A 72,089-nucleotide genomic window follows, 5' to 3' on the forward strand; every position below is an offset into this window, starting at 1 on the left:
GAAGGCCTAAACTGACATCTCCTACCACGCCTCAACCACAACTCCACGATTTACGAGAAACACGAGCTACGATAACTCTGCCTCCCCCCCCCCACACACACACACCAGAATTCTACAACCATCTTTCCAACCTCTCAAGAAACAGTAGTAGAAATGAACACAGAATCTTCCCATCCATGTTACGTTAGTGGACTCTGCCGCAGGAGTGATGTGGCTGGTGGTTGAATGGACTCCTTGCATTTCATTCTTCCCATTTCATACAAACTTCAAGCTGGAAAGGTTAGATTTTATAGACCACATTTGTTGAATATAGCTTCCTAGAAAAAAGATTAAAAATAAAATAGTCTATGGGAGCAAAAAAATAGCAAGGAAAAACTGCAATTGGATTCAAGAGTTTAATAGAGGAAGACAATAATTTCCAGCCATGCAGCGTGGGTCCACTCGGCTACTCCTCGTTGGGAATGATGCGATTGGTGACTGGCTGGACCCCTTGCATCGACAGCACCCATGCCCACTTTCCATCCACCTCTGACATTCTTGGAAACGCCACTTGAAGTCCACTTTTCACCGGCTTGAACTGCAGATGGAAAAATGAGATGGTATGGGTTGGTCTTTATTTCATTTTCTAATTTAATCTTGTTCCTGCCTGACAAATTTTTATACAGATTGACCTGAATTTTTATCATGAAAAGCAAGAGGTTAGACGGGATGGTGCTGGGCTGTCAGCTGCCACGACAGACATTTTCAACCTGCTTAGAATGAAGCGTTGATGTATTGTTTTCAGTGTGTGTGTGTGTGTGTGTGTGTGTGTGTGTGTGTGTGTGTGTGTGTGTGTGTGTGTGTGTGTGTGTGTGTGTGTGTTAATGTGGCAACAAAATAATAAAAAAGCTTTTAAACGATTGAGATCAAACTTGGAAGAGTTGAAGACTTTCCCGGGAATTGATTTCAGATTTGTTTATTTGCTTGTATTTTTTAAAGAAAAACAGGACAAAGGTCAAAGTCTGATGGAAAGGTCAACTTGAAAGCCTTTGAACAGATTTAGACCAAATTTGATGATAGTGTTGAGAGTATGGCTAAAATGAAGTGGCTCGATTTTTTAAAATCAAAGATCAGTGTTATAGGTCAATGTTTGTTGTTTGACGATATAACTCGAGTAGTTTTGGTTTAGTTTACACAACGTAACAGAAGCACCGAGGGTGACACAACGTAACAGAAGCACCGAGGGGGACACAACGTAACAGAAGCACCGAGGGGGACACAACGTAACAGAAGCACCGAGGGGGACACAACGTAACAGAAGCACCGAGGGGGACACAACGTAACAGAAGCACAAAGGGTGACACAACGTAACAGAAGCACAAAGGGTGACACAACGTAACAGAAGCACAAAGGGTCAGCCGAGGACTTGGAACTTTGATTGAGGTCACGGTCACTGGGGAAGGCCAGGCTGAAGAGTTTTGATCTGATCTGGACCACTCCTATTGGCAAGGATGAAGTTCTGGCAAAGATGAAGGAAATAAATTCTTTAGAACAACCGGTCCAAAGACCAGACCTCAAGGCAAAGTCAAATGTTCGACCCTTTGAAAAACTGCAGGGCGTGGGTGAGGCAGCCTACTCTCCGAGTGCTTCTGGTTAATTTTGCTCTATAGGGAACAATATATTAAAAATATATTATCATGCTGCTGAGTTTTTAACTTTCTTATTGAGATGAATAGATCAGTCTGACATTAGGCATCTGACACAATGAAATTCATTCACTGGTAACCTTTCTGCTGATAAAAACTTTTGACAGTTCTTTGATCTGTTACCTGGTGGCAAAATTTCTGTTATTATGTGGGAGATTTTATACTCGCTGTCCCGACTGAAGTACATGCAACAGATGCATCATCGGCTGGCCTAGAGAGAAGGTTTCTACATCACCCCTACTACTGAAGTTACAGTGCTGGATGATTTTAATGTCCATAATGCAGAACAGTCATTTCATTATGCCAGAACTGACGGTACTAGTCAAGAATACGATATGTTTGCAGAATCGTTTAATCTCACGCAATTGGTAAAACAACCAACCAGAATACCAGATAATGCTGATCGTAGTGCCCATCTCATGGATCTGTTCCTCACAAAATAATAACCTAGATCGATACAGGATAAGGTACTGTCACTACTTGGGTCCTCCTACCACAATCTCATTAAAACATCATTCGTCATCTGCCCCGAACCTCCCAGTTCTGAACCAGTCAGGGTGGCAAGATGGCATTTTGGTAGTGCAAACTGGGAAGGACTTATTAATAATCTAGCTGCTGTTCCATGGCAGTCCTTCTCCTCCACTGACATCAATTCTGTTCAGTCCCATATAAAAGACCGAACACAAGTTGGTGTGGAATTCATCTTGCCCTGTCAACAATTTACTAAAAGATCGGACTCCCCAAATGACTCGACTGCAACTGTAGCAGAGTAACGGCCCAAAAGTTTTTAGCATATAATTGTTACTTTGAGTAAAAAAAAAACACCTAACCCCTTAATTACTTCAAAACTGCTCGAAGCCACGCACAAGCAGTCATAAACCTTGCTAAATCAAACTTTCTTCACAACCAAGCGTCCAAGCTATTAAGTAATCTTAATGACAGACTATTTTGGACAACTCTCAGTTCTCTCAATAGTAACTTTCAGAAGTCTATCACCCATTCCTCCACCAAAATCTTCAGAAGTAAACACTGTCCGTGTAAATGACTCCCATGGAAAAACCAACATTCTTGCCTGTACGTTTGCCAAAACTCTATTTTGGAGGAAATCTGTCAGAACGTTCGTGCACTAGAACTTGACTTTCCCTAAATTGCTCCACTAAAGATACATACTAGATACTTAAACACTATCCTGAATATTCTGTCAACCAACGTAGCTCCAGGTCCACATGGAATTTCCTCAATAGTTTTGAAAAAGTATTCGCCAGAACTTGCTCCTGTTCTAGCTAAATTATTCCGGCAATGTTTACGTACTTTTAATTCACTGTTTATTGGAAAGAATCCACCCAAATCCAAAGAAAGGAAGTTCCTCTGATTACAGACCCATAGTTATCACATCTTCTCTTAGTAAAGTAGTTGAGATTGTCATTAATAGGGACACTGTAAACATCTTGAATCCAATAACTTAATTAGTGACAAACAGTATGATTTTCGCCGAGAAAGATCCACTGTTGATATACTCGGTCTCATTACTCATACAGTCCATCAGCCAACTGACCAGCATGGAGAAACTCATGCAGTAGCCCTTGATATCTCGAAAGCTTCTGGAAGTGTAGCACCGTTCCCTGTTATCCAACTCCCTTGCTACGGCCTATCATCATTGTTTTCATCTGATAGCCTCAAAGTAAAGACAGATGATATATATTCCAATTTCCATTCAGTTAATACCGGTGTGCCACAAAGATCAGTCCTGGCTTCAACCCTGTTCTTCATCTATACGAGTATTAATGATTTCTTGTCTGTCACCCACAATCTCATTCACTCATACAGATAACTCAACGCGTCGCAGTTCATTTACAATTTACCGCGCATTCACAAACTCTGACATCTCTAACTTCTAACTCAGCACAGCAGTCTCCACAACTCAAGACTTATCTAAAATCACTGACTGAGGACAAAATAACATTGTCTCATTTAATCCTAGAAAAAAAAAAAACATATCCAATATACATAACAGATAGGTATTCCCTGCTTCCTGTATTACCTTCAATGCAGTGAATATTCCCATCTCTTAAAGTATTGAAATTCTCTGTGTTTCGCTTAACAATAACGTCAGTTATACCTCTCACATTTGATCACCTGTAAAAGCCACCTCAAAGAAACCTGGATTAAATTGCAGGGTGTCCGTAACTTCTTGACTGACAGGCAGTTGACTGTAATTTACTAGTCTTTTGTGCTCTCAGCTGGAGTATTGCTCATCCCTGTGGAGTGAATGTGGAGAGGTTGCACTAAAACAAACGGATAAAATTAAGAACAAAGCTATAAGAATAATGAATAACTTTGCAATTACAAATGAATTACCTCTGTTACACGTAAGACAGAATGTTGCCTCCCATTCATTGTTTTACAAATACTTTTATGACATATGCCCAGACAAAGTTGCATCCTTACCCCGCGCTGCTTGGGCATCTGGTAGCGCTCATGACTGGACTGTCACACTGCCATACTGCAGAACTTCTGCCTATCAGAATTCCTTTATTCTCTGAACTGCTTCTTTTTGCAACTCGCTTCCCCAGATTATTCCTCCCCCCCCCCCCAAACTTCCACCAACGGCAGTTTAAGTCCAACTGTTACCGATCGTTCACAGAACGGGTCACCTGTAATTTGGTGGATGGATTTTATTTTATTTAACTTGTTTTCCTTCACTAGTTCATTTTCTGTTAAAAAAAGGACTTGTGCATTAAAAAATTAGAAACAGTCAAGGAAAAGGAAATGCCTTGCCACTGCTTACGACCTGTAACTGCTACAAATAAAACTAGACAGCACTCAGCGCATACCTCTGCCAAGCCCATTGCAGGATCCGGATCAGGTTCCGGATCCGCCACAAAATTCAAATAATTCTTTCTTGGCTCATGGCCCACCCTTCCACAAAATTTTATCGAAATTCATATAGAACTTTTGGAGATATCGTGTGGACAAACACACACAAAATTCCTGGATCCGGCTGATGATCTAGATCACCACCAAGATCTTACGGACTGTTCCTTGGGCCATACCTTACCCCTCAAGAAAAAAAAAAAAAAAAAAAAACAGCCAAATCTGTTCATAACTTTATGAGTAATCCTGGTGGCAGACAGAAAAACAAACCAACACTGGCAAAAACCTAACCTCCTTGGCGGAGGTAATAACCTAACTGGCAACCAGAGCCAGTAATCAAAATAAGGTACATTGTAAACATCTTTGTGATTTTCATACCCATTTCTGCGCAATTTTCAGCGTCATAAAGAATGAGTATTCAGTGTTAAATAATACATGAAAAGCAAAAAACATGCAGAATATAAAGAGCATGTTTACAAATGATTTTAAAATATTTATTGTTTTAGCCGTTAATGGCATGTGTTTGGAAAACTATTAATCTATTTCAACTATCAGAAGACTAACTAAAGGTTCTAAAATACTTCTATTTTGGTAATTAATAATATGTAATACTTGTATTTTGGTAATTAATAATATGTAATACTTGTATTTTGGTAATTAATAATATGTAATACTTGTATTTTGGTAATTAATAATATGTAATACTTGTATTTTGGTAATTAATAATATGTAATACTTGTATTTTGGTAATTAATAATATGTAATACTTGTATTTTGGTAATTAATAATATGTAATACTTGTATTTTGGTAATTAATAATATGTAATACTTGTATTTTGGTAATTAATAATATGTAATACTTGTATTTTGGTAATTAATAATATGTAATACTTGTATTTTGGTAATTAATGATATGTAATACTTGTATTTTGGTAATTAATAATATGTAATACTTGTATTTTGGTAATTAATAATATGTAATACTTGTATTTTGGTAATTAATAATATGTAATACTTGTATTTTGGTAATTAATAATATGTAATACTTGTATTTTGGTAATTAATAATATGTAATACTTGTATTTTGGTAATTAATAATATGTAATACTTGTATTTTGGTAATTAATGATATGTAATACTTGTATTTTGGTAATTAATGATATGTAATACTTGTATTTTGGTAATTAATAATATGTAATACTTGTATTTTGGTAATTAATAATATGTAATACTTGTATTTTGGTAATTAATAATATGTAATACTTGTATTTTGGTAATTAATAATATGTAATACTTGTATTTTGGTAATTAATGATATGTAATACTTGTATTTTGGTAATTAATAATATGTAATACTTGTATTTTGGTAATTAATGATATGTAATACTTGTATTTTGGTAATTAATGATATGTAATACTTGTATTTTGGTAATTAATAATATGTAATACTTGTATTTTGGTAATTAATGATATGTAATACTTGTATTTTGGTAATTAATAATATGTAATACTTGTATTTTGGTAATTAATGATATGTAATACTTGTATTTTGGTAATTAATGATATGTAATACTTGTATTTTGGTAATTAATGATATGTAATACTTCTATTTTGGTAATTAATGATATGTAATACTTGTATTTTGGTAATTAATGATATGTAATACTTCTATTTTGGTAATTAATGATATGTAATACTTCTATTTTGGTAATTAATGATATGTAATACTTGTATTTTGGTAATTAATGATATGTAATACTTCTATTTTGGTAATTAATGATATGTAATACTTGAATTTTGGTAATTAGTGATATGTAATACTTGTATTTTGGTAATTAGTGATATGTAACAAAAAGTAGTGGTAGGTGGTGGCGACCATCATCCACTCACTTGATGTAGTGCTGCCTACTTCTTCCTTAGCCTTTATCATTCTTTTTCTGTGCCTACCCTCCTCTCTTCCTATTTCTCCCATCTTTCCTGTCACTTCTTATTGCTTTTCTTTCCTTTACAGGTGGCTTTACAATGAGTGACAAGTCAAATGGATTCCTGTAAGCCAGGAAGCCATTTACAACGCTGGGTGGTAACCATATAACCAAACCACACGTGCTCCCTACGTGTCAACAAGTGGGTTGGTGGAGGGTTAGTGCCCCTCCCCGTAAAACAAACAACTCAGAGTCAAATGGCCGCCCCTTGCGGGATTATGGCGTCTGGCAATAGATAGATAGAACAAAAAGTTTTTTTCATTTACTTGAAAATTGACTAAATGCATTTCTCCAATTATCTGAATGTTCTCAAGATAAAAGGTTTATACTGGCAAGGAGAAGGCTTCTCCCTGAGGCTGACTGCTGTATAGCCTCTGCCCACTGGCTTTAGTATCACCAAGAGTCGTTTTGTAGTGGTTAGGTCCCTTGTGAAATGAGAGTCTTGAAGCTTCGGATTCGAAATTCCATATTTATGTATGGTAGTTTGGAAAGGGTTGATATGTTTGAAACTTCAGGTTCAAACTGGTGTCAGTGATTCATAGGTCTGTGTTCAGTTGTGGTGTGAATTTGTTTATGAAGCACCTTTCTCTGGTCTTTCTCAATGGGGAATCATCCTTTTGTACTTACAGAAGGGCATTATGTTAAGTTTATTGTTTCTGTCTGCGAATTTTCTTAAGTTTATGTTTACATAATTATGAACCTTCATTGTGATTAATATGATCTCTTAGGAAGGCTGATGCGGTGCCACAGATTTGAAGTCTCCGCTGTAGAATTATATTTCCATCCACTACAGCCAATCACATCAATGCAATTTTGCGTTTTGCAGCTAATTTTGAATATATAATTTGAATAAATGGATAAAAATTTACAGCCTTCTATCGTTACAGTGCAAGATTTTGAAAATCCAGATAACTGGCGAAATGTGTTTAGTCAATCTTAAACACACACACACACACACACACACACACACACACACACACACACACACACACACACACACACACACACACACACACACACACACACACTTTTCATGACAAATATCAGTAATTGCCAAAACAGAAATATTTAAAAAGCTGTAGTCAATCTTCAAGAACTAATTTAAGAATATCAATTTATAAATGAAATATACCATTAATTAGTAAACATAAACATTAAACAATATTTTTATTCACGTGTTCCTTCTCCTGTATGTATGTATGTTGTATGCCGCTCGTGTAGTATACACAACACTGTGTATAACATCAATACTGCCCTATACAAATATCTCCCAAGGAAAAAAAATAATCTTTTACTGGACTTTATGAATGTATATACAGTAAATAAATAAATACATACATAAATAAATAAATAACTGTACATATGTGTGCAGGTGTCTGTGGATATATGTATGTGTGTGTGTGTGTGTGTGTGTGTGTGTGTGTGTGTAACCCGCCTTCACTATGCACGGCTACGGCATTCAAGGTTTGGTGCCGAATATTTGCATGAGGATGTCTCTGCCTCAAAGCAAGATCATCAACACACTATGGGCAACACGCACCTGAAAAGATCTCCACCCAGTTCTTCATTTTAAAGTAGAAAATAAAGAAAAACGAAATTATCATGGCCGTAGACGCAGAAAGGCTAAAGAAACTAACTGGTAACACAGAAACAATGTGGGTTCGGAGGAACTGAAACAGCCTCCTATCCCTAATCCCGATTGGCAAGAAAATATCCACCACATTTTTCTACGAACGGAATTTTGTATGGGCTATACATACAGGCTTTCTCAAAATTTATCTTAGAATTCCTTAAGGACAAGAGGGACGTGGGACACGGGTCATTTTCCTTTTGTAATCAGGAAATTCAGTGCAAACTTCGAAAAACGCCCAAAACATCCCACTGAATATACCTGGCCAGACAACCCGATCATGTGAATTTATACTAGATCTCAGGAAGTTGATCTTTTTGTCCCCAGAAGCTACCTATCTTAAGCTCATGTGCTGGTTTTATCAGCGCAATTAATGGCGTTTGGTAACAGATACAAAGACACGAAGACAGACGCAAACGAAGATAGTAATAATAATGTAAACAATGACAGAGGGAGAGGGCAAGGTACTGAGCTGCGACAGAGAGGTACTGATGTATGTGTGTCGTGATTACACACACACACACACACACACACACACACACACACACACACACACACACACACACACAGAGGCTAGCAAATACCTGTAGTGCACCCTGATATCCCAGCATTGAGATGTGTGTGGATGGTGTGGGTAGAACAGATCCCAGCACCAGCACATCACCTGGAGGCCACGTCAGCACTATACCGTACACAGTGCCTTCCTTCTGAGTGTACCTGCAGTGGAAGAGACACGAGTAGATGGACACTGCAGATTCTCACCTATTCACACTCTACTCTCTCTCTCTCTCTCTCTCTCTCTCTCTTAACATGACAAATATTTCCAAACTCTTTCAGTCAGTAATGCTCATAGTCAATTCCTCCCCAAACAACAGAAAGCATCCTCTTTTCTCATACTCTTTTGTTGTGTGTTTCTCATTACTGTCACATAAAATACTTCCCGTAACACCTTCCATTGAGTCAGCCAACCGAGAAGGGATAGCAAAATTCTCCTTATGGTAGTCCATACATGTGGTGCACGTACCATACACCTGGCGTGAGGGAATCATTCTGGTGCGTCCACGGCTTCGACTCATACACCGCCTGGCCGTTCACCCCCAGCCACCACCCAAGTTGTCTCAGCCGCTCCTCCATGATGGCGGGAATACGGCCGTCGTGTGTGGGACCAGCGTTGATCAGAATATTACCTGCAATAAATATCTGTATAAAAACATGAAGAAACACTCGCAGAATGGAACACCTACTCTCATCTCTACAGGACCCAGATCCGAGGCTTTCTGGATGCCTGCCAGGGGAAGAACAGATGGTGTGGGATCCCTCATTCACATTACCCTTTCCCATTTCGCCATTTAAGAATGCAGGGAATACAAGGACATTTTTTCTCTTCTACCCCATGGATTAGTTATCTGATTACCACCTGGCATAACAAGTAATTTCTGGGAAATTTGAAATCCATTGGCTTGTCACTCAATATCCACTCACATTACTGAAATATTATATTTACATTGAGACTAAGCATGTTTACCTCCACAGCTAATAGTCGAAGCCAGCTCTGAGATGACTACGTTTATAGTGAGGTAGTCAGTGACCGGTGCGTTGCGTCGATACCCCCACGACTGTTTGTCCAGCGTCATGCAGTTCTCCCACTTGTGTGGCTGTAACACTCCTGCAACACACGCAGGAAATACATCACTAGAATGGTGGGTCAGTGGTTGCAGTGTTTATCTCCTGACGATACTGTATGTTGTGGTGCTGTGAACCCTGGGTGGAGCAAAGCAGCTGCTGTGCCCACCTGGAAGCCATGTCTCCTCATATTTCCTTGTACCTGGTCATGGAGAAGGACCCTGGTCAGACCCGAGTGAGGTACAGTCTCCCACAAGATGGTGCCATTTCCCTACACGGTGTATGTTTGTACTGGATGGTACCACAGAAGCAGTTGCTTACCTGTGGCCGACCAGACAGACCGGGGTTAAACTACAGCCTCCTGATCTCAAGTACCCATATTCAGGGTTCGAGTCTAACTACGGTAAATTATCTTTTGTTGTCTTTAATTGTCAGACGTCAATCAGATTAAATTTTATAAGATTTGTAGCAGCGAAAGTGTTAAATTTCATTCTCGCAGCATGTCCATTCATTTGGTCGTTGTCACCCTTGTGGGTATTGTTGATGACATAAACAGACTCTGACACACACACACACACACACACACACACACACACACACACACACACACACACACAAAACAGCCAATGCAATACTTCAGCTGTCACTGGCACTGTCATTACTACAGAAATTCCTTCCAGATAGTACCTGGGCAGTGTGAGATGTAGACCAGTAGTTATACCATTAGGAATTCAGGTCATTCTTAGAGACTCTGTACAACTACTGGATACTTTACTGGGAGGGAGCTGTGTTACACTCTGGGAGTCTAGTAGTTCTGTCTCCCTTTCATTCCATAGAGAGGCATGTGAGTTTCTGCTCAACTATCATGACGTTACGCTGCGTTAAGGAATTCTCGGCTGTGTACACATAAAACAATATTCTCGGCGTTCCCTTCCTGAGCCTGCAGATTTGGCCAGAGGAAGAGATCAGCACTAATTCATGGCATTCAGGCAGCGTCTGAATCGTGACGACTAAGCAACAAACACCCTTTCAGAGCAGCATATGCTGGGAGAAATTCCAGCTATCACTCTTCCTCTTAGGACAAGGTCTGGTCCTGCAGGAAACCTTATACGGATTGATACGGATACTCAAAAGAAGGATGGAACTGTCAACATAACATGCTAAGCTCAGTAAATCAATAGGTGTAACAAAGCTGGTGACAGAACCGTGAATATCATGGCTCATAGCTCGCAAGGAAGAACAGTGACCATCTTTAACAGCTATGTGGCGACTGGAAAGGATAAGTAAGACGAAAGCACAGGAAAGGAGATAGGAAATGTAGGGGGGCAGTTTGGAAATTAAAAACATATGCCCGACGAAAAGAACAATAGCAAGTATTGAACTGAAATCCAGAAAGAGGAAAGTTACAGGCAATTGTGCGGAATGTAAGATCACCAGTGTAGCGTCCCTGATGGAATCAGTATTGGCAGCCAGAAAAATTATAAGAAGAAATGTATTTCAAATCTTACAGTTCATGGTGGGCTGAAAGGCTTAAGAAGCACAATAAATTAAATCAACTGGGAGAGAGAAGACCGGGTCAGGTCACCCTTCTTCAGTACCGACTAAGTGAGGGTAAGCTTCCAGCCAGATGGAAAAAGCCACTTGACAAGGGCGAAAGAGTCAGCCTAGGATGGGTGACAGCATGGAAGCACAGTTTTTGAAAACATCAGAACCACCACCCACTGACCACTACTGTTTTCCTGCCTGGATTACGAGTCCAGTGCTCCTTGCCGGTGTAGGGGGATCAGAGACAGTAAGCTATATTGAGACCCCACCTATTCTCGCCAGGAATACAATGGCCTTTACAGATGAGGAAGCGCCCATGGTGACCTATTATTGGCTAACATATATCGCCCATCATTCTCACCTGGATTATAGCGTTCAAATCCCACTGGGGCAGGGAACAATTTAAGGATTTGAATTTCATAAAAATCAGGCTTTACTGATCTACCAGAAGACCCGCCGACATGTCGTAAAAATACCCCCGCTAATACCAATACACCAGTCCTGTATGAGACAGCCCTAGCATGTATTCAGTATGGACGGTGGGTGTTAGCGCCGAAGTGGTGACATGTAGAGGTGTGCGGTACGTAGGAGGGCTACTGGGCCTTGAAAGCAGGCTGTGAAGCCTATGCCCAGAGTTGAACAAAAAAAAAAAAAAAAAATCTATAACTGACCTACACCTACAATTGGTACCATTTATAATTATCCATCAGATATCATTCTCACCTGGATTACAGCGGTCCTTACAGGTGTGGAAGGATCCATGACGATAGTGTCACCCCCATCATGCACCATCATCTGTCATTTGCACTCAGATTACACTGAATTTCCGATAATCCGGCATCCGATGGTTTGAAAAATCCGATGGTTTGGAATTTTCAACCCAGGGTCATTTTTAGCTTTTTAGGTAAAAAACTGAGAGCAATCGGGAAAAAATGAAAAATATAGAAAAATAGCTGAAAGTGGTGCGCCGAACTATCCAATTCCGCACCCATGCCGACATTCAGGAGGTCCCGGATGTTATTTTTTGGGTGTGTTTTGAACATTTTCAGGTACCTGTCTGATAGTCTGGAAAATCTGATAATCCGGAAGGTCCATGGGCTACTGTATTCCGGATTAAAGAACTTTTACTGTATATTGGTCTACACACACGTAGAAGGGATTATGGTTATCCGTTATTGATCACACCTACTACTGACCATCATCAATCGTTGCCATCAGCATAAGTGTTTATACAGATGCAGAAATTCCTTAAGATTACCCATTGTTCATCCTGGTTATTCTCACCTGGATTATAACGATCCTTACAGGTGTAGAAGGACCCATGATGACAGCTTGTGCCAAGGCCCCACCTGTCATTGACCACCACTGTGTCCTTGACGGGGGACTCGTTGAACAGCCACGCCAGGAACACAGTGGAGTTCCAGTACCAATCTGCTGCGTCAGCAGCCCCGTCAGACCACACCACCTCGGGATGGTAGTTGTTTACCTGTGGCACACATTTATTATATACCGTCAGGGTAAATGTACAGTTGGTAGTCATTACTGCATACTGATTTATTCATTGTGTTATCATTATACACCTATTTCTTGCTCAACGCGGCCACGCTTGCTCGCGTGTGTGAGTGATAACCCGTACAGTTTTAATCCGATTGTAGCCAAATTTAGCATAATGAGAGAGAAATAGTCAAGGGGTTGACCTACTGTTTTTCGAAACATATCAAAGGTCAGGGTCGCATGGCTAGGTCAAAATTTAACCTCGTAAGATCAACTTAAGGTTTTTGACCGTTTCAGACCAAACTGGGTTCAAGAGTTGAGGTTAATGAAAAAAAAAAAAGTGTTTGATTCTGAGAATGATCAGTCAAAGATCAAGGTCACACAACAAAGTCAGATTTCAACCAGAGTGTCTGTGTGAACAAAATAACTAAAAAACAGGTTTAATCTGATGTGGCGCAAACTTGATGGAAGGCTTAAGGATCAGCGACGGAGCTGACCAACTGCTTTAGAGAACAATAGGTTAAAGGACCAGGCCAAGTGACTAGGTCAACTTAACAGCTTCAGTCGTCTTCACAAATTTCAAGGAAGGGTTTAAAGGTCGGCATGATGAAGACATGCGATTTTAAGAGCAGTCAGTCAAAGGTCAAGATAAAAGGGAAAGGTCAGAATTCCAGGCCACAGGAAGAGGTTCAGGTAGAATTTTTGACGTGATTTGGACCAAAAGTGGTGCAAGGGTTCAGTGTAAGACAGAAATGAAGCAATTCGATTTTGAAGCAGTTGATCGAAAGTGATGATCACAGGGCAAAGTTAAATTTTTAGCCCTTAGATTAGTTCGTGGGCGTGTGTGTTGCACTGTCTGTTTCTCCTTGTTAATTAAAAAATAATAATATTATTAGTTATCATCATCAACATCATCATTATTATTATTATTATTATTATTATTATTATTAGTCTCCACATATTACATAGGTGCAGACTATTGTTTTCGCTGGTATTATTATTCCTGCCTCAGAGTCTCATAACGATTCCAGAAGAACAGGAGACCATGCGAGGAATCTGAAGGGCCCAGGTTGTGTGTCATGGCACGGGCCATTGTTGATAGAAAAAAAAAAATCCAGATCCTTTACCCACAGTGAAAGGACATGTCAGAATGAGTCATATCAGTAATGTGTTGTGAACGAGATGAATTGGTCGTGCCTACTGAAGATTTCAACACGACCTGCGCAAGGCATCTGAATGGCCCAGGTTATGTGTCCTGGTGTGGGCCATTGTTGAGAGAAAAAAAAATCCAAATCTCCCTAATGGGGTCAAGGTCATTGTAAGAAAGAGTAGCTAGGTGGAGTCTAGTGACTGTCTGCAGGACAGTTTCAGAGTTCTAGTTATAATAATAATAACAATAATAATAATAATAATAATAATTATTATTATTATTATTATTATTACTGCAACAGGAGGGGCGCCCATCATCGACTCACTCGATGTTGTGCTGCCTACAGGTGACTACTATACACTGACTGACAACCAATTGGGTTTCAGTAACCCAGGAAACCATTTACTACTCTGAGTTGTAACCATATAACCAAATGACGACTGGTGGTCTGGTGGGTTAAAATGCTGCAGCTGGATGGCGCCTGTAATGGTTTCCGTCTGAGGAATGGGTGGGGTTTATTGCTCACGTGACGCCACACAGGGTCGAGTGAGCTTGGTCACCCTGACCTTCAGTGTTGGGACCGAATACCCCAACCCGGAGCTCCTAAGCTCCTGATGGGGAAGAAAAGGAATGGCTGCTGCTGCTGCTGCTGCCGTTGTTGTTGTTGCTGCTGCTGCTGCTGCCGTTGCTGTCGCTGCTGCTGATGCTGATGATCATCATGATCATGATCATGATCATGATCCTTTCAGCTGAAAGACGTCATTTGTATTAACCTGTACTCTAATCTTGATTTGGCCAGAAAGGGTTAACAGTATTTGGCTTACAGCATACACACAGACACGCAGACCACACAAACTGTCTGACTTACAGGGGAGTGACGTAGGAAGAAAAAGGAAAAGAAATTCTGATTGAACCCTTCCAGCCAATGGACAATTTTCAGTTTATCCCGCTGCTGCTGACCAGTGTTATTCACATTTATAGGGCATTTATGTGAAGGAGTTAACGAAGGCTATATCCATCCAGGTGAAGCGGTTAATAAAGACCGTATGTAAACCTCAGCCACTTTCGCCTGGAGGCTGTATGACTAGAGTGAAAAGGACGCCTTCGAGGTTGTGTAATCATCATCATCTTGACCTCTTTTGCCACCTATGGCTTTGGTGAGGTATGAACACATACAAAGGAAATGCACTAGTAGAAGAGCCATCAAGAGCATGCCCCGTGAAATGGCCACACTATCATTCACACATCATTCAAGCCCTCGCAATCCTGGCGCCATCTCACAAGCATAACAATCTGCTCAAACTGTTTGTGTATTTTTGAGGTTAGTTACACACACACACACACACACACACACACACACACACACACACACACACACACACACACTTGCCAGACAGAGTATTTCCTTTGACAATTGAGTTACAGGAGAGATGTGTCAAACCCTTACCATGTACTGTCTGCTCCAGGAGTCGTGTTACCCCCTGCCACCCCACTCTTACTGATGTGGCAGCGGCGTACTGCTCGCATGGGTAGGAGGCAGACAGCAGATTTTTCTTTTTATATATAGTCTAATACAGTAAATCGACATATCAAGACGCGGTTGAATGTTCCACGGAGGATATAATACAGAATGGAATCACTGTGAGGGTATGTGGTGCTACTTACAATGAATAATGCTGCCTCTGATGAAGAAAGTGGTGGCGAGGTGGAAGAGGTAGGGTGATGGAGGGGGTGAGGTAAGGGAAAGGAGAAAGGGGGGAGGGAAGTCAGGAGAATGGGAATGTGAACTGAAGTGGTGGTGAAGCATCGAAGCACCGTGAATGGGAGACGAAGGGAGGAAGGGAAGGGGAATGAAGCTGTCCCACGTTTCCACTGGGTTATAATGGGTAATAGTGATACTGTCCTAGCTCCCTTCCGTCATTGTCTTACATGCCTCTAGGGGGAGAAGAGTAGGAGGTTATGGGGACATCCAGGCCCTAAAAACTCACAAGGCCTTAGTAATCGTAAACTGTGAGGTGCTCGTAACCCTGCAGTTCACAAGTTGTTTTGCCGCTTCATTCTCACTTCGGCATTCCCGTTCTCCTGACCTGCCTCCCTCCCCCCTCTCCCCTCCCTTACTGTGGGTAACACCACATCACCTTACAGAGATTCCACATTATATTATATCCCCGGTGGATCATTCGACTGCATGTTAATATGTCGATGTACTGTATCACAATACTTAATACGAAAAATCTCTGCTGTCTGCCTCCCACCCACACGACTAGTACGCCGCTGCCACATGAGTGAGAGCGGGATGGCAAAGGGTAACATGGTCCCCGAAGCCGACTGTACTCCTCCGTAAATTCTTCATCCAGCAAAATCCCTGTAAACTCTACCTTCACTGACCTTCATACCTTGTTTTCTCACACATTTATCTTATCCATCCAGCTTCTTCGTGGCTTACCGTATCTCCAGTCACCTTTGAACTCACTCACATAGACCCTATTCTTCTCATTTCTTGGTTCTGGAGAGAGACGCCTTCATGTGGTGGCACTGATATAACTACGTATAAACTGCACGGTTATACACAAGCCGCTCAACTAACTCCCCATCCCCTGGAAGGAGGATGGTGGACTGGGCTGTGACAACTTAAGCCTGCAGTCACTGGGTTCATTTTTCAGATGAGCCTGGTGCGACAACAACAACAACAACAACTACGACAACAACAACCCTACCTACATGTCTCTTCATGTGACCATATTGTCTAATCTCGCTCCTCTACATTATTATCAACAGGCTCCTTACTCCACATCTTTAGCGAATCGCGTTATATCTCATCCCCTTCTTTCTATGCATTCCACACACATTCCCCAATAGTCCCAGATCCACTACTATTACTTTCTCATTCTGTCATGCATAGTCCCACTTCCACTGCCTTTACTTTCTACTTCGTGCATTCATACCATTACAAAGTCTGACACTGATACGTTAATGTGGGTACTAACACACTTTCATGCCATCCTCTTGCAGCCTCCACACCCAGTCCTCTGTTTTATATCAAGACATTCATTGCACCAACTACATTTCCCTCTGCTCTCCTGATTAACTCTAGGACTAACGTAGCTCAGTCAAGTCGTCTGTCAGTAGCTGGAATAGGAGTCTAGAGTTGTCCCGACCATGACATGACTAAAGGAAAAGGAATGAAAAATCTCAGGTTCCCATGCGTCTCACTCTCAGCTGAATAAAATGGCCTGGTGTTAGTTGAATAAAATACCAGGGCTGCTCCGATTATGAGAGGGTTAAAGAAAAAGCTGTCTGACTTACCAGCTCATACAACTCTGGCATGGTTTTCCTGGTCACAAACTCGTGTGTTTGGAAGCTGTTCTCTTTGTCCTGCAGGAATAAGGGGTTGAACCATTCGAACAAGGAGTGGTACAGCCCGAAGTGGATGTGTGGGGCCTGGGACCTGACAGCAGCAGCAAGATCACCTGAAACAGAACCTTGTGATACATATTGGTTACCTTTTTAGACGTTGGGAGCTTGGGAATAGATAGGAAAAGCCATATCACCTCCAACAGAACGTTTTGATAAAGGTTTGTTACTTTTTTAGATGTCAAAAGCCAGAGAAAGGATAGCAGATGCAGAAGACCAGAGTGTTTCTTCTTTAGGATGTGACAGTCCGGCAAAGGATAGCAGATGCCGAAGATCACAAGTGTTTACTGTTTTAGATACAGTGAGTCTGGCAATAGTTAGCAGCCGCCATATCACCTGAAACAAAAGATTATAGTCAGTGTTTGCTCCCTAGGACATTTTTTCATTATACTCTTGCCGTCTCCAAGTTGTTTTATTCGGGTTACGAGTGTTACAGCCAGAAGTGGATATGTGCAGCTTGGAAACGGAAAGCAGCTGCAAGATTACCTTAAACAGACGGCCATTATAGAGATTTTACTCCTTTAGATATGGTAAGTTCGGCCAAGTGGAGAAGGTGGAGAATGAGAACTAACTAGAAGAGTGTATGTGAGTGAGTGAGGTGAAGGGCAGAGGGGAGAGGGAGATCAAGGATGAGATGGAGGGATGGAGTGGAGGAAGGGCAAGCGAACGGCAGAGGACAGGGCGACATGGAGACTACTTGTTTGTGGTTACCCCTTACGGGATGAAGGCGTTTAGCTATACACAGGTAATTACAATGCCTGGGAGAGGATAGCAAAGGCCACATCACCAGCAACAGAAGACAGGAAGTGTTAATATGTCCTACAAGGCTAAAACTATGGTGCAGTGTTGCTATGAAGGACATGCTATGGAAGGAACAACAGAGAAAAACCAATGCACTCACCCACAAGGTCTCTCTTCGGCCCAACATCCATAGCGTTCCAGCCCCATGATCCTTTAGAAGGCCAGAGAGTAAACCCTTCGTGGTGTTTACTGGTCAGCACAACATAACGCGCACCAGACGCATCCAGAATCCGGGCCCACTCCTCAGGATTATAAAACTCAGCGGTGAAATCCCGGGCAAAGTCTTGGTACGTGAAATCAGGCCGATAGTTGTTCTTCATGAAATTCACGTACGCCTGGTTCTTGTCATCTGTGGAATGGTAGGATAAAATTACAGGTTGACAGATGTAGTGTTTGGATTACAGATTTTAGTTACTTTGAGGCTTGACTATGGTGCTTTTTGGTTGTGTGGAATAATAACTAAAGACTAAATGGCTTGACTCGTTTCCAGTAGCCGCAGAATGACGGTTTTGGCTTAGAGACTTGACATGTGGGATGATTTACACTTACGCTGAATTATAACTGTTTTTAAAGTAATTACTGATGCCGGCTAGAACGCTATGTTATGGTCCCAGTGTCTAACATTTTCAGCATTATTTTACTCATAGGGCTTTAGGAGTCTTCAGTAAATTTCTTGATCATTTGCTGGGTACAGATACAATCACCTTACCTTGCCAGAAATTCCAGAACCACTCCGAACCAAAGGAAGGGACGGAGAACACGCCCCAGTGGAGGAAGATGCCGACTTTTGCCTCGTCATACCAGCTGGGCAGAGGGCGGGAATCCAGTGACGCCCAGTTCGGTTGGTACTCGGCTCTCACAACACACACTGAGTGCAAAGTGAAAGGCTGATATATAGGGAGTGGTCCACGTAGCACGCATCTCAAGTCTCGTGTGTTGCGGGGATGCTTCGGTCTGCTGGTGTAAGGGACGTTGATATTTTGGGTGTAATGTAGAAATACTAATCAGCCATGCAGTCAGTGGACGTAAACACCAGTCGCTACAGAAATGTGGTTCTTATCCTTTTTCGGTATTCGTACCGTTGGAGTTTTCATAATATTTTCCCGCACTCCTTAACAAAAACTGACTTCAAAGTAAAGTATATGAGATTCAGAAAGCTATTTACTTCTCCATCCCCCCCCCCAAAAAAAAATGGATCAATAGGATATATATACATCTAAGAAATGTAAATCATTTAATTACCATATTGAGTCAAAACTGGATATTTTTGCTGAAATATCATTTACCTGGTTACAGTTCAGTAACAGTTGTATTACAGCACCCATCCTACACAGAAAACACCGACATCTTAGCTTTTTTTTTTTTTTTTTTTTTTAGGCGATGACAGGGTGGGATTTCTTTTTCTTCTCTATTTTTTTTTTTTTCGTTGAAAGAGGCACACACTCATCATTGCTTGCACCCAAATGGTTTCTTGCATTGTTTTCATACGTAAGCATAATGAAAAACCTACCTCACAAATGTATGTGATGGCAAACGGTGCGAGAACATTCAGAACTCTCTCTGTCAACTGTGGGAATGATCTCAGTTGAGCATACCAAACCTTATCTGGTTGCGCTGATTCAAACTCCACTCGGACATTACTGTTTTATCTTCAGCCCAACAAAATCCTATTTCATCTGATCGCTGTCACTTATGGAATCCAGGTTGAAAAGCAAACTGATCACTTATCCGTCTCTCTGACACTGAAACCTCTCAATGGTGGCACAAAGTTACTGAAAATCTGTCTATCTACCGTATCTATGGCATATATATTTTCAGTATCAACATAAGTATAACGTTGCATTTGTCGGTGTGTCTAGTACCCCTGGCTTTAAGGTTTCGTATTCCTTAGGGGCACACGTACCCCTGATTAAAATCCAATCGCTACAAATTATGGCAAAGGTTATGGGTAGTACAGAATGAGGTCTTTTGCGAGTATCATTTTTGCCATCACCAGAAGACTGTACTCAGCTTATCGGAGATATCTCACAGGAAAACTGGTTCGCAGAGTTTGTATGTTGCCTTCACTGCCATGCGTCTACCCTATTCGGTATAAACTCCTCTGGTGGCGCAGTAGGTAAAATATATATGTCCAGGTGCTAAAGAGGTACCGTTAACATGGACACAGAATGGATAAATAACATATAAATATAAAACCCTCTCATGCCTGTATCAGTATTCTCCTCCACCTAAAACCAAGCAATTTTAATTCATCTGAGAGCGAGTCAAAGGAGTCTGGGAGTGCTAATACCATCACAATCGTCCATCTCATGAACTGGACGATTTTAGTACTGTAGCCCATCTAACTTCAGACACTCTTCTTCTTTTTCGTTTCGTCTTCTTCTTCTTCTTCTTCTTCTCTCTCTCTCTCTCTCTCTCTCTCTCTCTCTCTCTCTCTCTTAGCATTAAAAGTCGCACAGGAGGCTTCATCGCGCCTCTCCTTAAGCGATTTATTTTATACAGTACACCTAAACAGTCTCGTCTGAGCTGTTTACCTTGTTTTTATACCTGTCATATTTCTCATCAGTGACATACAAGAAGATGCTGGAGGATAAGGTGAGAAATAAATCGCTAAGTAAAGGGTGCAACGAAGCCTCCACCCCTAGTTAGAAGCCCTGAGTCATACGGGTTTGTGAAAGTTAATGTGACAGAGAAATAAACTGATAAAGACTGATAAGGAAGAGATACCAGAGTCTATACCTTATTCACCCTAACTTGGCCTAAAATTATTACCTCTCCAGCTTGATTACTGAGTTATTGCGAGAGATTAACACTAGAATATAATGCTAGTCATGAAGAAGTGGTATGGAAAGGATTCAAAGCCGTAGTATTGTCTTTTTCTGACACTGAGCTACGTGGAATAAGCTGAAGAAGGGCGAATATCTGGGCCAAACTAAAACTAAGAAGAAAGTGATGGTGAGATGTGGTAGGGATGAGGTGTGTTTGTGATAGTGTAGTCTGGTAGTGGTGGCGTGGTACTAGTGGTGGTGTGGTGTGTGGCAGTGGTGGCTTGGTTGTAGTGGTGGTAATGTTGGTGGTGTGTGGTGGTGGTAATGGTGTGGTAGGGTGAGGTGGAGATAAAATCATCCTGAGGGGTGGTCTGTACCGATGTTCTAGTTTCCTTTTTTTTTTTTTTTTTTTTTTTTTACCATTCAGTACAAGCCCTAACACTTTGGGGAACACTGTCCCTGAAGGCCAAGCAGAGAAGGATGCATGAGGAAAACAAAATCGGTATCTTAGGGCATAGAAGGTAAAGAGTAATTATCATTACAAGCACAATAATGAACAAAGACATACAGTGATACAAATTTGGTACAAAGTTGTCACAGTAATTATCATTACATGTTATGAGATGAGTAAAGTGGTACTTAGACACACACGTGTGCACATACATATGCAGAGAGAGGCACATATGCACACTTACATATACGTATATATCTATACAAATATGCATATATTCACGCACATGTAGCCACAGACATACTGCATGTACAGGATAGGTATGCATGTACAGTCATAAGAAAACTATCGTTACCCCCAGGTATGTTTGATGCGAAACGAACGTTAGCTGGACATTAGGGGCGGGTCCTTGCTGTTCGTCCCTCCACTATCTAGTGTTGCAATATCACAGTTCCACTACAAGAGTTGGAATAATGAGCATATGGCGGGGAAATATATAGCACTTGTTTGCATTACCCTGAGCGCCCCGCCGGGGATTAATAATGAAACTCGGCATGTTTATTATTTTCCTACTATTCAACACTTTTTATCTATAGAATACAACAAATAAATTATTATGAAGTGTCATAAAACATATAGGCATCGACTGCTTTTTTTTTTTTTTTTTTTCTGATAGTATAGCAGAGGTGCACGAGTTCATTTGTTTGCTTCAGATGGGTGGTTAAATGCTTCAGGTGGATGCTTCAGTTAGTGGCATCCATGCGTCGACGTCTAGAGGCTGTTTTGGAAGCAGGGGGTGGGTATACAAAATATTAAAGCAATGAGACCGAACACGTATTATTATTTTCCTTCTTCTCAACATTTATTATATGTAGAAAGCAATACATATCATTAATACACTGAAATTTACCAACTTGTCTTGTATCGGCTGAATTACTATCATACGTCTGGTATGGGTGCACATACTCATTGCCTGTCAGCATGTGTGTTGCTGACTCTACACCATTCTGTTATATTATCTGATTAATTCGGTGCCGGATAATAAAACGTGTTGTCTCTATGCACGGAGGCCAAACGACCTAACTAGTTTTTATTACCTCTAGCACAAATTCTAATATCTGTGTCTCACATAACCGACATTGACGGGTTTGAGGTACAAACTTTCCTGTCCCGTCATTCCACAACACTTCGTCGTTGTGTCATAGTGCATAGCTCTGAAGGGTAACGATAGTTTTTCTTATGACTGTACAAAGATATGGGCGTGCATACAAATACATACGCAACATGCACATAGGCTATATATGATATATTCATATATACATAGACAGGGAGGCATAATATGTACATATAAACCCTAAGTAGATACATATACATAGTCACATAGACAGGTAGGTAGATAGACACCCTATTAGACCTAGCATAGTCACCACATCACATTAGTAAGAGAAAACGGGGTCAGACAGATTTGCCGCATCGGTTCCCAACCTGAGAGCATCTAATGTTTTCCCTTGGGAACCTTCCTCATTGTGGCAAGGGAGTCGAAGTGCAGGACATCACCCTGCATCTGGCACGATCAAGACTTACCACCTACAACATAATACGGTAGTCCCACCGGAGGACACCTAGAACTCGAAGAACTAATCCACCAAGCTTCAAAAGAATATGCCGTCAATGGTGGAGACTTTAACTGCTATCATCCCCTTCTTCAGTCCCCGTCTCCTCCAAATCGTAATGGAAGGCACCTCACTGACGTTTTGACCGACAGTGTAGGTGTGACGCTTCTCAACACTGGGGAGCCAACACACATCCTAGATGGGCTAGACCCATCCTTTGTATCGACCAGTCTCAGGTCAGATGCAGATTGGAGCCTACATCCTACCCTCACTACTGACCACTTTGCAGTCACCTGTCACTTAAATATCCAGCCACTGTCTCAAATACCTCATCCCCCTCCGAGGTGGAACATAAAGAGGGCAGACTAGAGGAAATTTAGTTCTGCCTTATCACAGCAACCAACACGGAGAAGCCTTTGTGGCTGCTTTTCATGATGCAGCAAACATCGCCATCCCCAAGACCAAGCTGCAGACAAAGATACACAAAGATGAAAGAGTGAAGACACTGAACAACAGAGAGAATGCTGCTCGCAGACTTTTTAGGCGCCACCGTACTGACCACAACAGAGCACTTCTGCAGGCAGTTGTTCGTCACAGCACTGAGGAAAAGAAAATCATCCAAGAGGAAAAATGGATCAAGTGGTGCCAAAATACTGATGCAACATACTTCTCTGAGCACCATGTGGGGGAGGCTAAAGAAAACAGCAGGGAAAAAGCACCCTACAATTCCTCCCCGGACCGACCCTGAGGGAAAAGCTGAGCACCTTGCAGCCTCCATTGCAACCCGTGCTAGCTCAGATCAACTCCCAAGGGAGACTGTCCAAACACTTGCCAGGTTGCAACCAGGCAGAGACAGGGAAATAGAGGAGGCGTGTCAGAGTGATGCTGAAACTGATCTGCCCTTCACATCCCAAGAGCTCCAAAGATTCCAGAAGAAGAGTAAAGATACCGCACCTGGGGCTGATAAAATCACATATAACATGTTATGGCTTTCTGGCCCAGTTGGACAAACTGCTCTGCTTTCCCTTATAAATGCTTAATGGGCTGCAGCTACCTTGCCCCACCACTGGAAAAAAGCAGAAATTGTGCCTGTCCCAAAACCACGAGATCCAAATAACTGGTGCCCTATCTCCCTCCTCAGCTGTGTTGGGAAAACAGCAGAGCGTATGGTCTTAAACAGACTAAAATGGAAGGTAGGCCCTCTGAACCCTGCCCTCTTTGCTTACACCAAAAAAGTTGGTATGGCTGAATGCCTCACCACCTTCCTTAACAGAGTTAGCAATGGTCGCTGCACTGTTGTGTTCCTTGACCTTGAAAAAGCCTTTGAGCTTGCCTTTGAGCTTGCCAATGCAACATCTGTTCTTTCTATCCTAGCACGTAGAGGTATTGCTGGTAAGATGCTTGGATGGCTCAGAGAGTTTTTAAAAGGAAGTAGTGTACTTGTTCGCTTTCAAGGGCACTCCTCCTCCTTTCATCCCCATGAAAACGGAACTCCCCAAGGCAGTATGTTGAGCCCCTACCTCTTCAACATACTCAAGGATGAGCTCCTAAACATACCCATTGCTCTGCTGATGACCTGGCCATTGTATCTACAGGGTCAGATAATGAGCACAATTCTCAGCATACCCTGCAGCTTATCCATGGGCGATGTCAGGAGTTGGGGCTAAAGATTAATCCCTGAAAGTCGAAAGTCGAAAGCCATTGCTTCTAAAATACCAGACCCTGAGCAACCACTCTCCATCCAGGGTACAGAGCTTGAGTGGGTCTCCAGCCACCAGTACCTAGGTGTCTGGTTTGATAAGAAGCTGCCCTTTGATGCACAGGTAAGGTACCTACGAGAAAGAGCAGCTACTAGGATCAGAGTCATGAGATCCAACACAAGCCTGAAGGGAGGTGCCAGCTACAATGTCCTTCGCGCTTGCTATACCCATGCCATCAAATCCTTGGTTGACTATTCCTCCCCATGTCTTGTAACTTTCAGTGAACATCTGTTAGCCAGGTTGGTGGTAATACAAAACAATGCACTCCGACTTGTACTTGGTGCCCCCATGTGGACCAAGCTGTGCAACCTCCAACAGGAAACTGGCATTATCCCTCTAGGGATTTGAATACAGCAATGCACAGCTTGCTTTCTTGATAAAATGATACATCTTCCCAGGCCATCACCTCCTGTTGATACAGTAACTGCAGTGCTGCGTCAGCAGACTGCTCCTTATAGAGAAACATGGGCACAACGTGTGGCAGCAGCAATCTCAGCTTCTGGTGTCAAGGACCTCATAACTGCAAAGGGAAAGGACACACCTCGGCCAAGCTATACCATCCCTCTACCCTGGGTACCACCAACCATCCACCTGGATACCATCACCCCCGCCAGTTCCAAGGCAACGTCTGCAACAGCTCAGCTACGCCAGGAAGCCCTCCAAAGCATGCATGCTGCCTCCCTGGATGGAGCCCTGACATACTATACTGATGGTTCGGTAGACCTCCTCACAACACTGCCGGGGCAGCCATGATATGTAATGAAGCTGTTAAAGTGTGGAGACTCTCAGATGGAGCCTCCACGTTACAGACTGAGCTGGCTGCTATTGCAGGTGCCCTCCAGCACGCTCTTGACCAACCACAGTCACACCACGTGATACACGCAGATTCTCTGACAGCAATACAGACACTTGCCTCGACTCAACCAAAAGGTAACATCCACCTTATTATCCATGTACTCTCCCTTGCTCAGGAACTGAAAGAACAAGGCAAACACATCACTCTGAACTGGATACCAAGCCATGTCGGGATTAGAGGGAACGAAAGAGAGGACTGTGCTGCCAAACATGCCACCAAGAGGCTAAATGTCGATGTGCACATTCCCCAAAGCCTGGCACAGACCAAGGCAAAATCCAAAAGCCATGCGTATCTTCTTTCTCGACGCAAACACGAGTCATGGGTGGCGTCGGGTTCTCCATCAGCAACTTGGTATGCCACAGCCATCCAGTATCAGCCTCTCAGTGTTGACAAGGCAGTCCCTGCCCAGTTCGCACTTACCTATACACCGCCTTCGCCTGGGATACATAGGGACACGTCAAATGCTGGACACCAAAAAGAAGAGGAATGTCAGTACTTCAACGAAGTGTCCAACAAACCTCTGCTTCACTACCTTCTCAGGTGTCCTGATACTACCACTCTCAGGGCAGGCTCTCCAGCTTCGCCACCAAACACTGCTAGCGAAGCATCAACAGCGGCTGCCAGGCTCATTGCAGCGACACCAACAGCTGAGCTTGTAAAGCTCGTCTCTGACAGACGCCCACAACGATAGGCACGACGATGAGTTCAGCTTAACTGTGGTCCGCCTAAAGGCAAAGGCCCGCTCCAATAACCCATGAATAGGATATTGGTAAAAAAAAAAAAAAAAAAAAAGCAGCATCGGTATATTTACATTTTGACAGGCGGAGGACGGACATGTGTGTGTGTGTGTGTGTGTGTGTGTGTGTGTGTGTGTGTGTGTGTGTGTGTGTGTGTGTTGTGTGTTTTATTTTTTGGAGGATCCAGTATAATGTATAGCATTGCTGATCTAGTGTTCGTCGACTATAGATAGTTGTAGATTTTGATGGTATGTCATTTAATAAGATACAGGATTTGTTAACTGTGAAATATGAATGATTATCCAAACCCGCGACTTGTTAGAGGAATTCATTAAATATATAGTGTGAGTGTGGGCCGTATCGTATTATTGTTATTATTATTATTATTATTAGTTTGCAACCCCAGGCTCATATGAATGTGCACCCAGTAGACTGCAGGCTGAAGTTGTCCTCTTCTTGCAGTCCACCATTCTCCTTTAAGAGGTTGACAGACATGAGGGACATTTGTGTAGCCAGGCAGATCCACCGTCCTGTTATATCAGTGCCACCAAGTGAAGGCTTTCCTCTGCAGCACCAGGGTTGTATGACACGGGTGTATCGTACTGTACAGCCTACCCACACAAAAAGAAAAATTTAAATGAATTACAAAAAGCAAAAACCAAACAAACTAGAAACTACCTGGCAACATCTGTGGTACTACTAATGGGTGTTGCCTGCCCCCTCCCCCCCCTCTCTCTCTCTCTCTCTCTCTCTCTCTCTCTCTCTCCGTTGTTCAAGACAAAAAGGGGTCTCTCTTAGGGCAAGATAAAGATAATAATAAAATAAATTTCACATCTCATTTTAAGGAAATATGAAAGTAATGGGAATGCGGTGAATTAATCGGCACCAATTTCTAACTTTTTATACTTAATATATCAGATTTAAGGAGGTCAGCTTCAGCCTGCAGTCCACTAGGTTCACGTCACAAATGAACCTGGGGCTGCTGCTACTATTACTACAACTACTACTACTGCTGCTGCTACAACCAGCTTAGTCTGCGAAAAACAAATGGTAACATGAATGAAAATTATTTTTATTCATTAGGTATTTTATGATGCTAATGGAGATCAGCAAAACACCTTTTTTGATTTTTGGCGAATATTTTCCTCCGTAAATGTAGGATTTATTTCCACCTCAACCTACTTTGGCGTGATAGGGATGGTAGTATGGCTTGTGGTATAGTGTGGTGGTGGTAGGTTTGGTAGTGCGTTAGTAGTGGTGTGGTAGTGGTGGTGGTGGTGGTGGTATGATGTGGTGGTGTGGTGTGATGTGGTAGTGTGGTGATGGTGTGATAATGGTGGTGTGGTAGTTGTGGTGTTGTGTGGGAGTGCTGGTGAGGTAATGTAGGGTGATAACGTGGTGTGGTAGTAGCGGTAGTGTAGTATGGTAGGTTGTGGTGGTGGTATGATGTGGTGTGATGCATTACTAGTGTGGTGTTGTAAGTGGTGTGATAAGGTGTGAGGTGGTGAGGTATTGTAAGGTGATACTGTGGTGTGGTGGCAGCGGTAGTGTGGTATGGTAGGTTGTGGTGGTAGTATGGTGTGGTGTGATGCATTAATAGTGTGGTGTTGTAAGTGGTGTGATAAGGTGTGAGGTGGTGGAGGATAATGTGGTATGATGGTGTGGTGTGGTGTGGTGGTGTAGTGCAGTAGTGTTGGGAGGAAGAGTGGTATGATAGTGTGATGTGGTAGTGTGTTCTAGAGGTGTGGTGTAGTATGGTGTGTTAGTATGGTGTTGGTAAGGCAGTGTGGTAGTCATGGTGGTGGTTATGTGGTGGTAGCGGTAGTGTGGTATGGTAGGTTAGGTTGGTGGTGGAACGGTATTACTGGCAATGTGGTAGGACAAGGTGATGGTAGTGGCTGAAGTGTGGTGGGTAAGGGTGGTGGTTGTGGTGGAGTAATGGTAGTGTGGTAGTGGTGGTGTTTGTCCTTTGTCTGGTAGCTGATAGTCTCCCCCTTCTCCCCCCACCCTCGTTCAGTTCACCAGCACTACCACATACACTGCTGTTTGGTTTATTTACTAAGGTTTCAGTGCCTCGTAAACATGTCTCCCTCTTGTTTACTTAAATCCACTTAAATCTCTGTTTTTTATATGCATCTGTTGTTGCTATTATGGCTCAAGGATAATCCGGAAGTGTATGCGGTGGACTACAGGCTGAAACTGTCCCTCCTCCTCTAGTTCACCATCCTCCTTTCGGAAGATGGGGTACTGACTGCTTCAAATACCAATAGAACTACGATGCCCATTTTTTCAGGCTATACTTCTTCAACATACCCGACAGCTCACCATCATTCCCGTTCATCCAGTATACTTCCCTGCCTAACACATGTCTCTGAAACAAATAAATAAATAAATAAAAATGAATGAATGAATAAATACTTAGATACATAAGGAGCAGCCAAGGTACTGAATTTTGGTGCACTCCTCCGTTCACATAATCTGGAATGATCTGTACATATTTGGCTCGATGTAATGGTTTTAAAAGAATGAGAAAAGGACCTGAAAGACTTGAAAATCTAACACACACACACACACACACACACACACACACACACACACACACACACACACACACACACAATGACATTTCTTTTGGCATATGACTTCAAAGACATAACCAGAATCGCTCTATTTGACCTAATCCGACCTGACGAACCTGAAGCGACTTGAAAGGATAAAGTATATTGACTGATTTGCCTCTGAATTAATCTACTTGTGTCTGAACATTGCTTTAATAAATTATACTCATTCTAAGCCCCTCTTGTTCGTTTTTTCTAGGGAAGGGCAATTTCTATGTGGGATGTCAGCCTTTGATTCTCTTCTTGGAATATAAAAGCTGACCTGCATGATGTGAAAGAGGTAATGTTAACGTGGGTTGGAAGGAGAAACACTAAATATGACAACGAAATCAGGACTAGGATGCTGCTTATACAATATGCACTGCCCGTGGAAGGACCAGAATGATGCAGAGTCGATGACTTAGCACGAAATACGTGATGTAAACAACTGCCGTGGATCTAAAGCGCTTGACTTTTTCGTTTTCTCACTTTAACATATTTCCAGGACATTTGTTTATATTTGTGAGATCTCCAATCAACGTTTTTCAGCTTAATAGAGTCTTCGAACTGGCAACCATTATATATATATATATATATATATATATATATATATATATATATATATATATCATTATTTCGTTATCTTCGCTATGAAACATTCCCCCTCGGATGGATGATATGGTCTGGCGATCTCAGAAATAAGTCAAAAATATGTCATGGATTTAAAGGTAATCATTTTACCTACAAAATAACTGCAGTGCTGACTCCGGTAAACATCTGATGAAATAAGGTACAGTCGATCAAAATATTTAGAGAGAGAGAGAGAGAGAGAGAGAGAGAGAGAGAGCACACTTCACGCGAGTGTGACACCCCACGTTCATAAATTTGGTTGCTATAAATTGCTTGCTGTAGAATTCCTGGTTAGTACTCTTAACATATGCATATTCGGACAATGGAGTAACTCGGAATATCACACGCAGTACGGGTCATTTAGGATATCACCGGACCCTTCCAGCGCGATAGTTTTTGATCGACTGTACGATTAACAGGTAAATAACGACGGGAATACCAGTAACACAATAGCCGAAATACCGCGATAATTCCTACTATGCGAGTGATGACAAGTAACGTTAATGAAGAGAATCAGTCGTTACCAAATGTCGGATATTATCTTTATCTCCCATTTCAATTTCCACTCACTAAACACAGCATGTGAGTCTGAAAGAGGCTTCGCTACACATTACATGAAGCACGAAGCGGTGCCAAGGCACAGCAATCCCGTCCCCGGCAGTCATTTTAGTGCCAACGTATAAACACAACAGGATGTCTAGTCAAAGATGCCACATATCAAATTTGGAATAAATCGGGTGAAAACTGACGATTTTATGCCCATTTGAAAATTTAGGCCCGACCCACTTGACACTGAACCTCCTATGGCTGACTGGGGGGTGACCCCCCTGATGTAATGAGGCATGTTACAGAATGCAGATTTGAAAGATGCACCTTAGGTTTTGGTTTCATGTCGATATGACGAGTTTGAAAGTTGTGGTGGCAAAAAAAAAAAAAAAAAAAAAAAACGATTTCCCCCCACCCTTTTTTTTTTTTTTTTAAATCTTTATTTGGCCTACAGCCTGGGCCTTGGCCCAATTTGGATCAAAAATTAATCGGGCGATCATAAGGTTATAGCCCATCATCCCTGAAATTTTTTAGTCAAAATCGCACCAGTAGTTTTCACGTAAAGGTGTTAACAAACACATACAAACAAAGAAACCGAGTGGAAACAACACCCGTCCCCTAGCCACGCCGGGGCGGGGACGGGTAATGAGGAAAAATTGATTGGCTAAAGGAGGCATAATATTGAGAGGAAAAACAAACAAAAACAAAAACAGCGTAAGTCTTGACATCAGGAGAATGGTGACGAGTTGACACTGAGCCGAAATCAAATGTAAACACGGGCTGGAGACAAGTGGATCTTACGCAGATTATTTTTTCTCAATTTCTCATTTCACTTAACACTTACCAAATAAAATTAGGGCTAGGATGCTTCATTATATTGTGCATTGGGAAAACTTACGAACACTGAACTGACTTGTAACACTAAGAAATAAACGACACGGATACCAGCAATGGACTGACCGAGGAAGCAAGAGATGAAAACTATACACCTCGACATCCTGGGCAAGTGAGGCTGGCGACTGACAATGACCAATCCATCTCTCACGTGACCCCCTCCCCCCATCCCTCCACACGCTGCGCAGACTCACACTCGTGCTTGTATTTACGGCGCAGACACATAGTACGTAGAATTTAGTGTGATTACGGATGTACGGTGCTTAACATACCTCTCTAGCCCGAAGTTCCGCCTAAGCTGAATAAAATCGTCTGGGGGACACAAGATTAAAGATAAAAGTAGAGAAGGGGTGAATGAATGCTGTTTAATCTCTCTAGTTAGAACACTTCTTCCTAAACATAATAAAATGGTCTGGATATAATAATAATAATTATAATAATAATAATGAAAATTATAACGATAATAACGATGATGCTGATGATTTATAAATAGTAATGAAATAAGTAGTAGTAGTAATAGTAGTAGTAGTAGTAGTAGTAGTAGTAGTAGTAGTAGTGGTAGTAGTAGTAGTAGTAATAATAATAATAATAATAATAATAATAATAATAATAATAATAATAACCCCAAAAACAACAATAATAATAATCATCAAAGTGAATGGCTCAACTTCTTCAAGTCAGTGACAGTGTCGTTTTATTCCTGCCACCATCGACCGTCTTTCACTCATGCTAACATCTGAGAGAGACGCCTTCATGTAGTGGCACCGATACGACTGGCCGGCCCCACTGCCTGGCCATACACACGTCCCTCAGCTGCACTCCTCTGACCAGAAAAGAAAATGGTCGACTGCAGGAGGGCAACTTCAGCCTGTAGTCCACTGGGTTCACACTCTCAGATGAACCTACGACGACAACGATAACAAAAACAACAACAACAACGAAACATCAAAACAAACAGACAACAAACAAAACAACCACAAACATCAAAGCAACAAAAACAGCAGAGACAGAAAAAAAAAAGGAAAAAACCATAACAAAAACAAAGCCACCACCACCACCACCAACAACAAACAGCCACTACTACTACTACTACTACTACTACTACTATCACTACTACTACTACTACTACTACTACTACTACTACTACTATCACTACTACTACTACTACTACTACTACTACTACTATCACTACTACTACTACTACTACTTCCTCCGCCACAGTGACTTATTTTCCATGTTATTCTCGCTACTGGTGCTTTTTTTTTTTTTTTTTTTTTTTTTTTTTAATCAACTGAAAGATCACCTCCATGCATTTGGCGATTATATTGTGAGGAGCAATATCAATCTTCATAATACAGTTCACCATTTGGAGTTGCAATGCGAAGGTTAACACTAACCTTCATATTACAATCCGCTGGTCCCAAACACACCAACGGCTGTGTTTACCAACCATATACCACTACTTTTGTTACTTTATTTTTTCCCTTAACATTACAATGCTAATAAAGATAATCTGTTGGAGTTGCTGGTCCATGCTGCTCTCCACCGCAGAAGCTTCGTAATCCATCCCAGCCAGAGTGACAGGCCTGAGGGCTGATGATTTTGTGCCCCTGAGTGCAGACCTCACGAGGGAGAATGACAGTCGACATCTCATCCAGGCCATAACAGAACTCTGGGGTTGACGCTTCTTCTCAGAAAGAACCTCTGCCAGTCTCGAGTAGAATCTCACTGCCTTTAGACCCATCCCACCTGTGGGGGGGGGGTGAATCAGCCGTGGTCCACATGTTGGATCCTTTCTTGATATATATATTTTTTGTTCATTCCCTTTGTGTGCAGCCTCGAGAGACACTTTGCGGTGACGTGCTGCCATTGGATCAAATATCCTAATGTCGAAGAAAGCCCTCTGCCCACGTGTCCAGAAATCACGAGCACTACATCCACTCTTGCATTATTTGATGTGTTTGCTGCTCTGTGGATGAAGTGCTCACCGTCTAGAGGGAGCAGAGCTGGCTCAGTGATGACATCATCATACATCCTGTAGCATTTTTGCAGTGAGGTCACGTACTTCATGTCGAATGCTCACAAAGCCTCGCTTCTTGCAAGCCATTGCATGGTTTGCATCAGACAGTGCCACAGGCACACTGTTGAGGTGGGCTATCTATTGGCCACACATATCTCAAGGCTATGACGTCAATAAATTCTTGTTTGTTGAAGTGGAAGCCGTTTTCCTTGAGAGGCAGGGTTGTCAACCAGTTTGATTCCCTAGCCTCCTGTGCCACTTCAACTCTTCTGCACTGGTCTGATGTACGATGCTCGGTTATGTGCTGCAGCTGTTCCTTTTGTCTTGCTTTTCGCTCTTTGCTTATGTGTGTCTTTATATCTTTATGCCGCTGTTGGTAGATTTCACTCTCTCAACCTGGGCACAAATTTTCTGTGAGAAGGATTCGGTGAGCTTAAGTGAATTTCTGTGTTCATAGCCTGCCGTGGCTGCTGGATTTATGATGCCAAGGCCTCCTATCCTGGGTGGCAGTGTAAGGAGATCCCTCACTTCTGGTGTGGGGATGTGGCCATTGGTCAGTGCTGAGAGGAATGATTCCGTGATAGCATCCTCCAGTGGTTGTAGCAGCAACTCTGTGTCTGGGATGGTCCGCATCACGAAGGTCCATTTGTGCTTTATACCATACGTAAATGCTGTGTATGCTGCATGAAGCTCTGTTTTTGCGTGGTTGGATGGTAAATGTATTTCTTCTACCCATGTCTTTAACAAATCACTCACATATTTGCCACTGAATTCTTTAGTTCCAATCACTGCACCTAGATGTCTCAAACCTTCTTTTGTCACTATCACCTATGTGTGTCTGAAGGCTTCCTGTGAATCTTGATGGTATGCTGGTTTCACGGTCAAGATGGACTTACTTGCATTAGGGTGATGACCAATTTCAGAGCGATGAAGATGTTACAAGGTCCCACCATTTCCTCACATCTTCCACCTTGCCAGCACCTGTGAGATCGTCTGCATGGGCTACTTGTTTTACATTGGTGGCCTCGTATTTGATCTGTCGTTGCAACACTGTCATTGCCAGGGCGTACGTAGCCATGGCAACTGAGTCCCCCTGGGTAGTTCCTTCTGTGGACTGGATAACACTGACATCATGAGCAGCTGTCTTACCCACAATGTAATGGTTTGCTGGTTCTTTGTAGATGTTTTCCACAAACTGGGAGAATGCTGGCCATTTGACCTTTATGTTGTGCAACATTCCCTCTCGATTGTTGGAATTAAATGTGTCTGAGGTGTCAACGAGTAATACTGCATGGCAATCCTCTTCCTCAAATATTTTCCTCATGGAATGAACTGCTGCCTCACCTCCTGTCTGCTGGCCTGCACACACTTAGAGGTTGCCAACTACCTGCTTAACATCATCTTTCACCACCTTCATGATGCATTTTCCTATAATCCGACTCTGGACTTCACGCACCCCGAAGGGCCTACATCCAGGATTCTTATCAAGGGGGATTAGTCTGTAAGCCGTCAGCGCTTCGATGTTATTGCACTGACTTGAAGCCAGCTTCCTCGCCAGTGAGGCAATGGTGTTACACAGGGCTGTTGCTGCCTCCCCAAACTTGATGTTACTGAGGATTACTCGCCAAGAGTTTGCATCCAGGCCTGACGGTCCTGCCCCTCCCTGTGTGTGCATTGCCTTCCCCCACACCATATCACCAGTTATCCTGTCATATATGATGGCACTGGACGGAATTTAGTTCCTGTCAAGCTTCGACTGGGCACTGCTACTACTACTGCTGCTGCTGCTGCTGTTGTTGCTGCTGCTGTTGTTGTTGTTGTTGCTGCTGCTGCTGCTGCTGCTGCTGCTGCTGCTGCTACTACTACTACTACTACTACTACTACTTCCTCCGCCACAAGCAACTTATTTTCCTTGTTATTCTCGCTCTTACTACTACTACTACTACTACTACTAATCCCTTCAGCACAATATTCAGTGTTATCCGTGCTATCTCCAGACGATTTTATTCTGCATTAGGGCAGGCCTTTAGCGATGGGGCAACTGAAGCCCACATCCAACCCCTCCAAATCGAACCGTCTCTCTGAGCTGAATAAAATCATCTGAGGCAGGAAGAATAATCTACAAAAAAAAAAAAAAAAAAAAAAAAACGGAATTAAGGGTGAAGGGAAATCTCTCGTTGCGAAGGGGTTGATGAAGGCAAGGGCTAACCCCTGCAGTGTGAAAAGCAACTCCTGAACTGAAGAAAACCGTCTGGGGATAGGAAGAATAAGACCAGACTGCGTATGGAAGGGCTTAATGCAGGATATACAAGGAGGTCGGTAAACAACATTCCACTACACTCTCCTTCCTCTTAACTTGGCTTAAAAGTGAACTCTCCCCATCTTGAATGCCGACTTGTATCAGTATATTCGTTGTATAATATGAGGCTAGTCATGAAGAAGTGCTATGGAAGGCATATAGATCTGTAGCACTGTCGTTTTCTGCCACTGAGCTCTGTGAAATGAGTCGCAAAACGACAGAGATGTAGGCCAGGTTATGGTGAAAAGAGTATAGTAATTCACGTGGTGGTATCCCATGTATTACGTGGGCGGCTCAGTCTGCTGGTGTGGGCTGGAAGTGACAGTGGGAGCAGGAAGTGAAAGCATGATTCAGGATACATATTTGATAACGTTAACTAAGCTGTGCCCTCAACACACAATATATCGCCTGGCCGTGTGGAAGAGCAGCGATAGATATGGCTTGCCCTGTAGATATCCCCTTCTGGTTCAGATTGCCTCCGGAGCTGAATAAAATCGTCTGGAGGTAGAAAGATTAGAGAAAGATTAGAATATAAACCATCATTAGGCATCTAGAGTGTTATCGGAGGGGGACGCCTTCTCGTGGTGGCACCGACATGACCAGGTGGTGGAGCTGCCTGGCTATACAAACGTCCCTCAGCAGCCTCCCTGTCCCCCAGATGAAGATGGTGGACAGCAGGAGGCGAGCGGCTTCAGCCTGCATTTCAGTGGGTTCACATCCAGATGAACCTGGGACTACAACTACTACTACTACTACTACTACAATTACTGCTGCTGCAACAACAACAACAACAACAACAACTACTACTACTACTACCATTACTGCTGCTGCAACAACAACAACAACAACAACAACTACTACTACTACTACCACTACCATTACTGCTGCTGCAACAACAACAACTACTACTACTACTACTACTACTACTACTACCACCATTACTGCTGCTGCAACAACAACAACAAATACTACTACTACTACTACCATTACTGCTGCTGCAACAACAACAACAACTACAATTACTACTACTACTACTACTAACCCCTTCAGTATTATGCCATCTTTTATCATTTACCTTTGCTACCTGCAGGTGATTTTATTCATCTTTGGAGAGACTCTTTGGCAGTGGATGGGTTTGTGTGTAACTGATAGAATGTAGTTCAGATCAGACTGAAAAACATCACATATAATAATGGTAAGATGGAAGAACAAATTACCACAACATTAAATCCCAATTAAGTATCACAGTTCACACGCGTCACCATGTTCGGCCATCAGCACAGTCAGTATTACCAAGACAAACATGGGATATACAGTAGCCTATATACAGTAGCCTATATACAGCAGCCTATATACAGTAGCCTATACAGTAGCCTATATACAGTAGCCTATATACAGTAGCCTATATACAGCAGCCTATATACAGTAGCCTATACAGTAGCCTATATACAGCAGCCTATATACAGTAGCCTATATACAGTAGCCTATATACAGTAGCCTATATACAGTAGCCTATATACAGTAGCCTATATACAGCAGCCTATATACAGTAGCCTATACAGTAGCCTATATACAGCAGCCTATATACAGTAGCCTATATACAGCAGCCTATATACAGTAGCCTATACAGTAGCCTATATACAGTAGCCTATATACAGTAGCCTATATACAGCAGCCTATATACAAGGTGAAAATAACAACACTTGCGGCACAACTGCCAGGGTCGTATGCCTCCAGACATAGATTAAAACACAACAGTGAGGAGAATAAAAACAAACAATAGATAATATACAATAATTAACAGACAAAACTTGGTACAGTGTAGCCCGGGTGCCTGCACAAGCTCCCTGGCTCATACAACACGCACCTCTCACAAGTACCAACGATAGACGGTACGAGTACAGTTGGTCACTCGCCAGGTGCTTGGAGAAGTACCAACGACACAAATCCCTAAGACTAGGCCACTCCAACAACTGCTGAACAGTCAAGGGGACCAAGGATTTCACAGAGAAACGTAAGGGAACACAATTTGCCTATCTATTGTCAAACATTTTAATCCCGTAAGGGGTGGCCACAAACAAATCGCCTCCATATCACCCGGTCCCCGGCCATTTCACTGCCCTGCTCCCAGCTCACACTCCCCTCTCTCATATACCTCTCCAATCCATCCCTCCATCTCAGCCTTGGCCTCCCCCTCCCTCTCCTCCCCTCCACTTCATTCACATACACTCTCCTCGTTAGTCTCTCACTCTCCATCCTCTCCATATGGCCAAACCACCTCAGTGTATTTCTCCTGACGTTTCCTATTACATTCACATCCACACCACAACGCTCCTTCACTTCCTCATTTGTCAGTTTGTCTCTCCACGTAACTCTACATGCTCTTCTCAAATAACTCATTTCCACTGCTCTCACTCTTGACTTGTGTCCTTCTAACACGGTCCAAGCTTCACTACCATACGTTAGAGTTGGTATCACAATACTGTCATGCACCGACTTTTTTGCTTCCATGCACACTTCCCAGTTTCTTATCACTGCTTTCAAAGAACCAGCAGCCTTTCTTCCTTATTGTATCCTATCAAGCACTTCAGCTTCCAAACTTCCATCCTTACTCATCACTCTACCCAGGCACTTAAATGTACCCGCATTTTCCATTTTCCCTTCATCCAACCTCACTGTACGTCCAGTGATTTCATTTCTCTCTCGACCATAACTTTACTCCTCCCTACATTCACATTTAGATTCCGTTGCTTATACATACTTCCAAACTCATTCATCAAGCCATGCACTTCAAGGGGGGGGGGGAAACATCCTCCATTAAAAATCAATGAGAGAACCTGGTGTGGCCAATGTGGAGGCCAGCTCCAGTAACTGAAGGAGCCCAGCTTGTCACAAATGGTACTTATCTCGTTAGTCCACACCGCTTCCCAGCGTCCTTGCCAACAACACTGAACTTGTCCAACAATAATAGGGTAAAAATGTAATGCAGGCAGCCAAAGCTGAAAAGGCTGGGATCACACAGTAGATGGTGGGCGAGCCGATACTGCCTTAGCCAGCTCATTCCCTGATACTCCCATATGGGTTGGAACCCAACACAACCCCACACGACAGCCACAACGTTTTCGGAGGTAATGCCACTCTAAATTGGATAAAACCTATGGACAGAACGAGTAATGCCACTCTAAATTGGATAAAACCTATGGACAGAACGAGTAATGCCACTCTAAATTGGATAAAGCCTGTGGACAGAACGAGTAATGCCACTCTAATTTGGATAAAGCCTGTGGACAGAACGAATAAAAGGGTTAGTGCAAAGAGAGCTCAACAGAAGTCACTAAAATCACTAAAGTTGTCTGGGGAAGAAATAATGGGAGCAAATAAAATCGCAGTTACTTCCACTGTAATAAAAAAAAAAAAAAAATGAAAGCTACCGCCCCGACAAAAGGAAGGGAACACAATGCCAAAGTTCACCACAGCATGTCTTGGATCCATTTTTGTTTTTCAGAAATGGATGAACAGAACGTCATACGAGGGAGAAACCAACAACCGACCCTCGGGATGCGATGGGTCGAACCAGCAGGGAAGGGACAGACAAAGCAGACATTATAAACCGAACCCTGTAAAAAATTATTTCTGGTAAGCTTGGGTGAGTGGCAAAAAAGAGCTGGAGTCCAGAGAGATGATACCACTGGATGTTAAGTCTGGAAGACAGTGTGCATATGGCAGGAAAAAATGGTAATATGTGGTTGGTTATACGAGGTTCTATCGAAAATTTTCTGTACTGGGATCGTGATGCCTGAATGGGTTGTAGTAGCGCGATGCAGCTCTATGTGGCGGTACTAACACGCACTGTCAGTCAGTCAGTGTGTAGTGAGTCAGTCTGTGTGCCACGCGGCGGGGAGCTAGCCAGACCTGGGGATTAGTGATGTTCCATTGTTCGCTGTCCTGCACGTGTCGTGAAGCGATTTTCGAGATTGAAATAAAATGGAACAGCGAATTTGAATTAAATTTTGTGTGAATCTCAGAAAAAGATACAACAGAGACCCAGGCAATGATTCAACAAGTGATTGGGAGCAATCAGTTGGTTGGACACAGGTGTTTCAGTGGCATCTGCAGTTCAGGGCTGGTCAATCATCAGCCAGACAGATGAAAAGCAATGTCAAGAGCATGCTGATCTTTTTTTTTTTTTTTTTTTTTTACATCAAGGGTATTGTGCACAAAGAATTTGTCCAAGCTGGCCAGACTGTTAAATCTAGCTTCTACTGTGATGTTTTGCGGCAACTGTGTCAAGATGTAAGAAGGCGACGCCCAGCCTGACCTTTGGCAGGACAACTGGCTGCTTCACCATGACAACGTCCCGGCTCACAATGCGCTCAACGTTTAGCAGTTTTGGCCAAGAACAACATGGCTATCGTCTCCCACCCTCCTTACTCGCCGGATTTGGCCCCGAGACTACTTTCTGTTCCCAAAATGAAGATCAAACTGAAAGGACGTCGTTTTGATACCACTGAGGACATCCAGAAGGAACAGCAGGTGGTGCTGGACATTCTCGTTGAAAAGGACTTCCAGGGAGCATTCCAGCCATGGAGGAAGTGCTGGAACTGGGGTATCAATGAGCAAAGGAACTGCTTCAAGGGTGATGGCAGCCAATAGGAGCTATGGTGCATTTTCTTTTATATAGCATTAGTCCAGAATATTTTGGATAGCACCTCGTAGAACATATGGCATCTTTGATTAAGGTACTGTGTGAAGTGGATGATTTATTTATACAATTTAAGTATATATTACTGTAGGCAGTAATCTAATACTGAACAATATTGCATAAATATTGTATTATGGAAGTGTATGCAATTAAGACGAATTGAGACGTGTCAACTGGTGGTGAACTCTAGAGGGTGAGTATGACGACTGTGCGGTTGTCACGCTAGTGACGGTTTTTATTTATTTATTATTTGTCTGTAGATTGTGGGAACACCTGGAATATGAGAAAACGATGCGTTAGCTGACTTAGTGTGTGTATTGTATCCCCTGGTAAGCTGAGCCAGGAACCCCACCCAGATTCAAACGATTTCTTTTCTTTCTTTTTTTTTTCTTTTTTACGTGTACGAGTCTGGGCAAAGCCTTCAGGGCCTATTCCCAAGTCCCAGTAGTCCTCCTTGGGGTCCAGTAGTCCTCCTACAATATCCACATGTCACCACTTCGGTGCTAACACCCACCATCCATATTGCATACATGCTAGGGCTGTCTCATACAGGACTGGTGTACTGGTATTTGCGGGGGTACTTTTATGACATGTCGGCGGGTCATCTGCTAAATCTGAAGAGCCTGTGTGTGTGTGTGTGTGTGTGTGTGTGTGTGTGTTTTTTTCAAGAAATTCAAATCCTTAAACTGTTCCCTGCCTCAGCCGGGATTCGAACCTGGGTCCACTAGGACTGCAGGCCGCCTCTCTACCGATTCTGCCACCGCCTCCCCCAGAGGAACTGGAATGCTTATAGCTTCAGGTATCATATACCTAATACAGTATACTGCATCGAGTATTTGTTTATGGATATATATTTCTGACTGATTGATAACTCTGTAAGAGGTTAAAACAAAAGAAGATAGCGGGTCAGAGGCTGTTTGCTCGTATAGCCCTCAGCCCCTTTCAGTGTGACAAACACACAGTAGTTCACGACTGTGTACTGTAAATGTTACACGTAGCCTTGTGTGTATGTGTTTAAATATAACTATTTCTACTTCCTTTTATATATTTTCTTTAGAAATGAAATGTCATTATAGAGTGAACTATTCTCTGTTTTATTTTCCTCCTTCATAACACTATCTTGGAGGGTGCAGGCCCCCTCGGGCCCGGACTCCAGGGACTGTCCTCAGTTACCCCTCCCCCCTTTTTCACAGTCCTGCTTGTGTCCCTTTTTCATGAATTGGTGTAGTGACGGTGCAATGGTGGCAAAGTCCTTTACAAACTGGTGATGGTAGAGGCACAAACTCAGGAAAATCTGCAGCTCCGTTACACTGGTTGGCACTGGCCAGTTTCTTACAGCAGCTACCTTCTGTGGGTCAGTGCACCCTCCTGATTCACTCATGATGTGTCCAAGATACTGGAATTCCTTGCAGAACAGGCAACATTTCTTGGGACTTAAGCTTGACCCGCCGTGTGCCACCAGACTTTGGACCCTCATGGAACTGTGGTGTAGACCAATTGTCGACTTTTTTTGCTAGATAGGTTAGAAATGATGAGAAAACATGGAAAACAACCATAAAAGTACCCACAGAAGCCATTTAGGTCGATTTTGAGGTCGATTCTCCCGAGCAGGCGGCTGAAAACTTCGGAGTAACGCCCATAGACTTTATCGGCCGCCGTCAACACCCATTGAGTTGAGGTAGGAGAATTTCGTTTTCTTCATCGGTAACTATGCTATTCGAGCCAAGGACACTCTGGCTGGATATATAGATGATATAGGAAGTGGGCACAGATGCAGGAAGGGTGCATGAGTGTCCATGCCAGTCATCTCCACCCAAATACGAAAATTAGTGTGATGACGCCGGTTGCAATTACAGACTGTACAGGTACGGCTCCAACACTGTCCGCAGACACAGGCATGGCCGTACCTGTACGGCTCCGGCACTTGGCGGGTTAAGGTGTGCAGTTCTGAATCGATCAAAGACATCAGACAGCATCTCCAATCCTTCTTGATAGTCTTGCCAAAAATTATCACAACATCCAGGTAGATCAGGGCTATCTTCCAATGTAGTCCTTCCATTACCTTTTCCACCAGACTCTCGAAGGTCACTGGAGCATTACACAACCTGGAGGGCTCGACCTTAGCCTGCCAGTCCCTGGCCATATGAGAAAGCCATCATCTCCCTGTATGCATCTGCCAACTTGACCTGGTTGTTCTCAGACTTCAGGTTCTGCATTGAGAACCAATTCACTACCACCAGGGCATCAAGGGTGCTGTCCATCCTTGGCAGAGGGTAGGAGCCCTTGATGGTGACATTTATGAGGGCCTGGTAGTCCTCACAGCACCTCTGGGAACCATCCATATTCTTCACCAGGACGACTGCAGATGCCCATGGACTGTTGCATCCTTCAGTTAGACCTTGTTGGTGTACATTTTCCATCACCTTCTCCATTTCCAGATGGCAGCCTGGAGCTATCCTTTGAGGGGTTTGCTTTATCGGTTGCTGATCCCCCATGTTGATTGGTGTTCCACCAGGTCATTGCATTCCAGGTCCAGATCTCCTGTGGAAAATACATCAGCGTAATTCACCATGATCCTTTTCAGCTGCTCCATCAGTAGCTTCTCCAGACACTGGGCACTCCTGGAAAACAGATCCCACAAGTGGTAAAGTATTTTTTTGAGAGAGCTTAACCCGTGGATTGCGAGCCACAGCTCAGGCTCGGTAGCGTTCCATTGCGAGCCACAGCTCAGGTTGGGTAGCGTTCCATTGCGAGCCACCACTCAGGCTGTGCTGGCCGTGCATCACCGATAACTACTCCACCCCTACTCAAACTTATGCATGGTGCTACACAAAGAAGGAGAGAGAGAGAGAGAGAGAGAGAGAGAGATTTTTTCTTTTCACCAGATGATGCCCGGGATGTTTATCTTCAAGTGTATTATAAACAAAAGCAAAAACAATTTTCTTTTTTCATTTTTTCACTACTCCTTTACATAAACTTATGCATGACCCTACGCAAAGACGGAGAGAGATTATTTTTTTTTTTCACCAGATGATACCCTGGATGTTTATCTTCTAGTTTACAATAAAAAAGAAAAAAAATCTTCATTTCTTGCACACCACGGGGTGGGATAAAAAAAGAATAACTGCGCAATCCACGGGTTAACTGTGCTCCTCTTGCGTGCACTGCTCGGTGGTTCTTGATCAACTTCTTGGCACAACCCCACAGCTGTGTTGTGATGTATCTTCTTAGGATGAAGTAAAAAGTTGTCTATGATAACAGGTACCTCCTCTGCCATGGAGTCAACCAAGGTCCTGCCCACCATCACTCCCTCATCTGTCATGCCATGTCTACTGTGCTCTACCAATTGCATGTCAGTGTGCAGCATGCCATTGACTTTGCAGGGCACCAGCATCTCTGACTCAGAGGGGATAGTTGTAGTCTGTCTGTTCATCACTAGTACACTTCCATGTTCCATGACCCTCAGCAAAACACTCCTTCCTAATACCTGCATTTACCTCGAATGGAAGTCGAGCAGGCAGCAGCAGGACACCAGGGAGTTTAAGCCCAGGATGCAGGGGTCCTCAGTGTCGGCACCATACACAGCCAGGGTCTCTCTCTCTCTCTCTCTCTCTCTCTCTCTCTCTCTCTCTCTCTCTCTCTCTTTTCCTTACAGTCATATCCTGAAATCCACTAGCAAACCAAGCCTAATGTAGTGTCTTGTAACTCCCCACAGCCACTGTGAAATCTCTAGAAGCTGTCTATGCCTCACCACTTCCAGCTATCTCTCTGATCCTGTGTCAACGACCTTTGGGAATGCTACTCCCTCAGCCTGACCATCCCCCTCTGTGCAACTATCACCGGCACCTAAGAGGTATGCTGAGTGCTGACCCTCAACCAAACACTGTTCAGGGACTTTGACCCTGTTACTCACCTCCTGTATTTCACTTCTCATTTTATCCTCCACTATACAGGAACTCTCTTCCAGCACTTCTCTTACCTGGTCACTCATTCTCTCTACCTTGCTATACACCACCTCTTGTTGTTGCTTCAGTTTCCTGGTCCTATCTTGCAGCTCCTGACACAGCCTGCAAAGCTCCTGTCTGTGCCCACCTAGCAGTTCCTCTACTCTTGTGTAGTTTTCTGCTTGAGCTTTTTTATTTCTTAATATTTCTTTTGTTATTCTTGTTGTGCTTCTTGATATTTCTTTGTCTCGATATTTCTCTTGCTGTTATAGCTGTGCCTCTTGATATTTCTTTTTTTTTTTTTTATAATAATCCTTTTGTTTTTCATCATTCTTTTCTCCTTAATAATACTCCTATTCTTCACAGTATTTCATTAGTTCTTCATTACATTTTGTTCACTTTCTTTGCTTTGTTTTCAACACCCGGAATATATCTACTGGAGGTACAATACATCCGCTGTTCTGGCATCGTGTCCAAGCATCTCTATCTCTCAAGATGGATCGCACTCCTGACACCAACTGTGACAGCACAAGATTCGAGATTTGTCGAGTACGTGTAGACAAGTCAGATGGTTAATCAAAGTCTGCTGAACATTTCCGGGTTTTATTCCTCCTAGGCACAGCTGAGGTACACTTGCAAAACAATGTGACTTTTCTCTTACTCACTACTGCTCACTGACTGTCCATTCACTGACTGGCTGGCTGTCACTCACTAACTGTGATTGATTACTCTGTCCTTCACTGATTAGATCTCACTGTCTGACCCACTAACTCTGTCACTGACTCTCTGTCACTGTCTATCTGCCACTGACCCACTGACTGTCTCGCTAATTGTTCACTGTCTCACTGCTCACTGAATGTCCGTTATTGACTGTCTCTCTGTCACTGCCTGATTGCCTCTCTCTCACTGACTTGCTGTCACACACAAACTAACGAACTGTTACTCCCTGGCTCACTGACTAGACTGAACTTAGATGTGGGATGGTTCTTTTTAAATACCCCGCCTCTCGCTCCCACTACTAGCGCAGCCAAGAATGTTCTGAACCTAGGAAAGAATCACATTTTTTCGTGCAACAAACTACTTAAATTAACATTATGCAATAACAGTACCGACAAGGGCAAATTCCTGAAATAGAAGGAAAATAAAAGACGTGCCGAAATGTTCAGAATGTTCCCTACATCTTCAGATAAAAACATTAACTTAATCCTTTGGCATAACACTCAATTTCTTGAAAGTTCCTCATATTTCTTGATATAAACCACTAACCTAATCCTACTGACATAACACAGTATTGTGTGAAATGAATTGAACACCGAGGCTCTTATGATTTACCTGAATAAAACTGTCTGGCATTAGCATAAAAATTAATACAAAAGAAGCCGTGACCATGAGAATTAAATGGTGTAGGTATTAACGCTCACAGGCTACTGTGACTCACTCCCAACTGAATAAATTGGTCTGGCATCAGCTGGAATAAGATATGATAGAAAACAGTGCCAAAATAGGGTAAACTTTCCTCAGTACGGTGACAGTTTATTCTTGCTTCCTCCAGACGAACTGCTGCAGCTTAGGAAGGATCTCTGCCGCTGAAAGGGTTAATGAAGGCTATAATCCCTCCTGTCTGAAAAACCTCGCCTAAGTTAAATAAGAGCGTCTGGAGGGAGCAAGGAAATAAAACCAAAGTTGGTAATTGGGCAGAATGAATTAGAGTAGTAGTAGTAGTAGTAGTAGTAGTAGTAGTAGTAGTAATAGCAGTAGTAGCAATAGTAGCAGTAGTAGTAGTAGTAGATGTAACTCCAAATTCATCTAAACGTGAAACCAGTGGGCAGCAGGCTCAAACTGCCCTCCTCCTGCAGTCCACTATCATCTACTGGGGGGATAGGGAGAGAGATGACGGACGTTTGTTTACCAGACAGCTCCACCATCCAGTTATATCCGTGCCATCACATGAAAACTCCCGTCTCCAACACCATTATCAAATTAATTACCTTATTCTCGAGATCTAAAGAATGAAACAGAAAGACTATATATATGGGAACTGCCGGATGCATATCTTTAATCCCTGCACTCCTTTTACCTTAACTTGACTTAGAGTTATGTCCCGTCGCAGCTTATTTTACGTAGCTCAGTGGCAGAATAATGCAGTGCTGTGGGTGTACATACTTTCCACAGCACTTATTCGTGACTACCATGAAGTTCGTGATTCTCTCTTGTCAAGCTCAGCAACCAAGAGAGAGAGAGAGAGAGAGAGAGTGTCACGATGAACCAGCGATTTTTACTCATCTTTATATTCTGTCTGTGCTTCAACTCTTTACATTCTGTGTGTCCTTCAACATTCAAAGCACGTTTTTCTTTGTACCCTTGTAATGAGTTGTTTTTTTCCCTGTTTATTCCCTGGCCTCCTCCCAGCTTCCTCTCTCTTTAATCTGGTCGTCTCAAGATAAATATAAAGATGCCAACAAGCCTTACATTAAAAGATTAACTGCACCCCAGTTATGAAAGTTGGGACATAAAAAGTTGGCCTACGTACCTAGTCAGCACTTAAATATGCACTGCCATTGTCACCACTTATTCAAAATGTCAAAGTCGCTCCCCACGTGTACATGTGACGGCGTCAGTCTCTCACACTTACGTACTCTTTTCTTCGACTGAGGTGTGCTTAATTATGTGAAATAAAAAATAATAACTGTTTCTGCTGTTGCTGTTCCTTGTAAATCCTGATCTTTCTGGCCAAGCAAACCCGTCGACCACAGGTAAGTATCTTGCTCTGCGGGGCCGTCTTGAATGTACAGTAGAGTACATACAGGATCTGGCGCCCCCTTGTGGTAGGCAGCATCTTATCAGGGTCGGACTAGGGTCTTTCATATGGCGAGGAACAGGGAAATAGGAAGAGATCTGGCTCCCGGGTGGACGCCACAGCTGCTTCAGCGAGGGTGCACAAATTCATCACGCCTAGGTTCCTCTGCAAATTGAAATCATGGTAACTGGTCTGCGTTTCAAAATAGGAAGGAATTTTTACAAACCAGAAGGAGATAAGGAACGTGTATGTGCTGTTGTGACTAATGTTTACGACTGTGAGGTGTTGCTTTATAACCATATGGCGCTGTACACATGGCCAGGTGTTGGTATACATGTCCAGGTGGCTCTACTATTTGACCATGTGTTAGTGTGCTGGTCTTGATGACAATATGTTGATCCCTTACGAAAACGTGGTGGTGTTTATGACCATGTTGTTGTGCGTTTTACCATGTGTTGATGTGTACCATGACATGTGATTATAATTCAGATAATGTGGTCGTGTTTGTGATTTGTTTAGTGTTGGTGTTTATGTTAGTGTGGTGTTCATGATATTCAAAATCAAGTATGTCAGTGAGGATGTCTTTTAGTGTTGTTCTATCAGCACCTCACACACAAGCAAGGCCAAAGTTCTGCGGATCTGCACTGTCTTCTTTGGCACGCGGACTCGCACTCAAAATCAGCAGCCAACGGTGTCAGAATTTTTACGGTGTTGTGGAGTAACGAGTTGTTTATTTGAACATGTTTTAATTACAACAAGAATAAGGGCAGCACTGACGAGGAGCCTACACGTGGTGGCTGTGTGTATCCTGGGTGGAGCAGTTTCAGCGTCCACCCGGTATCCAAACGTCTTCATATTTCCCTGCACCACGCCGTGGGGAAGGACCCTGATCCTACCCTGGTAAGGTGCTGTGTATCAAAAGAGGACGCCAGATTTCTTCACCGTGTATACACTGTATGTAGGACGACCTCACTGAAGCAGTTGCTTACTTGTGGTCGACGTGCCTGCACAGCCAAGGGGGGGGGGGAAGCAATAAGAATAACAACAACGGCAGTAACAATTAAAAAAAATCGAAGGTTTCTTAATTCTTCTCATTAAGGGACGCCTGGAGGGGGACGCCTTTACGTGGTGGCACCAAATCAAATAGCGCAGGTGCCTGTTTATACACACGTCCCTCAGCTCCATTACTATCTCTCGATAGAGTGATTGTGAACTGCAGAAGAAGGCCAACACCACCCTGCAGTCCACCGGTTACCGTGCAGATGAACCTGGGGCAATAACAGGAAAAAAAAAAGAATAAGTAGAACAAGAACAATAATTAATAATAATAATAATAATAATAATAATAATAATAATGGTAATAGTCGTCGTCGCCGTCGTCGTAGTAGTAGTAGTAGTAGTAGTAGTAGTGGTGGTGGTACTAGTAATAATAATAATAATAATAATAATAATAATAATAATTATAATAATAATAATAATGCGGGAAGAAATTTCTAGGGTCAAGTGAAGGACGGATGAGTGGACAGGAAGGAGGGTGGGTGGAAGGGTTGGAGATGTGAATTGGCTCCTATAAAGAAATGTTGTTCTAAATGACCACTAAGAGCTCATGATGCCACAAGAAAACGAATCTCTTATAATCTGAATGTATTTGTTAACAGTACGAGCCAGGTAATGTCGCAAGGAGGCCGTTTATGGCGTCTTTATGAAGCAGAAATCGGAGGTCATTTTGCTGTATCCTTGGCCTGTGGTGTCAAGTTATTTCGGTCAAAACGTGCACTGATGTCTGCTGATCGAGTGATTATACAGCGTGTCCTAGGATTTAACGTGCTAATTTCAGGAGATGCTTTGAGGTCATCTAAGACATAAATATTCAATAAGCCTACGTCAAATTCACAACATTGGTTGAGTCAAGGGTACTGGATTTTGAAGGATGGTAATAGGAGAACGTATGCATTGCCACTCCTGGTTCCCATCCTAGATACCTTCAGTGTTTATTTTTTAGTATGATAGTTTACAGGGTATTTGTTGATAATTGCTTAGGCAATTCTCAGCAAAAATATAGCACTGAATAGCATATAGTTTGGCACCCAGGGCTGGTAATGAATAATTTCTCCCATTACCATGCGTAAATTTAAATTCTATTTACTCCGTCACTGTCTCGAATCCGACATATGTTGACTGGACATTTAAGTCTTAGAATGACCCCAGGAATAATGTCGTGCAATTAGTACTGTCAACTCCTGGGACACCCTGCATAATATTAAGGAACACTCACAGAGTGCAGCATCCGCGCCACCTACTGGCCTAGACTTTAATGGTTCAAAGTTTAACTATGGTGTAACATTTCTTTCGACCGATTGTTCATCAAATTGAAGTACAGTATATAAATCAATGAATACATAGATTATATATAAATAAATAAACAAATACACAAAATAAATATAAATATATACAAATATGTATATAATATACGATATATATATATATATATATATATATATATATATATATATATATATATATATATATATATATATATATATATATATATATATATATATATGCAAACTAACCACAGGAGAAATGAAAGGAGCGACAGTGAGTACTTTCGTATATTACATCTTCAGACAGAGTGAGACAGAAACGTAAAGGGTAGAGGTCTTTTATGCACACCCGCAGCAGGTAGTGGCACACAGAACAATGGATGACCTGAATTTTTACCTGCAGCTTAACTTAGGGTCACCTGCAGCAGGGAGTGGAACACAACAAAGGATCACCTGAATCTAAAAAATGCACGTGACAAAGGAGGAGGGAGGAGGAGGGGAGGAAAGGGGAGTGGGAGGTAGAGGGAAGAGGAGAGGGGGGAGGGAGGAGGGGATAAATACTGCTGCATAACTTAAGACCTAGAGGATTAATGCTTGGTGTGTCCCATACAAGTGTGACTACACCACAAGGAGATGACAGGGAACAATCACGTGTTAGTCTGGGGGATACTGCTTTAAAATTAATTCAGTTAACAATTTATCACACTTAAAATGACCATAGCTCATGTTTACATTCTTTTCATATGTGCCAGAAATTAGACAAGATTCTATTACATTTCTTTCATCCCCCTTTGCTGAACTTTTTCAGTGTCTCAGTTACACAGAGAGTAGGCCAGCATGCTCTCCAGTACAAATTTCTCTATCTACACCAAACTACATGCACAGTACACACTACACTTCCTATTCAAAATTCAACAAAAATGGCGACTCTTCTCCAAGCCTCGGAGTCCCAAGGGGGGGGACCATAAATGCCCCCACCATCCGCCCCTCTCCCGGTGACGACTCGAGGTGCCTGGAACCACTGTCTGACTCTCTTCTTCTTCATTTCTGCATCATTCGCGGCCTTTCCTCTAACTTTCGCTCTGTTGAGCACCACCTCTCCTCCTCTAAACCTCACCTTCTTTTTCTAACTGAGACTCAGCTGTCTGAGGCAACTGACAGCAAGCCCTTCTCTGTATCCTCCTACTTTCTCTATACTCATTTCCAAGCCAAAGGTGGCTGTTGTGTATATATACGCAACGACTTATCTTGCTCTCGTGTTCCTGAACTCGATTCTTCTGAATTCTCTACACTCTGGCTTTGGCTTTCCTGTCATTCTCTGACTAAATATATCTGTGCTGTTTACTTATCCCCTGATTCTACTATCAAAAATTCTTCGACTATCTTACTTCTACGATGGAACACATTCTATCCATTTCTCCTTTCTCTGAAGTCTCCATTCTAGGAGATTTCAATGTTCACCACCACCTTTGGCTCTCCTCTCCTTTCACGGATCCACCTGGTGAACAAGCCTACATCTTTTCTATCCTTAATGACCTAGAGCAGCTTGTACAGCACCCTACCCGTATCCCTGACCGCCTTGGAGAGAGCTCCAAAATACTTGACCTCTTCCTCACAACTAATCCTTCTGCTTACTCTGTTAATCTTTTCTCTTCGTTGGGCTCCTCCGATCATAACCTTATTACCTTAACCTGTCCTATCACTCCGGTACGGCCTGTGGACCCTCCAGGGAAATGTCGTCTGTGGCATTTTGGAGCCGCGGACTGGGAGGCCCTCAGGCAGTACTTCTTTGATTTTCCCTGGAATGATTATTGCTTCCATGGCCGGGAGCCATCTGAGTGTGCCTTGCGCATTACGGAGGTTATTCTCTCGGGCATGGAAGCATACATTCCTTTCTCATATCCTTTGACTAACGCAAGAAAGCCTTGGTTTAATCACGCTTGTTCTAATGCTGTCCATAACAAGGAGAGGGCCTACAAAAGGTACCGGAGCCAACCCACCCCTGAATCACATCATCTTTACGTTTCTGCCTGGAATCGTGCTAAGTCTGTTCTTCGCTCTACTAAAAATAATTTCATCCATACTAAATGCTCTCAACTCTCCAACTCGAATTCTTCCCGCTCCTTCTGGCACCTTGCCAAAAATCTTTCTAACAACTTTACCTCATCATCCTTCCCTCCTCTTTTCTACTCTGATTGCTCTGTAGCTATTTCTTCTACTGATAAAGCAGATCTCTTCGCACAGCCTTTCTCCTCCAATTCCACCTTAGACGATTCCGGTGCTGTTCCTCCATCACTTCCCCCCTCTGACTTCCTCATGGCTGACATTAAAATTTCTTCAGTTGATGTATTTTCTGCCATCACTGGCCTCAGTACTAACAAGGCATATGGGCCTGATGGGGTCCCTCCTGTTGTTCTCAAGAACTGTGCTTCTGTGCTTACACCCTGCCTAGGCAAACTCTATCGCCTTTGTCTGTCAACTTGTACCTTTCCTTCTTGCTGGAAGTTTGCTCTCATTCAGCCAGTCCCAAAGAAGGGTGACCACTCCCAACCCTCCAACTATCGTCCAATTGCTTTAACGTCCTGTATTTCAAAAGTTTTTGAGTCAATTCTCAATAGAAAATTTTAAGGCATCTTTCCTATCACAACCTTCTTTCCAATCGTCAGTACGGGTTCCGTCAGGGTCGCTCCACTGGCAATCTTCTCACCTACCTTTCAGACTCCTGGTCATCCTCCTTTCGGGACTTTGGCGAAAGCTTTACCATTGCACTTGACATCTCAAAGGCTTTCGATCGAGTCTGGCATAAATCTTTAATTTCCAAACTGCCCTCCTACGGTTTCTATCCTTCTATCTGTGCCTTCATCGCTAGCTTCCTTTCTGGTCGTTCTATAGCCGCTGTTATAGACGGCCATCGTTCTTCTCCTAGATCTATCAACAGTGGTGTTCCTCAGGGCTCTGTCCTATCACCAACTCTCTTCCTTTTATTCATCAATGATCTTCTAAGCTGTACATCTAACCCTATCCACTCATACGCTGATGTCTCCACCCTTCACCTTTCCATTCGGTTCCCGCAACGCCCATCTCAACAGTTTCTTCAACAAACAAGGGATGAGGCTATGGCACACCTAATGTCTGACTTGTCTCGTATCTCTGACTGGGGTAAAAATAATATGGTTGTTTTTAATGCATCTAAGACTCAGTTCTTACACCTATCAACCCGACAAAATCTTCCACAGGTATACCCACTAATGTTTAATAATATCCAGCTTAATCCTGCATCATCCTTGAACATGCTTGGGGTTTCATTTACTCGGGACTTATCTTGGAAAAATCATATTACATCTCTTGTAAAATCTGCTTCCAAGAGATTGGGTGTGCTAAGCCGACTCCGCTCTTTCTTTACCCCTGCACAATTATTGACTCTATACAGGGGTTTTATCCGCCCCTGTGTGGAGTACAACTCTCATGTGTGGGGAGGCTCCCCACATACAGCTCTTCTCAATAGGGTGGAGTCAAAGGCTTTTCGTCTCATTAACTCTCCTCCTCTTACTGACTCCCTTCAACCTCTGTCTCTTCGCCGCACTGTTGCATCTTTATCTCTTTTCTATCGCTACTTTAATGGTCACTGCTCCTCTGAACTGTCTTCTTACATTCCTCCACCTCTACGACGGGCGCGTAGCACCCGTCTGGCAGCAAACTCTCATCCCTTTTCTGTCCAACTCTCTAATGCAAGAGTTAACCGTTATTCTTAGTCTTTCATTTATGCAACAGGTCAGCTCTGGAACTGTCTCCCTCTGTCTGTATTTCCTGCTGCCTATGATCTCCAGTCTTTCAAACGCAGTGTGTTCAGGCATCTCAAAATGATCGGATCTTGAATTTGGCTCTCTATTGTATTTTGTTTTTCTCTTGGAGGGAACTGTTACTGCGGGCTCATGGCCTTTGGTTCCTTCTTCCTCGCATAAAAAAAAAAAAAAAATCTAAGCTTTTTGATCTTGCTAGAATCTTGGAGCCTGTCCAGTCAATTTGGTGATCACTGGATGCTTTGTGTTGAAATAAATCACTACTCTGTTGGGCTGTTCTTACACTGTATTTATGTTGTGAGATTCTAGTTTCCAAATCTTTTCCAGATTGTCCTATGTAAAATTTGTTACAGCTTTTACACGGGATTTTGTAAACAACGCCTGAATTACTGAAAGGGCTGCTCTTGATGAGGGTTTTTTGATGGTGTTCTCATATTTGAATACTACTTGTACATTGAGTTTCCTCAGTATGTGAACAACATCAAGAAAATTTTCATGGAAGGGGAGGACAAGGGTTCTTTGAATGTTCTGGCGATCTGGCTTATTAGTTTTCCCTTCAAGGAATCGTTTCTTGGCTGTATTGTGGCACTGAGTTAGTATGCTTTGTGGATATTTTAGCTTCTTTCCAATACTCTGAATCATTTTTAGTTCATCATCTAAAAATTCTGGGTCTGAAATTCTATATGCTCTTAGGTACATGGATATGAACACAGATCTTTTTACATTAATATGATGGTTTGAATAGTAATGAACATATGACATAATATTTGTAGGTTTTCTATATACCTTAGTCTTCAAAACATTTTGGTCCCTGATGACTTTTACATCCAAAAATGGCAATTCATTATCCATTTCCATCTCATGAGTAAATTTAATCGATGGAACTAACGAATTAATGTAAAAAGATTTGTGTTCATATCTATGTACCTAAGAGCATATAGAATTTCAGACCCAGAATTTTTAGATGATGAACTATAAATGATTCAGAGTATTGGAAAGAAGCTAAAATATCCACAAAGCATACTAACTCAGTGCCACAATACAGCCAAGAAACGATTCCTTGAAGGGAAAACTAATAAGCCAGATCGCCAGAACATTCAAAGAACCCTTGTCCTCCCCTTCCATGAAAATTTTCTTGATGTTGTTCACATACTGAGGAAACTCAATGTACAAGTAGTATTCAGATATGAGAACACCATCAAAAAAACCCTCATCAAGAGCAGCCCTTTCAGTAATTCAGGCGTTGTTTACAAAATCCCGTGTAAAAGCTGTAACAAATTTTACATAGGACAATCTGGAAAAGATTTGGAAACTAGAATCTCACAACATAAATACAGTGTAAGAACAGCCCAACAGAGTAGTGATTTATTTCAACACAAAGCATCCAGTGATCACCAAATTGACTGGACAGGCTCCAAGATTCTAGCAAGATCAAAAAGCTTAGATGAAAGAAATGTAATAGAATCTTGTCTAATTTCTGGCACATATGAAAAGAATGTAAACATGAGCTATGGTCATTTTAAGTGTGATAAATTGTTAACTGAATTAATTTTAAAGCAGTATCCCCCAGACTAACACGTGATTGTTCCCTGTCATCTCCTTGTGGTGTAGTCACACTTGTATGGGACACACCAAGCATTAATCCTCTAGGTCTTAAGTTATGCAGCAGTATTTATCCCCTCCTCCCTCCCCCCTCTCCTCTTCCCCCTACCTCCCAATCCCCTTTCCTCCCCTCCTCCTCCCTCCTCCTTTGTCACGTGCATTTTTTAGATTCAGGTGATCCTTTGTTGTGTTCCACTCCCTGCTGCAGGTGACCCTAAGTTAAGCTGCAGGTAAAAATTCAGGTCATCCATTGTTCTGTGTGCCACTACCTGCTGCGGGTGTGCATAAAAGACCTCTACCTTTTACGTTTCTGTCTCACTCTGTCTGAAGATGTAATATACGAAAGTACTCACTGTCGCTCCTTTCATTTCTCCTGTGGTTAGTTTGCATACATATCTTCACGGTGAATTCTCTGCATATATATATATATATATATATATATATATATATATATATATATATATATATATATATATATATATATATATATATATCTTTTGGGGTGAAGAAATCTCACTTATTTTTTTTCTTGTTTTTACACTCCGCTACTCTATACAGCACGTAACAGCCTCCCCTTGCATCATACCCCTCCCCCATTCCCTCTCCCTCCGTGTCTAGCTTTCTTCATGATAAGCAGGCAGGCAGGGAGCCTTGTATTATGCAAGAGGAAGTTAGCTCAGACCACTGCAGCAGAGACAACCGCCCACAACGCCCCAATCAGGGCTCTCACTTTCAAGGTAATTACCTTAGATTGGGTAATTTTGACTCATCTAAGGTAATTTTTAAGGTAATTGGATGTTTTAGGTAATTCTAAGGTAATTCGGGGAGATTTGATGCAAAATCTAAGGTAATTTGAAATTTTGATATTTTTAATGTGTATGTGCATTTAATAATAATATATTGTGTTTGTTAAAAAGTCTGGTGTAATTATAATAATAACTAACAGAGGCTACTGTATGGTAATATTACTGTTATATACGGTTAGTGACGGTTACATTGCATGGTGCCCGGCTGGGTGGCTGCCCAGTGTTGCTGCGTACGACAATTATCACAAAATGTAGTAATACGGCACTGTACGTGATATAAGATAGTATACAGTAGGAGTTGGTGTAACTCTTACATTAATCCGAAACAGAATCAGAATGCGAGAATTTTATAGTGCTGGGTACGATAATATGGGACTGGGAGGCAACACCGCCTGGCTAGCAGCACTTAGTGGTGGGCGATACCAGCAAAAAAAAAAAGTAATCGCGATTACTGATTACTTTTTTCGAAAGTAATCGAATAGTAATCGATACCTGTTCGATTACTTTCAGTACATAACACTTTACACGTGTGGCAACTGGCACGTCCTCACTCAGCGAATGTTTTAAGTGTCAGAATATTTTTTATACTATCTCTCTATCTATTGCCAGACGCCATAATCCCGTAAGGGGTGGTCATTGACTTTGAGTTATTTGTTTTTCGGGGAGGGGCACTAACCCTCCACCAACCCACCTGCTGACACGTAGGGAGCACGTATGGTTTGGTTATATGGTTACCACCCAGCGTTGTAAATGGTTTCTTGGCTTTCAGGAAACCATTTGGCTTGTCACTCAATGTAAAGCCAACTGTAAAGGAAAGAAAAGCAATAAGAAGTGACAGGAAAGATGGGAGAAATTTTTTATACCTGATTAAAAAAAAAAAAAGTTATTTAAAGGGTATTTTGTGGCAAGAACATATTATTGACAAACAGCATTATATATTTACATTATCAAAGTTAAACCTTTACTAATTTAATAATTCATTACATTAGTCTAAATAATATCAAACTCCTTTAATGGTTTACAGCTTTACACAAATATAGGTATGGTTTCAATGACTTATAAAAAGAAATTATTGGATTACAAATTGCATCCTAAATCACATTGGTGTATAAGTTAGTTGAGTCCAGTAGTCCACACCTCGTAACCGCAGAATCAGCTACTTGATCCCGTTTTCTTTTATTGACTATTGTTAAATGGATATAATTATTATTAAACGTAACAAGTACCCTGCCACCCGACTGAAAATATGTACCAGATATTATATAATCTATGTTATATGCCTGGTGGCACAGTTGAAATTATATATATATATATATAAAAAAGTATCAGATCCAAACGAAACAAACGTTGTCATTATTTCAAATTTCAGAGTAATCGGTCAGAAGTATCGATTACTGGAAAAGTAATCGATTACTGTTCTTTTCCAACAAGTAATCGAATCATTCGATTACTAGTAATCGATTACGCCCACCACTAGCAGCACTACGTCTACGTGTGTCCTTCCGTACGGTACGTGAACTGCCGATAAAGCGATACTGGGCATGAACGGCTGTTGGCGGCTCCACCTCTGACTCGTCGTCCATTAACCTTGTGTAGATGCAGCCAGCCAGTGCAGTAAGTGTGCCTAGAACACTTTAAGGAACTGTTACACATTTAGTTGTTAAAATATCTTTTTACACAATAGTTGTTGACAACAGATACCTGGCGCATTTGGAAGAAATGCGTCACAATTAGCGTCATAGGGAAGAACTTAAAGCTCAGTGTGCATAGTCCAAATATTATCTTAGAGGAAAATAATTTTAACACAGTATTTGTATTATGAACCCACAACTTTTCCCCACCCAGGCCTTTTGAAAAACGAAAAAAAAGTTTTCTCACTCCACCCTACTGTGTACACAGAGAAAGCAGGTTGCCTGCGCGCTGGTTTCCGGCGCCGACCAGCACTGGTTACCAGCGTGGTGTTCACAAAGGAAGCAGGTAACCAGCTCTGACCCGCACGACGTTAAAGGGACATTTATACAGTGAAGATGTCAAGCTCGTCATCTGATGGGTTCATGTTGCTTGACAGTGATCACCCAAAGATCAAAAGCAAAAAAAATAGCAACTCATGAAATAAACTGCAAGAGAGAACAACTTGGAGAATATCACCATCTTTTTTGTGATCTTAAAAAGGAGTTATTAAAAAGGAGTTATATTAATTTTTCCCTCAAAAAATTGAGGGAATAACTGATAGCCTTTCCATCACAAAATGTTTGAATTTCATTATCTTTGTTTCCATACTGATCCTGAGTCCACAATGACCGATTCTGATAAAAATGGCGAAAAAAAAAAAAAAAAATCTGCATATTACTGGCGTGTCGCAATCTCCACAATTTCGCGCCGTAGCCAGTCTGTACAGTTGGCCGCACTCCCGAGTTCCCTGAACTTCACCCATAGTCAGCGATGTGGCACCGCTGTATTTGTTTGGATCTTTGGACACGTACCGTAGCAGTATGAAGAGCTGGAACCTCGCAATAGTGACCTGGCACGGACAGTGAGTAACGGAATTTTCCTCTCAGCGTCTGTGCATTATCGAACCTCTGTATCAGTTGAATAGTGTTGAGCAGTAGAATATAACTGGACCTTGTATCGGGTGTCTAGTTTGGTGAGGAGGTGGTGTGACTAGTGGGGAAGGGGCGGGAATGGGGGGAGGGTCGGGCTCTCCTGTTGCTTGCTAAGTCGTAAGCTGGAACCCAATACTTTACAGGAAACGCGTGAGTCAACAGACATTCACATGGTTAGGGGCACACACACACGGCATGCTTTCACCTTTGTATAGAGGGCTAAATAATATATGTATTACTTGGCTCTCAGTACAGCTGTGAACGCGACATAATGATACGTAAGACACAGCAGACCTCAGTTTGTTAAGTATTAGGCTTATCATGTGATGTGGCGTGTAGTTGGTGCGGGGGAGGTGGAGGCTGATTCATGAGGCCACTTGACTCGGCACCACAGTAACACTATTTTAGTCAATAACAATGAAAATGACTGTTAAAAAACGACTATTCCTGATGTTACATGGAATGTAGACACATTAAAAAAAAAAACTTGTGTAGTTTTATAAGCATGTTAGTATGCCTACATCGTAGTTGCACTGTGTGCATACCTAATAGAATACCTTCATAGGTGATAGCATGGTGCCAAAATGCTACTCCCTGTTATGTCTACCAGGAATACCATATATATGACATGCTGTGGCAGTAAATTCCTCTTGCTTGGCACCTTCTGTGTGCCACCTGAATTTTGTAATGAAACAGCAGGATATGTTTACGTGGTTATCCTCCATTTTTAGTTGATTCCATTATAGTGATGTGTGACTCTTACATTTGTGGTGATTTATTAATTGGTTTCTTATATAACCAGATTCATACATAGTTGCTGGTGAACCTTCTTCCCGAAACCCTTTGCAAAGCTACCCAGAGTAGGAAAGCCCACCCCTCCCCCCTCCTCTCCCTCCCTTCCACCTCTAGCCACACCTCCTCCTCACTAAACTGGACACCCGATACAGGGTCAGGTTATATCCTAATGCTCATCACTATTCAACTGATACAGAGGTTCGACAATGCACAGACGCTGAGAGGAAAATTCCGTTACTCACTGTCCGTGCCAGGTCACTATTGCGAGGTCCCAGCTCTTCATACTGCTACGGTACGTGTCCAAAGATCCAAACAAATACACCAAGTGCCACATCGCTGACTATGGGTGAAGTTCAGGGAATTTGGAAGCGCGGCCAACTGTACACCTCTACCCGCGCGGGTTGAGTAGGCAAGAATGGTCCGAGGATTCCGGAAAGCGGGTTGAAGCAGGCTGCCTGCTCCGACATGCTCGACCCCGCTTCTTCTATGAACACCCCCACTTGTTTGTATGGTTTAATTCTTGGCGCAGGTTGGCGCCGGTAACCCGCGCGGGTAAACTCGCTTTCTCTGTGAACGCACCCTTAGATTGCCCCTCCCCGGAAAACAACTAACTAAAAAAACAAACAAGAAGCCTCGGACAAGGACTGACCAAACGATGACGACCCAGGACCAGACAAAGGACTTGGTAATGGCTACGTGGAATGTAAGAGGAGCAAATGATGAGGTGAAAGAGAGAGAGATTGTCCAGGTGCTTGAGGGTGCAAAAGTGGATGTATGTGGAATGACTGAAACAAAATGGAGAGGAGAAAGTGTGAGAGAATAGGAGTATGGATGGGGTATATGTGCAGGAGTAGGTGAGAATGAGAGGGCAAAGGAAGGAGTATGTACGAGAGTAAAAGATGGAAGAAGAGCATAAGACAGTATGGATCAGTTGGGTCAAGGATTGTGTGGGTAAAGTTGAAAGTTGGAATACAATGGGTGGGCGATTGTGTGTGTGTATGCGCCAACGCAAGATCGTGCTAGCAGAGTGAGAGAAGAGTTCTGGACAAATGTGGAAGTGTGCTTGGAAAAGTTTGGAAGGAATAAGAGAGTGTTTTTGATCAGTGATATGAATGGTAAAGTAGGGAATGTGAAGGTGGATGGAATAGTTGGTGAGTGGGGTGTGCCTACTGCGATAGATGAGAATGGCAGTGCGTTAGTGGACATTTGTGCTGGGAGGGGGTTGGTGATAGCCAATACCCTCTGCAGGCATAAAATGATCCACAGGTATACATGGCGAGTGATGAGAAGGGTGGGTGGTGAACTGAATGAAAGGAAGGCAATGATTGATTATGTGTGTGTGGATGAAAGGATGCGAAGATGTGTAATAGATGCAAGAGCTTATAGAAGTTGGGGGAGTGGACTTTCTGACCACTACTTGGTGGTGGCCAGAATTAGGATACAAGTAAGATGGAGGAATAGAAGAAGGGAAAGACGAGAGGAAGGAGTAGTTGCAAGGAGATTGGAAAGGTTACAAGTGGATGAGAAAAAGGCAGAGTATAAGAGAGAAGTGGAGGAACGATTGGGCAAATATGAATTGGAGCAGATGGGGGACGTGGAAGGTGTGTGCAGGATATTTACAGAAGAAATATGTGCAGCATGTTATGTGGTGTGTGGGAGAAAGAGAAGACGGAGGGGGGTGCAAGGAACAGCGAGGTGGACTGAAGAGGTGAGACAGGCTGTGGCACAAAAGAAGAAAGCATACAATGAATGGATGAGAATAGGCGTGGAAGAAGTTGAGAGGCGGAAGAGAGAGTTATATGTAGAAAGAAAGAGAGAGGTGAAAAGATTAGTAAGAGAGAGTAAGAAGAGAGTGGATGAGGAATTTGGACGGAATTTGAGTGTAAAGTGGAGGGACTTTAAGAAAATGTTCTGGAAAGAGGTGAAGAGAGTAAGACAGGGTGGAAGTGAGGTTAGCAGGGGAGTGAAAGATAAAAATGGTAGATTACTAGTGGAGAAGGGAGAAAAAGTGAGCAGATGGAGAGAACACTTTAAGGAATTGTTGAATGTAGAGGATGGAAGTAATGAGAGTATAAGTGGCTGGGGAATGGCTGGGAGAAGGAGGGAGGTGAGAAGACAGGAAGAAATCAGTAGGATAGAAGTTGTGGAAGCAATGAAGAAAGTGAAATTGGGGAAAGCCCCAGGAATTGATGGAGTGTGTGGTGAAATGCTGAAGCATGGAGGAGAGATAGTAGTAGAATGGACGTGGAAGATGTGCAGATTGGCCTGGGAGGAAGGTAGAGTCCTGGAGGATTGGAAGTCAGGTATAATTATTATTCCCTTGTACAAAGGAAAAGGGGAAAAAGAAGTGTATGGTAATCATAGGGGCATTTGTCTTCTTAGTATAATAGGAAAAGTGTATGGTAGGATACTTATTGACAGAGTTAGAGAAAGAACAGAGGAATTAGTTGGAGAAGAACAGGGAGGCTTTAGGAAGGGAAGAGGTTGTGTAGATCAGATATTCATTCTTAGATCTTGAGTGGAAAAGTTTCTAGAGAAGGGAAAGAAGTTGTATGTGGCTTTCATGGATTTGGAGAAAGCATATGACAGGGTGGATAGACAAGGGTTGTGGAAAGTATTAAGAATACATGGAGTAGATTGAAAGTTGTTGAATGCTGTGAAGAGTATGTATGATGGTGCGAAGGCTGCAGTGCATGTGGATGGTAAACTAAGTGAATTTTTCTCTTTGGAGGTTGGGTTGAAACAGAGATGTGTCATGTCTCCATGGTTGTTCAATCTGTTCATGGATGGGGTAATAAAAGAGGTACAAGGTAGAGTAGTGGATGCTGGAGTGGCCCTGGTGAGAGAGGATAGTGTTTGGAAACTCCCTGTACTGTTGTTTGCAGATGATACTGTGTTGTTGAGTGAAGACGAAGGGAAGCTGCAAGGCTTGGTGGATGAGTTTGGGAGAGTGTGTAAGAAACGGAATCTAAAGATGAATGTAGGGAAGAGTAAAGTGATGGTCTTTGAGAGAGGTGAAGTCAGTGAATGTGCAGCGAGGTTGGATGGTGAAGGATTGGAGAATGTGAGTACGTTTAAGTACTTGGGTAGTGTGATGAGTAAAGATGGAGGTTTGGAGGGTGAAGTGCTTGAAAGGGTACAGCAGGGAAGAAAGGTTGTTGGTTCTTTGAAAGCAATGATAAGAAACAGGGAAGTGAGCATGGAAGTGAAAAAGTTACTACATGACAGTATTGTGATACCAACTCTAACGTATGGAAGTGAAGCTTGGACGTTGTTGGAAGGACACAAGTCAAGAGTGAGAGCAGTGGAAATGAGTTATTTGAGAGGTGCCTGTGGAGTCACATGGCTGACGAATGAGGATATAAAGGAACGTTGTGGTGTGGATGTGGATGTGATAGGAAGTGTTATGAGGAACACACTGAGGTGGTTTGGCCATGTGGAGAGGATGGAGGGTGAAAGACTGACGAAGAGAGTGTATGTGAGTGAGGTGGAGGGGGGAAGAGGGAGGGGGAGACCGAGGATGAGATGGAGGGATGGGGTGGAGAGGTATATGAGAGCGAGGGGTGTGAGCTGGGAGCAGGGCAGTGAAATTGCGGGGGACAGGACGACGTGGAGGCGATTTGTTTGTGGCCACCCCAAACGGGATTGAGGCGTCTGGCAATAGATAGATAGATAGTTATATAAGTATTTTTGTAGCTGGGGAAGAGTTTGGTGTATAACTCTAGTCTGATTTGAACGCCTAAGCTAACGATTTTTATTATTATTATTATTTTTTATTTATTTATTTATTTATTTTCAAAGACGAAGGCAGGCTTTTGGTGTCCCGTTTTCTGTGTATATTTTATCATAAACTATTTTCTTCACCCCATTTTGGCCCAAACGTAACATCTCCATCTTTATAGTCACGAAGAAGTGCTATGGGAAGTTTGTAGAGCCATAGCATTGTCTTTCTGCCACTGAGCTACGTGAAATAAGCTGCAAAAGGACGAAAATCTGGTCCAAGTTAAGGTGAAAGGAGTATAGTCACGAAGAAGCGCTATGGGAAGGATGTAGAGCCATAGCATTCTTTTCTGCCGCTGAGCTACGTGAAATAAACTGCAAAAGGAGAAAATCTGGGCCAAGTTAAGGTGAAAGGGGTATAGGAGGGATAACCGGTATTGCCCGGGGATAAGTAATGGGTATATAACGTTGCCTGGGACGCTCCCAGATTTTACCCATTAGATCTGTGGTGGTTTGGCCATGTGGAGAGGATGGAGAGTGAGAGACTGATGAAGAGAGTGTATGTGAGTGAGGTAGAGGGGGGGAGAGGGAGGGGGAGGCCAAAGATGAGATGGAGGTATATGAGAGAGGGGGGTGTGAACTGGGAGCAGGGCAATGAAATGACGGGGGACAGGGCGACATGGAGGCGATTTGTTTGTGGCCACCCCTTACGGGATTAAGGCGTCTGGCAATGGATGGATGGATCTTTGGGTGATCACTGTCAAGCAACATGAACTCATCAGACGACGAGCTTGACATCTTCACTGTATGCCCGGTAGATCACAGCTGACTGCGACCTTGTCCCTTTAACGTCCCTTTAACGTCGCGCGGGTCGGAGGTTACCTGCTTCCTTTGTGAACACCTACCCGCGCAGGTAACCAGCGCGGGTCGGTGCCGGTAACCAGCGCGCAGGCAACCTGTTTTCTCTGTGTACGCAGCCTAAGCTTGGCATAGTGAAGGCCAGGGCAGGCGCCGGACAGGGTAGGGGTGGGGGGTTACGTTATTCATACCGCCAGTGATAATAATTGCCCAACGAGTTTTTGAGATCCATTGGCATTCTACTAAATATTTGCATTCTTGACAATACTAAACATTTTATTCTGTGTTGTTTTTACACTGTTACCATAACATCCTGATGCACTATATACAGTACTGGAATCGCTCCAAGCCTCTCTCTCTCTCTCTCTCTCTCTCTCTCTCTCTCTCTCTCTCTCTCTCCATATATCAGTAATTCCATTTCATAGGATTATCAGTATAGGTTGAAGAGGAATGCATTTACCTAACATCTACGTCCAGTTACAAATAAGGTTACCTGCCATATTCACATCATGAATGACACTGACCAATAAACATTAGGATGATGTTCAGACACTGTTAACGGTTGCTTATTTCCTCGTTGGTAGTACTTCAGGCAGATGTTTTTATGTGTTCTGTGGTGCACCACGGAGAGGTAGGAGGTTAAAATACTGTCACCTCAACAGGCAAAGAGTTTATGCATACTGTTGTCGAATGTGGCTATTATATCACCTATGATATCATATTTCATATGACTATGATCATTACAGCACACCTTCATAGTCCATTCATCTACCGAATGTCTGAATTACACATTACAAGGAAAACTGATTGTGAGCGGTGCCGCTTATGTGTGAGGTCACATTTACACGCACATCGATTATTCACCGAACAACATTATCTCACATTTTTGCAAGATGAAGACACCACCTCTCCATCACAGTATGCAAACGCTTCCAGTCATTTTAAGCACAATTGCTATTGATTCATGAACTGTTGGGACATTATTATCAACACTGCCTGTGATATTACGTATGTGATTGGTAAATCACCTCTTCCTCACAACTAATCCTTCTGCTTACTCTGTTAATCTTTTCTCTCCGTTGGGCTCCTCCAATCACAACCTTATTACCTTAACCTGTCCTATCGCTCCAGTACGGCCTGCGGACCCTCCAGGGAAACGTCGTCTCTGGCATTTTGGAGCTGCGGACTGGGAGGCCCTCAGGCAGTACTTCTTTGATTTTCCCTGGAATGATTATTGCTTCCATGGCCGTGAGCCATCTGAGTGTGCCTTGCGCATTACGGAGGTTATTCTCTCGGGCATGGAAGCATACATTCCTTTCTCATATCCTTTGACTAACGCAAGAAAGCCTTGGTTTAATCACGCTTGTTCTAATGCTGTCCGCAACAAGGAGAAGGCCTACAAAAGGTACCGGAGCCAACCCACCCCTGAATCACATAATCTTTACGTTTCTGCCCGGAATCGTGCTAAGTCTGTTCTTTGCTCTACTAAAAATAATTTCATCCATACCAAATGCTCTCAACTCTCCAACTCGAATTCTTCCCGCTCCTTCTGGCACCTTGCCAAAAATCTTTCTAACAACTTTACCTCATCATCCTTCCCTCCTCTTTTCTACTCTGATGGTTCTGTAGCTATTTCTTCTACTGATAAAGCAGATCTCTTCGCACAGACTTTCTCCTCCAATTCCACCTTAGACGATTCCGGTGCTGTTCCTCCATCACTTCCCCCCTCTGACTTCCTCATGGCTGACATTAAAATTTCTTCAGTTGATGTATTTTCTGCCATTACTGGCCTCAGTACTAACAAGGCATATGGGCCTGATGGGGTCCCTCCTGTTGTTCTCAAAAACTGTGCTTCTGTGCTTACACCCTGCCTAGGCAAACTATTTCGCCTTTGTCTGTCAACTTGTACCTTTCCTTCTTGCTGGAAGTTTGCTCTCATTCAGCCAGTCCCAAAGAAGGGTGACCACTCCCAACCCTCCAACTATCGTCCAATTGCTTTAACGTCCTGTATTTCAAAAGTTTTCGAGTCAATTCTTAATAAAAAAATTTTAAGGCATCTTTCCTATCACAACCTTCTTTCCGATCGTCAGTATGGGTTCCGTCAGGGACGCTCCACTGGCGATCTTCTCACCTACCTTTCAGACTCCTGGTCATCCTCCTTTCGGGACTTTGGCGAAAGCTTTGCCATTGCACTTGACATCTCAAAGGCTTTCGATCGAGTCTGGCATAAATCTTTAATTTCCAAACTGCCCTCCTACGGTTTCTATCCTTCTATCTGTACCTTCATCGCTAGCTTCCTTTCTGGTCGTTCTATAGCTGCTGTCGTAGACGGCCATCGTTCTTCTCCTAGATCTATCAACAGTGGTGTTCCTCAGGGCTCTGTCCTATCACCAACTCTCTTCCTTTTATTCATCAATGATCTTCTAAGCTGTACATCTAACCCCATCCACTCATACGCTGATGACTCCACCCTTCACCTTTCCATTCGGTTCCCGCAACGCCCATCTCAACAGTTACTTCAAGAAACAAGGGATGAGGCTATGGCACACCTAATGTCTGACTTGGCTCATATCTCTGACTGGGGTAAAAATAATATGGTTGTCTTTAATGCTTCTAAGACTCAGTTCTTACACCTATCAACCCGACAAAATCTTCCACAGGTATACCCACTAATGTTTAATAATATTCAGATTAATCCTGCATCATCCTTGAACATGCTTGGGGTTTCATTTACTCGGGACTTATTTTGGAAAGATCATATTACATCTCTTGTAAAATTTGCTTCCAAGAGATTGGGTGTGCTAAGCCGACTCCGCTCTTTCTTTACCCCTGCACAATTGTTGACTCTATACAGGGGTTTTATCCGCCCCTGTGTGGAGTACAACTCTCATGTGTGGGGAGGCTCCCCACATACAGCTCTTCTCAATAGGGTGGAGTCAAAGGCTTTTCGTCTCATTAACTCTCCTCCTCTTACTGACTCCCTTCAACCTCTGACTTTTCGCCGCACTGTTGCATCTTTATCTCTTTTCTATCGCTACTTTAATGGTCACTGCTCCTCTGAACTGTCTGCTTGCATTCCTCCACCTCTACGACGGGCGCGTAGCACCCGTCTGGCAGCAAACTCTCATCCCTTTTCTGTCCAACTCTCTAATGCAAGAGTTAACCGTTACTCCCAGTCTTTCATTCATGCAACAGGTCAGCTCTGGAACTGTCTCCCTCTGTCTGTATTTCCTCCTGCCTATGATCTCCAGTCTTTCAAACGCAGTGTGTCCAGGCATCTCAAAATGATCGGATCTTGAATTTGGCTCTATTGTATTTTGTTTTTCTCTTGGAGGGAACTGTTACTGCGGGCTCATGGCCTTTGGTTCCTTCTTCCTCGCATAAAAAAAAAAAAAATGCAACATAACGAACATGAAATTTAGGCTGGAACACTGATTTTTTTTTTTTTTTTTTTTTTTTTTAAATCTCACGAACCGAGCTGCTTTAGCGCCCGTCACCGAGGCCCGGGGTGAGAGGATATGTGATGTTGGTTGCTGACTGTCTGCTACTAAGACCTAGGTCATAAGATAAAGGCTTGGTGTTTAATAGGAGACACCCATCTCTTCTGACCGGGTTGGAACCACGTCAATCGGATCGGCTGGAGGAAGCGTTAACTACCACGTCACCCATTGTGCTGTTTCACATATTTAATATATATCAACTCTTAAAACAATTGCCGTGTTTGCATTGCAAGCACAGTGATCCACGTAATGATTAAGTGATGAGATGCTTAGGTTTTCTATTGTTAACGAAAGGACTCACGACTAGCTGACTCGAGGCAGTATTCTGCCTCAACGAACGAGTCTCAACCTCCGACATCTACAGTTCCTATCTCTCCTACTTAGTATAAATTAATATCCACCCAATGAGTAATCCTGTAACGATTAATGACCTAACTTATCTAATCATGTCTCGGATCACGAATGATATTTCAATGGGTTTAATCGAGACCGGCCCAGGACTGGCGAAATCCAAAACGAACAGTCAGACACCGGTATCTATTTTTCTACCGTAAGGGCAGGTTACAAGACGGTTCTTCCCCCCAATATTCAGTGGACAATTTTTAGCCATGGGTTTATTATGTAATAATGAAAAAGAATACGTTTGTAAATATGTAATATATGTAAAGATGCGGTCTTTTATATTATTTTACTTATTGTTTTCAATGCTGGCATTATCCAATGCTTTCAAGAAGTTCCTTTGAAATTCTATCGGCTAAAAATTGTCGACTGAATATAGGGATGAACTCAGACTGAGGGTCACTACGGAAGACGAGAGTTGATGATCCGAACTTTCGTCGAGCATGTACACTGGCGGTCAAAAGTTTTGTCCTGATCCCAGGCACAACATGAATACCAAATGAGGTTCGAGCAACGGTGCCTCTGGAGGAGGGGGATGCGAGGTGCCGGGGTGGCAGGAGATGGGGGCAGAGGGAGGGATTCAGTGTCCAGATCCATGGGATGATAAGTAACCAATATTGCCATGATCTCATGATGATTCACTAATAAGGTTATATTAAACTGATAGTATGACCATGAGACACAAGTAACTGTACACACCGCGAGACATAATTTTTTATAAGGGGACTTACAGAGTAACTGTTAGTACTATAATGTTTCTCAGTCCTCATAGCGTAGAAGCCGTAAAGTTACTTACTAAGGCTTTCCTAGTTGCCTTGGCTTTACCAATGTCGGTAAACATTGACATAGATATATTTTGGGAGTTTGGCTAGGATTTTGTTTCATTTTCCTTCTAACATTTTATGAGAGATATCGTTATTATATCCACCCATGTGTACAGACATCAAATGTTTACCTTTTATTCACTATTAAACAGGCTTTTCATATAGAGATGCCATAAAATAGTTGACATGATGGTGACTGTATAGAGGGAGTGCATACCGAGAGGATGATCATATTTACTCTGGACACAGCCGTGTCACAGGTTGCATATGATATTTAGTTTCAAAATTAATTACACGTAAGAGTAAAGGACGTTTCTTAAACATTACGGAAGTCAAAGCCATCCAGACTCCATTCTGCGTCCGAAGTCAAAATATACTGATAAACAGAAATATCTGGCTCCGCACTAATATTTAATCTCACGTCAGTGTATATCTCTCACGGGCCAGCCGTTCATATCACCACCTATCTAAAGTTTGTTATCTGACGCCAGTAATAAGATGTAGTGCTTCATTATCTACCGAATATCAACTCATTTATATCATGCCCTGAATTTAAAAAAAAAAAAAAAAAAAGATAAAAAATATGACCACCACCTTGCATTCATTCTCCCTCCCCTACCTACCTTCCCTCTCTTCCCTCAGTCCACCCCCGCACCATCACTCGTTCCCCCCCCCCCACCTTCCCTTCTCTCCCTGGCCCCTCCCTCTCAGCCCCTCTTGCTCCCCTGTGACTTGCTGCGCATAAAGGAGGCAGCCAGAGGCACGGGGTACTGGAGGATAGGTGATTATTTATGACCACGACTGTACATAAGGCTGCATATCCAGATGGTGGTACATAAGGCTGCATATCCAGATGGTGGTACATAAGGCTGCATATCCAGATGGTGGTACATAAGGCTGCATATCCAGATGGTGGTACATAAGGCTGCATATCCAGATGGTGGTACATAAGGCTGCATATCCAGATGGTGGTACATAAGGCTGCATATCCAGATGGTGGTACATAAGGCTGCATATCCAGATGGTGGTACATAAGGCTGCATATCCAGTTGGTGGTACATAAGGCTGCATATCCAGATGGTGGTACATAGGGCTGCATATTCAGATGGTGGTGCATAAGGTTGCATATCCAGATGGTGGTACATAAGGCTGCATATCCAGATGGTGGTACATAAGGCTGCATATCCAGATGGTGGTACATAAGGTTGCATATCCAGATGGTGGTACATAAGGCTGCATATCCAGATGGTGGTACATAAGGCTGCATATCCAGATGGTGGTACATAAGGCTGCATATCCAGATGGTGGTACATAAGGCTGCATATCCAGTTGGTGGTACATAAGGCTGCATATCCAGATGGTGGTACATAGGGCTGCATATTCAGATGGTGGTGCATAAGGTTGCATATCCAGATGGTGGTACATAAGGCTGCATATCCAGATGGTGGTACATAAGGCTGCATATCCAGATGGTGGTGCATAAGGCTGCATATCCAGATGGTGGTGCATAAGGCTACATATCCAGATGGTGGTGCATAAGGCTGCATATCCAGATGGTGGTACATAGGGCTGCATATCCAGTTCGCAACTGACCACTTTCGAGTTTTGGAGTACGGGAAAATTCAGAACATCGACACTAATAATTTTTTAGTAATAGCATAAAGTGTGTCTTCACCGAATCGCTACATTTCACGGCTATTATCGTACTATAAAGCAACATCCTTCACTCCGGATTACGTCTAGTAGTTGACCTCCAAGTAACGGTTTGAAAAGACTGCGTGATGCTCCAGGCTCTCCCCGACGTTATCATGGCGTTTTTATGACACAAGTCTAGTGCCTTCTGTATTGTATTGAGTGGAAGTTTGGAACCCCTGACTGAAAAACAGAAATAAGAAATGGAACATATTCAGACAGCCTTTCTGAGAAAATTATTCAAAGTGCCGCCATCACCCAAATGTGCATTACTGCATGAAACTATCTAGCTCTCTCTCTATTGCCAGACGCCTCAATCCCGTACGGGGTGGCCACGAACATATCGCCTCCACGTCGCCCTGTCCCCCGCCATTTCACTGCCCTGCTTCCAACTCACACCCTCCTCTCTCATATACCTCTCCACCCCATCCCTCCATCCCATCCTCGGCCTCCCCCTCCCTCTCCCCCCTCCATCTCACTCACATACACTCTCCTCGTCAGTCTCTCACCCTCCATCCTCTCCACATGGCCAAATCACCTCAGTGTGTTCCTCCTAACGCTTCATATCACATCCCCATCCACACCACAACCGTCCTTCACATCCTCATTTGTCAGCCTGTCACTCCATGTGACTTCACAGGCTCCTCTTAAATTACTCATTTCCACTGTTCTTACTCTTGACTTGTGTCCTTCCAACAACGTCCAAGCTTCACTTCCATACCTTAGAGCTGGTATCACAATACTGTCATGTAGTAACACTTTCACTTCCATGTTCACTTCCCTGTTTCTTATCACAGCTTTCAAAGAACCAGCAACCATTCTTCCTTGTTGTACCCTTTCAAGCACTTCACCCTTTAAACTTCCATCCTTACTCATCACACTACCCATGTACTTAAACGTACTCACATTTTCCATTTCCTCACCATCCAACCTCACCGTACATTCACTGACTTCACCTCTCTCAAAGACCATCACTTTACTCTTCCCTACATTCACCTTTAGATTCCGTTTCTTACACACTCTCCCATACTCATCCACTAAGCCTTGCAGCTCCCCTTCGTCTTCACTCAACAACACAGTATCATCTGCAAACAACAGTACAGGGAGTTTACAAACACTATCCTCTCTCACCAGGGCCACTCCAACATCCATTGCCCTACCTTGTACCTCTTTTATTACCCAATCCATACACAGATTGAACAACCATGGAGACATGACACATCCCTGTTTCAACCCAACCTTCAAAGAGAAAAATTCACTCAGTTCACCATCCACAAGCACTGCAGACGTAGCACCATCATACATATTCTTCACAGCATTCAACAACTTCCCATCTACTCCATATATTCTTAATACTTTCCACAATCCTTGTCTATCCACCCTGTCATATGCTTTCTCCAAATCCATGAAAGCCACATACAACTTCTTTCCCTTCTCTAGAAACTTTTCCACTCTAAGAATGAATATCTGATCTACACAACCTCTTCCCTTCCTAAAGCCTCCCTGTTCTTCTCCAACTAATTCCTCTGTTCTTTCCCTAACTCTGCCAATAAGTATCCTACCATACACTTTTCCTATTACACTAAGAAAACAAATGCCCCTATGATTACCACACACTTCTTTTTCCCCTTTTCCTTTGTACAAGGGAATAATTATACCTGACTTCCAATCCTCCGGGACTCTACCTTCCTCCCAGGCCAATCTGCACATCTTCCACATCCATTCTGCTACTATCTCTGCCCCATGCTTCAGCATTTCACCACACACTTCAACAATTCCTGGGGCTTTCCTCAATTTCACTTTCTTCATTGCTTCCACAACTTCTATCCTACTGATTTCTTCCCGTCTTCTCACCTCCCTCCTTCTCCCAGCCATTCCCCAGCCACTTATACTCGCATTACTTCCATCCTCTATGTTCAACAATTCCTTAAAGTGTTCTCTCCATCTGCTCACTTTTTCTCCCTTCTCCACTAGTAATCTACCATTTTTATCTTTCACTACCCTGCTAACTTCACTGCCACCCTGTCTTACTCGCTTCATGAAACTCAGACAGTTAAAAAATAACACACAAAGCAAACCAAAGAAAGATTGAATATTACATGGAACTAAATCACAAAGAAGAAAAAAAGACTGGAAGTGAAACTAATGAATAGTGAGAAAGAGTGTAGTGTTGAAAAGCAAGTTAAAGAACCCAACGAGTATGTATGAAACAGGAACAGATATAATGAAGGGTGATATAAAGGAAGGAAAAAAAGGATACAAGTGAAAATAAAAGAAAAAAATACTAAAGAAATAGAAATTAAAATGGCACTAACCAGCAAAACAAGAGAGTGGATAATTGATAATATTGAATA

The 72,089-nt window shown here is 42.7% G+C and overlaps 1 protein-coding gene across 1 annotated transcript; it reads right to left on the reverse strand.

The window, feature by feature from the left end:
* Positions 1 to 445: 445 nt before the first annotated feature.
* Positions 446 to 31,157, reverse strand: LOC145394432 (alpha-L-fucosidase-like). The gene is made up of 9 exons (XM_080268296.1): positions 31,117 to 31,157; positions 18,908 to 19,066; positions 18,299 to 18,547; positions 17,290 to 17,453; positions 12,624 to 12,825; positions 9,697 to 9,837; positions 9,196 to 9,358; positions 8,756 to 8,888; positions 446 to 577 (listed from the first exon to the last, which is right to left on the reverse strand). Exons 1-9 carry the CDS (start codon positions 31,151 to 31,153, stop codon positions 446 to 448), a joined length of 1,380 nt encoding a protein of 459 aa, XP_080124422.1. The 5' UTR covers positions 31,154 to 31,157.
* Positions 31,158 to 72,089: the final 40,932 nt, after the last annotated feature.

Source organism: Coenobita brevimanus, chromosome 27 (assembly GCF_032717465.1).
Source record: "Coenobita brevimanus isolate Jiangsu-jjx chromosome 27, ASM3271746v2, whole genome shotgun sequence".
Lineage (NCBI taxonomy): Eukaryota > Metazoa > Arthropoda > Malacostraca > Decapoda > Coenobitidae > Coenobita > Coenobita brevimanus.

Excerpts from the sequence above, each read along its gene's own strand:
- LOC145394432 (XM_080268296.1), bottom strand. The coding sequence starts at position 31,153 with ATGTCGAGGTGTATAGTTTTCATCTCTTGCTTCCTCG. Across the intron at positions 9,838-12,623 it reads TAAGGATCGTTATAATCCAG|GAGTGTTACAGCCACACAAG; the intron begins GTGAGAATAACC and ends CGTGTGTTGCAG. Across the intron at positions 9,359-9,696 it reads TTCGACTATTAGCTGTGGAG|GTAATATTCTGATCAACGCT; the intron begins GTAAACATGCTT and ends TATTTATTGCAG.